Genomic DNA, 61,150 nt, shown 5'->3' on the forward strand with positions numbered 1-61,150 from the left:
CTTAGGGATGGATGAGGCTGGATGAGAGTTATGGTAGCTTAGACTGATCAAGCTTGATTGTTTAAATATCTCTTCTAGATTAGGTATGCTCTATGCTGTTCTTATATCTGAGAGGATAAGAATAGATCCTAAGCTTCTTAGCATCATACCAATGTTTAAGTTGTTAGATAAAGCTAATGCTAGAGATTACTGTGCATATCCCAAGAGATTGGTTGTATAGGGTGGTTTTTGACAAATGATGATCTGGATCTTTAATGCCTGCTTTTATATGTAATAGCTAATGAGAACTAGATCTAGGAGTATCTAAGCTTCATTGTTATTGTCATGAGAATGGATTAACAAGTATTAGAGGATGATTGTCTAGAGATAGCTCTTTGTTATTGGAGTTCTGTTGATCATTTTAGGAGATTATAACTCAAGTCCAGCCCATGAATCCATCCCTATGACCTTATGTGTTTATTGATTTCTCTGTTTGATTACTGTTATTCGCTTTCTTTTTTATTTACTTTCATCCTGCTCTGTTTTGATTATTGATTTTGGTTCTGTTCTTCGTAGCAATACACTCGATCGAGCATACGATCGAGTGCTTGCTCAAGCTCCTTTCCAGAGTTCTTGTTTATGTTCTGCATCTTCCTAGTTTCATTCATGTTTCATTGCATTCACCTCTGTTTCAGTTACTGTCTTGCATTTAGTTTTTTATGTTAGTATTTTTACATTCTGCATTTCATCATTATTATTACGTTGTTAGTACAAAACCATTTTCATACTTGGTTTAACTTAGATAAGTGTTCACATCTTGATTGCTTGCATCTTACTCATTATGGATTGATATCTCTTATATTACAACAACATAAGAGTAATTAAAACCTCTTGCATTCCACCTGATCATTCATCATCATCTCTACTTATGTCTTTGTTTGCATGTCATCATACATTCATTCATAAGTAGAAACCTCAAAAAAGATATGTTTCACCCACCCGCCTCAAAAACGCCATAAGCTTGACTATGCACCTGGAGCCATACTGTGTTAACAAGAACCCTGTCGAGTTTCTTGCAAATCAGATCTGCATCACGTTTGTTACACCATGTGTACAAAGGGGCATGTGAGGGCATATCCTGGAGAGAAAAATACCTCATGAACTCCTGGAAATCACTCATTCCTAGAGCCATAATTTGGATTTGATCATGAAGAGAGTGCTCCTCGACGTCCACAATTTCATTAAAATCATCATAAATCATCCACGGTTTGGTGCGGATCACTGGTGAATCCTGATGATTCTTTAAATCCTCCCACAGAACCTTCCTTTTCTCGATATTGTTGGATGCATACACAAAAGACACAAAGAACTCATCCGGCATACCATCAACTAGTATTGAACAAGTTATCATCTGACTACTAGTGAAGAACGGAGTGACCCTCACCCGAGAGCTCCAAAGCACCCAAATTCTTCCTCTATGATTATAATCATAGTTTGATATAAATGACCAACCCGGAAAAACAGAGCCCACAATCCTCTCTGCCTTATTTTCCTTCACCCTTGTCTCAAGTAAACACCCAAATTGGAATTTCTCACTCTTCAGCCAGTTTCGAACCACAGAATGTTTAGAATCTTTGTTAAAACCATGGACATTCCAGAAGAAGTTCGACATAAAAAATTCTTGGTGAGAGGATCTCTTACTCGGATCCCGAGGGTTATGAGCTTGAGTGTTATAACCAAACTTATTTTGCGCCTTCGTGGTCCGAGGAATAGACTCACGCAACTGGACGGAAGCTTTAGTTCCATGGCCGTTCTTTTTTCTTACTTCTCTAGCAGTGATCTCCTATGATAATAGCCTCCTTCAGTGGCACATCAGGTCCGTTCGATGCAGACTCTCCCAAATATGCATTCTTAGACATGTCCGTGTCCTCCTCCTGATCATCATTCTCACTCTCCCCATTTTACTCAATTTTGGATTCAATCCGCATATCAGTCTCGTCCTCACAATGCTCACTTAGAACTGAGTAGGAATTAGACATAATGGACCCTTCCCCAACTTGCTTGTTTCTCTTCTGAGGACTTGACTTATGACCTGTCTTCTGAGGGGTAATCCAAACCTGATGTCCCCCCTCATCCTCAAAAATCTGAACACCATCTCTCCCTGCACTAGGGGCAGCAGTATCCTCCTCCCGTGCTCTCTCATGCACAGGGGCTACTCGGAACAGGAGACTTCAACCCGATTGCAGTTGGAGAGTCCTTCCAACCAGCAGCTAAACCCGCCGACTGCAAATGACCCCATTTCCCATAACCACTACACTAAGGCGGGAGCCAAGGATATGAATAGCTGACCACCACATACAATTTACCCTCCTCCTCCTCCTCCCCTGCTAAATGGTACTCCACCAGCAAAACTCTCGTCAAGTCCGCTTCCACAAGGATTTGAGCTTCATCAAAACTCACACATGATTCTGTTTTTGGATAAAGTTTCAGTGGTTTCCCAACCGCACTAGCTAAGAATTCCAAATTTTTATGTGTGAACATAGTATTTGGAACATTGTTTAGTGTAAACCATAGCCGAAAAGAACGCATAGCAGGCTGCACCTCCTCCGCAAACGGGGTCCATCTAGTCATGAGCATGGGGATGACTCATTGTTTTTCCATATGTCAGTCACACCTTCTTCACAAACAATCGTATTTGGATTACCAAAATTCATCTGATATAATTTCTTTCGACAAAAGAAAAAGCCACACCTTCTTAAGAGTCCCACCGATACTAATGTGTGACCAATTCAAAATTAGAGTATTTAGAGTTCAGACAAGATCCTTATTCATCGATAATGACATGTGAATGCACACGGAGACTTTAAAAGATATTAAAGAAAACAAAGCATATTTTCTTGAATCATTTCAATTTTTCTTGACCATTCAAAGCATAAAAATTGAGTTACTACTCTAGAGTACGTGTGAAAATTAACAATTCTACCAATCATATGTGATAATTTCAAATTAAGTGGATATAAATTTGTCCTTAAAATTTGTTTTCTCATGAAGTTTGAAAAGTTTAATGAAGAATATTTTGAAAATTTTCTGATTTCTTGTTTCTAGAATGAACTTGTACTTTGATGATTAAAGATTCAAAGATAAGAGAAATAAGATGCTTAGAATTGAGACTTGAATATTGGACAATTCCTCACTATCTTGTTCATTCACAACAAAATATGTTTTTCGTGCGGTGATGGATATGATGTCGGAAATAGACCGATTTTTTAATAGTTTCTATTAATAGTTCCTTTTCCTACAAAATTTTGTAGGTAGGCATTAGTGGCATAAGGGCACCTCCATCAATGAATTTAAAGAATGTTGTTTTAAATTTTTTTATTATAAATTTTTTTAAAAAAGTTAGATTAAAAACTTTGTAAGAAACTGTAAAAATTAAAGGGTCCATTGATAGTTGCTAAACATCAAAATCAACTAAAATAAGAGGAAAAGGAAGAAAAAGAGGAAGAAAAAATGAAAACCAATCATAAACTGACAATTAGTTGCTTAACAATTTCTTAAAAGGCTTAGCTTAGGATTGAATCTTAAGGTTATTATGTACTAGGTAACAAATCTGCACTATTTGAGGAATAAATCGACTCAAATACAATTATTATGACTAAATTATATAATTTAAAATATAAAATTAGTTTGTGTAAAACAAAATATGTAACTAAAGATTGTTTTATTTAATTTTATGTTTATTATATTTAAAAATATATTTTATCCGTGAAATATTTAAATATGGTAGAAATTTTTTTGATAAAATGTAACAATTTATGGTAATATGATTTTTTGGGTTTTTAGAAATAAAATTCATTTCTTTTATGTTTCAAATTATTATTTACAAAAATGGAAATTAATTAAATATATAAGTATTTAGAAATATATAATTATTCACAATTAATAACAAAGATCCAATAAAAAAATAAAAATTATGCTGACGCAATAATATATTTTACTTCTTTATAAAACAACAAACTGAATTTGTTTTTCTAATTTATAATTTCTCCAGTATTACATAATTGTTGAATATTAATATTAAAACACTAAGATAAAATTATATATAAAATACTAAAAAGTATAATATACAATCAAAAATATGTAATTGTTTATATTTTAAAGAATAAGTTTTTGGTATTTTAATGTAAAGATATAGTATTTTTTTTACTAATTAAATTAGATATTACATTTTATATATTAATTTTGAAATATTTATAAAAGTATAGTAGGAAAAGAGATGGACGTTATGTAATTTAGGAAATAACATATTATTTTAGTTCATTTTTGAAACGATCTGACCCATTTTTTTTCAATAATAATAATACTATATAATTAAGCATCTCATACTACTTAATTAAACCAACCCAACCACAATTCAACAATAAACCAATATGCACAGCGGAAACATACCAACAACACAAAACCAATATATCATCAATACCATATCATTCCTAACCATTCTAACCAGCAACCTAGCTTAATTCTATCCAAGGTTCCAACAACAATATCATAACCAACAACACACAAACGAGACCCAAGATCATCCTCCTCCTCATCACCATGATTCCACGTCACATACCTGCACACCACAAACAACAATTGAGATGCGTAAGTATTATCACAAATACTTAGTGAGGCAATACACACAAGCAACTGAGAAACCAATATTTAACAAACAACAAACAAACACAAACAAACCAGGAAAACCAATATATGCCGTCTGCTGAAAAGATTGGTGTCGACCGGCACCCCTGTGGTGTCGACCGACACTCCTCCCCTGGTGTCGACCGACACCTACATGGTGTCGATCGACACCAACTCCGCAGACACGATCTGCTCGAAGCCGAAAGTCGCATAACCGCTTCCCAAACCAACAACCAACCACAAAGACACAAGAATACAACACAAACAAAAACAAAACAAGCAAAACAAAGGATTCTCAGGCTTAGATCAGCCATGGTCATGCACTCACCTCTTTGCAGGAAGATTCTAACCAACAGCAACAAATCCAACCCTCCTAGCAAGCTTCTAACATCCTCCTCGCCTCAGATCTCCCAAGAACAGCCAAGGATCTCACAAATCTCTCTCAAAAACGTTTTCTCCTTCTTCTCTCTGTTTTTCGGTCAAAAACGGCTAAAAGGACAAAATAAGTCGAGTTCCCCTTTAAAACTCGAGTTTAGGGTTTCCCCTAAACCAACCACGCAAAACCGGACGATTAAAATCGAACCGATCAAACCGTCTGCAAACAGTGTCGACCGACCTCTCTCTTTTGTTCATTCCGCTTTCATTCCACTTTTTAAACCTCTTAAACCTTCCGATCTTTTGATCTTTGACACGGTTATAGATCCATATAGTCAATCTTCAAGCTTTTTCAACCTCTTAACCAGTCAACAACCTAATCAGTATGAGAGTTATCCTACTAGTATGGGGCTTGGATCATCAGAAGTACCTTTCTTTAGTACCCAAGCTACTGATGTTCCAACCCTATATGAAGACAAACCTAAGGAGCGTTTTAGCAGAAGGAAATGGTCTGCCAAAGAAGAAGAAAGTGCAACGATGGTTCTGCAATCTCCAAAGGGAAAAGTCATGTAGAGGAAGATTCAGTAACTCCTCGTCCTCCTGGTGTTAAGGCTGCAAAGGCAAAAGGGAAAAAACACAACAACAATACAAGCCCAGTCGATGAAGGAAAAGCTTTTTTGGAGTTTCAAATGATGGAGGTCATGAGGTTGTATGAGATGAAGGAAAGGGATTTTGCTTCGAGGGAGAAGGCTTTTGCTTTGCAAGAGAAGCAAAGTAAGCATTGTATGCTTGACAATCTACTTGCAAAAACAGAGCCTCTTAGTGAAACAGAAAAGGCTTTAAAGGACAAGTTGATTAATGACATGTTGTCACACTAATAAGTTTGAGGGTTTTTGTAAGCTTTGAGGTTAATGTAATCGGTTTAATGTATGTTGTTTCTTACCAGTTTTTGTTTAATGTAATCGGTTTAATTTTCTATGTTTGCTTCAGTTTCAGTTTCTTGAATGAATGTTGTTGTTTGATATTGTGTTTAGTTCTTCTTTGATTTTGAGTTTGAGTAGTTCTTCTTTAGTTTGATTTATTGATTGATTTGTGTTTCAATTTGTGGCTTTGTATGAGATTTTGTGGACAAGAAGGAGACAAATATACCATGAGCTTTAGCGGACAAGAAGGAAACAAAGATACAATGGCAAAGGGCTCTCTTTAGCATTTGGTTCAGACTCTTTTTTCTACCAAAAATCCCAATTCTTCTTGCTTAAAGTGCAAGTTTTTTTTTCTTCCTTTTTGTAAAGCAAGTTTTTAAAAATTCAAATTAAGAATTTTGAATTAAAAACTTTACCATTGGAGGTATATTTTCTTGTAGTATCTTAACAAAGTTGTTAGCTTTGAATTTGTATTTTTCCTAATTGAATTAATGCTAACATATTTGCTTACATATTTGCTTACATATTTGCTTACATATTTGCTTAATTATATAATTAAAGGCAATAATGGACGCACCCAAGATCTGCCAGGAGCAAATATAAACCAGTAAGGAGAGTCTGAGAGGTTATTTTTTCTGTTCATATATTATTTTTTATTTGAAGACCTCATCTAAAATTGTGCCATAGAGATAGTCTAAAAGAGACAAAACAACACAAGTTTTAAGGCACTGAAGATGTCAACATTAAAGTCTTAACCTTTAAATGATATTGAAGGCTATCAACATTAAAGTCTTAACCTCCAAATGATACTGAAGATGATACATATATTTTAGACTTCGCCAAATCTTTAAAAAAAAATTATTCAAATGTTATAAAAAGTATGAATATTGCTTATATATTATACATTTACATAAAATTACTCATATATTTAGTGTATGGATATAAATACAATTAATATCATAGATTAATTTTTCAATTTTAATTTCAAAAATATTTAAAAAATAAATATCAGCAAACTAAAATACATATCATTCTCCATATTCCATATCATTATTGACAGTTTTTTCTAAACATCGGCAATTATCTATATAAAAAAAGATGAAAACTGAATAGTTCTCTCTCTCTCGTTTTTGTTTTCGTCTTCGAGTATGTTTCGAATCTTTATTTTTGAGTATTCCGGCTAATTGAGGGTTTTTGTTGATTGTTTACAGCTAATTGTTGCCGTTGTTAACTTACATATGGTGGCTGATTTCTTAGGTCTGATTTATTGTATGCTTTATCGCTGATTTTTATTACTTGACGTCTGAGTTATAATACTTACGGAAAACCAAAAGGTCTCATATATTCATATGATAGCTGAGTTATAATGTTTGGTGGCTGAATTATAACAAGAAATAAATTGAAAGTAAACGGCTGATTTATATTACTTCACGGCTGAGTTATAATACTTAAGAGAAAATAAAAGGTTTCATAGATTCATATGACGGCTGAGTTATAATGTTTCATGACTAACTTATAACAAGAAATAAACTGAAAGTACATGGATGAATTTTATTACTTGGTGGCTGAGTTATAATACTCAAGGGAAAAAACGAAAGGTCCCGTAAATTCATATGACGACTAAGTTATAATGTTTGGTGGCTGACTTATAACAAGAAATAAACAGAAAGTAAACGACTAATTTATATTACTTCATAACTGAGTTAGAATACTTAAGAGAAAATGAAAGGTTACGTAGAATTATATAACGACTGAATTATTATATTTTGTGGCTGACTTACATAAATATTATGCAGAAATAAATGTTTGTTTCCATTGTTGTAAAACATATATGGTTCACCATTTAGGTTTTAAGTGTAAATTTTCAAGGGTCAATAGATGTTTGATGTATATGCATTTGTCCTACATGTTAAAAAGGAGCGTTTGTTTGAATCCGCCATTTCCTTGTGGTTTTATGAATTTGCTAAGTGATGGAGAAAGATGATTTTGTCCTCTTATAGGTATATATTTTACCTCTTTTATGTCTTTTCTTTTACAAATTTGTTTTTGACCAATAATATATTATTTTAAAAGTATAATAGTTCATCAAAATATCAGTTACAAGATGTGCTTTCATGTTCTTATATATATGTATATGTTTTCTTATAAATATTGCTTTTTTCTTCATTTCCATCACATGCAAAAATTAAGCAAAACAGACTTCAAAATAGACTTCAGGTTAGGCGTATCCACTCAACTGCTTGAGTTAATTCTGTTTCCTTTTTTTCATTTTAATTTTTTTTTGTAAATCCACAAACAAGTAAAATACAATTTTGCGCAGGATATCACTGCAACTAGTAGAAAACTAACATCCATTGTGAAGAATTAAAAGTCAAATATAAATTTTTAAAATAACTAACAAAAACAAAAATTGACTAGCTATGAAATTATGTATATTTCTTAGCACAAAATAAAATATGAGACGGGAAAGGCTGAAGTTTGAAAGATGATCATTATTTCGGGTAAAAAAAATAAATCGTCATTATTTATGGTTGGAAAATGATAAAACGGAAAATCCAAAATGAGTTGACTCAATAGCCCAAATATTTTCATTACATTTATTTTGGAAAAAGAGAGAGAGTAGAAATATAAGTAATTATTTAGTGCTATCACCCTTTTTTTTAAAAAAAATCAACATTTATGTGTTTTCCCATACATAATTATTTAGTGCTATCACCAAAAATCAACATTTTCTATGTGTCTTCCCATATATCACACCGTTGCTAACTGTATGATCAAATATAGAAAACCCAAGACCAATTCAAAATTAAAATTCAGACAAGATCCTTATTCATCGATAATGACACGTGAATGCACACGGAGACGTTCATCCTAAATTTCTTGTTGTACCATTAATATTGTTTCCCACTATATATATCTATATATAATCTACTGTAAAAAAATGTGTGTTTTTAAAGAAAACAGCATATTTTATTGAATCATTTCAATTTTTCTTCACCCTACAAAGCATAAATAGAGTTAGTATGGTAGAGTACGTGTGACAATTTCAAATTATAATGAAACACTAGATATGGTCGAGCACTCCAAAGTGGATACTAGTCCGATGGTCACAGGGGAATGCGTGATTTTCAAGCTGTTGTCAATCACTGCTCTCTCTCGGATATGGCACTTCACGGTCCTCTTTATACCTGGTGCAATAAGAGGGAGAACGATCTTATACTTAAAAAGCTTGATCGAGTGTTGCAGAACGATGCTTGGGAGCGTTCTTACTCGCAGTCGTACAGTGTGTTCACCGAAGGTGGTTGTTCTGACCATTTGTGTTGTCGTATCGAGATTCAAGGAGAGGGTACTCCTACTATGGCACCTCGTCGCCCTTTTAAGTTTGTAAATCTCTTAACAGACATGGAGGACTTTAAACCGCTGGTGGAGCGTATTGGCAGGATACAAAACCTCTGTTCTTATCTACATCCTCTCTGTTTCGTTTCTCCAAAAAGCTTACAGGTCTAAAACCAGCTCTGCGGTCGTTGGCGAAGAGACGTTTAGGGAATCTTGTGCGCAAAACGGCGGAGGCTTATCAAGTATTATGCCAAAAACAGCAAGCCAATTTGACTCACCCGTCTCCACAGTTGATGGAGGAGGAGAACACAACTTTTAAACGCTGGGAGTTTTTGGCTAGTCTTGAGGAGAAGTATATGAAGTAGAAATCAAAGCTTCATTGGTTGCAGGTGGGGATATAAACAATAAAACGTTTCACCGTGTGGCAAAAAGCTCGGGAAGCAGTAAATAGTATAAAGAAAATTCAATGTCTAGATGGTCGTGTTGTTAAAGATGGCGATAGTATTAAACAAGAGGCAGATTGGCACTTCAGGGATTTCTTGTAGGCGGTTCCCGCAAATTTTGAGGGAGTCACGGTGGAGACGCTTGAGCAGTTGTTACCATTCCGTTGTACTCCTATTGATCAGACACTCCTCACCCGTGTGGTCTCTGGTGATGAAATTAAGCATGCCCTTTTTTCCATGCCGATTGATAAAGATGGTTTCACTACATAATTTTGTAAAGCTACTTGGGACATTTTGGGGCAAGAGTTTGTGCTATCTGTTCAATCGTTTTTTGCTAAGGGCTTCTTACCTAAAGGGGTAAATGCTACTGATATATCATGGTTTTTGTGGTTTTTAATCATGATATAAGGAGTCTTTTAGAGTCTTTTGATTTGTTTTCTAGTATGTTTTAGAGTCTTTACAGGTTTTCTAGGACTTTGGCACGAATCGAGCAAAAATGGAGCAATTTGGATAGTTTTGGAGCATTTAACGGGAGGAAATCAATTTGAAGTCTGATCATACGAGAAGCATCGACCGACACCAGATGAGTATCGGTCGACACTAGTGCAATCCGACTCAAAACTTCAAAATTGGAAGTTTTACAAAGTTGCCCAAAGTTTTCCATATCTGCAACACAAGTCTCAGACGTGTTTTAGGACATATATATATTGTTTTTGGGTTTTAGAAACCCTTAATCTTTATTTTTCTCTGCAACGTTTGAGAGAGAAAACCCTGAGAGATTTTTAGAGAGTTTTTGGAAAGAAGAATCAAGACTCCTTCAGAGAAGATTCAGAACTCCTTTTCTTCTTCTTTAATCTCTTAATGTTATCTATTTTATTCATGATTTGTGTTCTTACAATTATGTCTGAGTAGATCTGTTTGTTAGGTTTAGGGTTTCTCATTAGGGATTTCATGGATTATTAGATTGATTAATTGTTTGGATTCTTTATATTTCTTGTTCTTCACCATAGGTTGTTCTTAATGCTAGATCTTTGATTAGTCATCTGGATTTAGATCTTAGGATTATTGATTGATATGAGAATATAATTGATTTTCCTGAGAAAAATCTTTAGTGAGCAAAATTACTTTTTGCAAAGAGATTTGAATTAGTGATTTTGTGAACTTATCTAAACTTGATTTTATTGCTGGTTTTTAACTTGAATTTTGCAAAGAGATTTGGATTTTCAGGTTTTAAAACTTAGATAATATTTGAAGTGAGAACTGAATTATTTTACAAAACTGTTTAGAGTTCAAGAACAATGCTTAATTTTTGAATCCTGCTTGCTTAATTAATTGATCTGATTTTCCATGATTTCCTTTAGAATTTCCCTAGGCCTACCGTTTAATCATTCTGAATTTTACAACTCTTTTATTTTCTGTTTTATTTTGCAATTTAATTACAATATTTCTGTTTAGCATAATTAAAAGATTATTAAATCTATAGTCTATGTGGATTTGATCCCTACATACTACACTGATCTCTTAATTTGAGAGAGTAGCTCTAAGGTAAATTTGAGCACATCAGCTACAATACTTGCACTTATTCCTAAGACGACGTGAAAATTATTGCCAATCGTCTTAAGAGGTTACTACCAAAGTTTGTTTCTAGTAACCATTCTGCTTTTGTTCAAGACCGTCTTTTGATAGAGAATGTCTTACTTGACACTGAATTGGTTAAATATTATCATAAGTCGTCTCTCTCTGGCCGTTGTGCCATTAAGATAGACATCTCAAAGGCATTTGACTCAGTTCAATGGTCCTTCCTGTCCAATATTTTTACGGCTCTGCATTTCCCGCCAATGTTTATTCACTGGATTATGTTGTGTGTGTCTACAGCATCATTCTATGTTCAGGTTAACGGTGAACTTGTGGGGTTTTTTTGCAGTTCGCATGGTCTGCGTCAAGGGTGTGTGTTATCGCCGTATTTATTCGTTATGTGTATTGATGTGCTCTCCAAGATGTTAGATAGGGCAGCGGGCGAGCGTTTATTTGGTTACCACCCGCGGTGTCAGAATTTGGGCCTCACTCATTTAAGTTTTGCGGATGATCTCATGGTTATGTCTGATGGTAAGTTGCGATCTATTGAGGGAATCTTGGCGGTGTTTGATCAGTTTGCCAAAATGTCCGGACTCATGATTTGTTTAGCGAAATCGACCATTTACATGGCTGGCGATGCCTCTAATCCACCTGATATGCAGCTTCCCTTCACGGTTGGTTGCTTACCGGTTCGTTACCTTGGTCTTCCTCTTGTCACCAAGAGACTCACTGTAGCGGATTGTTCACCTCTTCTAGAGCAGATTCGCAAACGTATTGGTTCCTGGACTGCTCGCTATTTGTCTTACGCTGGTCGGTTCAATTTGATATCCTCTGTTTTGTGGAGTGTCTGTAGTTTTTGGATGGGTGCTTATTGTTTACCCTGTGCGTGCATTTCTGAGTTTGATTCGTTATGCTCAGCTTTTCTTTGGTCCGGAACAGAGATGAGTACTAAAATGGCTAAGGTGTCCTGGGAGGTTGTTTGTAAACCTAAGGCTGAAGGGGGTCTCGGTTTATGATCTTTGAGAGAAGCAAATTTGGTGAGTTGTTTACGGTTGATCTGGCTGTTCGTGTCCCATGGTAACTCTTTGTGGGTGGAATGGTCTTCAACTAATCTCCTACTACAAGCTTCTTTCTCGTCAGTTAATAGTTCAACCAGTTTGGGCTCCTGGATGTGGAAAAAACTTCTACAATATCGGGACCTTGCAAAAACGTTTTGTAAAGTGGAGGTTGGGAATGGAGAATGTACTTCTTTTTGGTTTGATAAATGGTCAGATTTGGGTCCTTTCATTGATATTGTGGGTGACAGAGGGGTTATCGATTTGGGGATCAGTTGCCACAGTTCACTTTTGGAAGCTTGGACTAATCGTAGGCGACGACGGCATCGATCAGAACAAATAACCGTGTTGGAGAACGCTCTGCATTCTCAATGGCAGCGACGTCAGCAGAAACCCGATCAACTATTGTGGCGAGGAAATAATGATGTTTTTAAGCACAAGTTCTCAACTTGGGACACTTGGAACCATGTACGAACAACCTCTGCCACGGTCTCATGGCATCGTGGTGTTTGGTTTAGTCATGCTACTCCAAAGTTTTCTTTCTATGCTTGGTTGGCAGTTCAGGATCGCCTTTCAACGGGTATGCGTATGGTGGCTTGGAACGGGTGGCTTGCGGGTACTTGTATTTTATGCCATTCTGCTATGGAAACAAGAGATCACCTATTCTTTTGCTGCTCTTTCGTTTTGGAAGTGTGGTCAGCACTTTCCAAAGGTCTTCTAGGTGCACGTTATACAACGGAATGGTCAACATTTCTTGACCTCATTTCAAACTCTCAGCCCCACAGGGTCGATGGGTTTCTCATTAGGTATGTCTTCCAAGCAGTTGTCTATGCGGTTTGGTGTGAGCGTAATGGGCGTCGCCACAGCGAAGTTTCACACAATGTAGCCTGTCTTATTGACTGGATAGAGCGACAAGTTCGTGATCAACTACTTGCCATTGGTCTCTTAGGTGATAAGCGGTATGATGAAGCATTCCAAAAGTGGTTACACTCCCGACTAATTGTAATCTAATATTTTTAATTTTGTTATGCAACTAGATCCTAGCTTTCTATAAATTGTTGCACCAGTTATAACAACGTTTTATTTTTTTTATGAATATAATTTAACATTCTATTTTAAAAAAACAATTTCAAATTAGGTGGATATGAATCTATTACCGTAAATTTGTTTTTTTCCATGGATTTTAAAATGTTTAACGAAGAACTATATATATATATATATATATATTGAGAATTTTCTGCTTTCTTGTTTCTAGGATTAACTTGTTCTTTGATGATTAAAGATTCACAGATAAGAGAAATAAGATCGATGCTTAAAATTGAGACTTGAATATATTCATATTTAGATATAGTTCCTTTTTGTACAAAATTTTGCAGGCGTTAGTGGCCTAAGATGTTAAGTATTGAGACTCTGTATTTGATCAAAGACTTAGAGAGAGACTCAAGGCCATCTTCAAGATCTTGAATGCATGACTCTAGTATCTGAACATCTTCCATCTTCGAAGTCTTTTCAGATTGGAATTCGGAGTCCACCCTTGTGAATTCATTTTCTAGTGCTTCACATGTAACATTCTTCTTGTTCATTAGCTTTGAGACGACTGACCATTTACTACAAGTCTTTAATCCAGACATGTAGCTAAGGATAGAATCAAACAGAGCAGTTGTGACAGCTTCTGCTTCCACAAACACTGCCAAGGATATGTCCCTACACTTCTGGTCTTGTTTAACCTTCAAACTTCTCAGAACCTTTGGGAATGACTTCTTTAGGGATCTTCTTGAGGCTAAGTATTTCTTAACCTCTCCAGATAGATCTCCACGCTTTCTTCGAAGAATAGATTGGATCTCCATGAGGCCCTCTTTCATCTGTGACAAAGCATCCTTGGAAATGTTGCACAAATCCAAGATCCTTAGAGATCCATCAAGAAGCTGCTCGACGGCTTTCTTGTTCTTCTCTTGAGCTAGAGCATGTTGTGTGACAGGTAGACGAATAAGCTTGTCAAGAGACTCGTGAAGATCCTGAATGTTGTCAAGTTTTTGGCAGATAGAAGAGCTGGAAGATGTTGAGGCTTCTTCCGAAGATCTTAATCGGGCCAACTGCTCATCGACATGTGTAGCTTGTGGGTGAAGTCTAGAAGGGAAACTGTTAGAGCGAACGTGAAAAGAGACTGCCATTATTGTGTATATTAAGCTCTCTGTTTCTTGGTGAAAGAAAATATGTTGAGAGAGCTTAAGATGTTTGTTCTGCCTTCTCAACGCCTAATAGTTATATACACCACATGCAAGATAGGCAGAAAGAATCTCTTGGTAGTTAAAGAATATTGCAATGAGATATCTTCAAAGATGGCTTGTCTGCTATTGAAGGCAATGCCGCACTCGTGTAAATCTCATGCCTATTTTAAAGGAATTGAATAATATTTTTCTCTGTGAAGTTTCAGATTACAATGTGCCATACGTATGTCTCTCCGTGTGGTAAGCTGTTTACAGTAGCTTACACCTTACACGTTTGCTTTATGATTATATATAAAAAAGAAAGCCTATTAAGACAAATGTTATAATGGTGATTTGGATGAAGTAGCGGCAAGATCCGAATCCGTAGATCATGGCATGTTAACACTTAACAAAACCACAAAGGATTACTTAACAGTTAATTAACACGTATTTTAAGGATATATATTTTTTTTAATTCATACAACCGTGTGGAGGTTCAGAGATGCCACATGATATGTCTATGTCATAAAAGAAAATGTTCTCACTGCCAAAGATTAAAATAATTGTATCAAGTTTCTGGAAGTCTAGAAACTCTTTTGGTTCTTTGATGATCATTCTTGAAAGAAGAAATTAATCACAATCTTTTATTAAATTATTTCTATGTTCCTTCTTACAAGTATATTACTTTTATCCATAAAATATGTTGGCTTAAGGGCCTAAGATGTTAAGAACTGAGACTATATTTGATCAATGACTTTTGGAAGTAATTTAAGTCCACCTTCAAAATCAACTGTGCGTGACTTTAGGATCAGAACATCCTCCATCTTCACGGTCTTCTCGGATCGGAATTCGGAGTAATATAATTCCCTTGTCTTCACATGTAACTTTCCTCTAGTTCGTTAGCTTTAATTAATACAGCTGACAATTGACTACATTTCTTTTAACTTTCTTATCAAGTCCTGCCAAAGTAAGTTCCTTTGTAAGCCATGTATGCAGAAGTCATAACTAGGAGACTAGTCTGCAAGGTCTCTGTTCAATTGAGGCTATCTAAGACCTATGGTACTGGAAGTATACATGTGTACTTTTTTCTGGCCTAAGATCCGTCTAATATATGTAATGAATTCATAACCTCCAACAAGAGATTGCTCAGACAAATTTGGGACCGAAACTTGTACTAGATTATTTTTCTGTCCTCAAGTGGATCATATAAACAACTACACTAAGACAAAATATCTAAGCTAGTTGAGAACATTTTTCCAGCATCAGTCTCAAACCATCGAGAATCTTGAAATGAAGACAACACATAAAATTCCAAATTAAGTTTCTTATTACACCATTTGCAAAATCTAACTAGAGAGAATATCTATAGGATCAAAAACATGTATATTCATTCGAATCGGCGAAACCCATCTTTTGCTCTTTCTCCTTCACAGTTTCCTTATCTATGTGGACCGTAATACGACACCGTTTTCATGATTAACTACGTCCATTGATTCAACATATGTAATGATTTTATTTAGTAGTTTTCTTTCTTCTTGGAAACTCCATAGATATTGAAATGCATTTGATTAACTTGATTCAAAGTTTAGGGTTTTTTTTTGAATGGTGCAGTCAAAAAAAGACTATCAATAGTGTTACATGGAATTTTCTTATGTTACAAACTTACAAAAGATACAGAAAAGCTGAGTAAATAGTAGAACTATTTGCTACAAGTTCTGTTTTTGTTTTACAGAGTAACATTGAAGAATAGTTAATGTATTTATTTTCTTGACATATATTACCAATTTAATAGGTTAACTATTGGTGTAAGATTCTGTAGCCATGGACTTATACTCAGCAACTGGTCTGGTCCCCATTCTACTCCTTGTTTAGGTAATTGTAGCTCTGGTAAGCTTCCAAAAGGCAGCTTCAGTGATGAAGAAGTTTCTCTGTTCTCTGCTTCTCTTTGTTTCTCTTCGTTTTTCGCGTTTTCTTGAAGCGTTAGGATCTTGTTTGCTTCCTCCATGGCTGATTCTTGAGGAACACGGAACGAAGTCATCATCGAGTTTTCTTCTTTTCCAACGAATGAGATTGTCTCAGAAGACGAGAGAGGAGAGTTAGGACATGTTTGATTCATCTTAGCTTCCATCTCTGCTCTTTGCTCCAATACTTTCAACGAAGTAGCTTTTCTATATATCTTACACAGCACAACGTCCTGCAAACAAATTGATAACAAGATGAGCAACAAAGCTTTTTTTTTTCTTTCCTGATTTACATACTGGTTTGAAGACTTTCTTAAGTTACCTTTGGTAAGGTGCAATTATCAGGCATCCGAAACTCGTTCATGACCCAATCAGTCTTGCTTCCTCCTGGTGCTCTTCCTGTATAGAACACAAGCGTCTTTTTGAGCCCAATCACACGTTTTGGCTCAGACAGGCTTATGATTTTACGATCGGATCCAGTTGCTTTCCAATATCCTTTCTCAGTTGTCCTGCTTGGCCTCCCTCCGTTCCCATGCTTTCTTTCCCTTGGCACAAAGAAGTACCATTCTCGCTCTCCCAGGATTCTCGATAACCCTGTGATCATAATTCAGACTTTTTTAATACAAAACTAGAGACAAAAAGAGTTTTAGGGTACTGGAGAAGCCATGTACACTTACCAGGTAAGTCCCAGGGATCATGACGATAGATGTTGAGGAAACCAATGACTTCGACATTCGATCTTTTCCCGTAAACCATGTTCTTGAGGTAGAAATCAAGAAGCTCTTCCTCGGTTGGATGGAACCTAAAACCCGGGAGCTCAGTTTCTTTTCCCATATCTCTCTCACTGTCCCTAAAAAAGAACACTTGTTGTGTGAGTTTGGTTCTTTTAAAAGCTGTGTGTTGAGTGTAAAATGTTGTTGGTGGTTAAACACTTAGGTGATGCAATGAACATTTATATACAACTAGGACCCAATGTGTTATGTGAGAGATTTTCTTTGTGTGATGAGGCATCACTTTGATGGAGTAGACTAAGTCAAGAGAGGAAAAAAATAGGTGGATGAAGAATGATTTAACATATTGAATTTGGAAAAGTTTTTTTTTTCTTTTTTCTAATTTGATTATATTTTCTACCATACTTTATTTTAGAGGTTTGTGATGTTTACTTGGAAGGAGACGAAGAAGGGTCTTGATCAAAGTGGATGGAGCCCACGCGCTTTTATCTTATGAGAATTGAGAAATGGTCATATGACTCGTGAGGATTGGACCAGAGCTTTGGTTCTTCTGTTTCTTTGCACTGTTTTTTTTTTTAATCTTTATTTTATGATTAAGAATAAAAACTTTTTAAACATATATTATATTTTTATTGTGAACAAGAATAAAAACTTTTTGATCGTGGGACTTCCACCATTTTGTTTAATCTTCGGATTGACTTGGGAAGTCTCCTCCAAAGACTTGAAGACTTTTGTCTTTGTGGGACAGACATAACCTCGAAACTATTTGCTCTTTTTTTATTTTGTTTTCTTACTAGCCATAATTGATTCATTTTAAAGAAAAGTTATAAAATATTATTGAACTTTTCTTTCATAAAACTATTAGCAAAATTTCCGATAAAAATAATTAAATTTTAATCAAAACTAAGAAATAAAATAAAAAGACTGATGTGGTAATTAAATATATTGTAACAACATTATTTCTTATTTCATCAATAATGTGATTGGACAAAATTATTCAGGCTTTAAAATCATCTATAAATATCACTTTAGCTTTTCTTAATAAGAAGCCATTGATTAATCTTCTAAGCAAATTATGTGTAATTTATTTTAGGCATATTTTTTTTGATAGAATATTTTAGGCATAGTACCAATAGTTTGGTGTTTAGATATCTTGTCAACTTCTTATATGGTGTTGGAATCTTAATTAAGTCATTGAAACTACATTCTGCAATTCCATTTATATTCTAAATCATGTTTTTGAAATCCGTCTAATAATACGATGGAGAGTGCATATTATGAAGTATAAGAACAAATTTTAATTCCTTGTAACATTATGAACTGTTATAATCTTTACTTATCTTGGATCATAGTTAAGTTATAAACTCTTAACAGCATATCATCGGGCGACACCACACTTCCAATTGTATGAATGAACCTCAACTGTTATTGCATTACTTGAAGGGTACCCTCCATTATCCTCCACCCATAGAATGATTAACAACACCGTAATTCTCAACAATCAACAATTACATTATTTTTAGATTATTCTTTTGAAACTACTTACATGGTTTTCAACCATAAAAATAATCTTTAACATTTGAATAATTAATAAACTCTTTAGAATATGTTTTTTACTATTTTTTGATAGCCTATTAAACACCTGCGGCTGCATTTATAAAGACTCAACACGACTCAAACATCAATTTCATGGTAGAAATGTCAAAAATAATAATAAAAAATCTCGAATATTTCTGTTATGTCCAATAAACTTACATCAGTAGATCGTTGTAGATATCAAATTTATAAAAATTTAAATCGTTTTCCTTGTTACCAACAGACCAAACAACAGTATAGTGAGTTCGACTAGTGGGGCTTGGAAAAATAAATATATACTATATGAGTAATGACAAACAAATGAAAGTTTCTCGGAAACTGCAGGATAGCAACTTTTACTATAGAGTTTTTGTCTTCAAATGCCCAACATTATTCAATAAACAGAACATAACAAAATATCAACGAAACTTCCCAATTTAGAAGCATCTATTATTACACTTTATAAACCAAACTAGTAAAACTGTAATCAGGGTTTTTTTTTTTTTTAACCATTAAAGTGATTTGACTAATATTCAAAAGGAAATTACCAAATGCAAAATAATGTAAAAACTTTATTTCACTGGTTTTCCCATACAAAATTGTTTAACCTACTGAGTTGTTAAAACTGTTAAAACATCATATGCACTATCACATTCTTGTGCTCTTTTGCGATTCATGAATGTGGTAATTGGTATTCAATCAAGCAGAACTAACAACTTGTGAATCCTTTTTTTTTGGACAAACACAACTTGTGAATCCTATGGTTAAATTAACAGTCATAACTTCATTTTGCATAGCCATTCTTTTACAGTTTTTCCCTTGGCAATAAAACTACCAACGTTCTTCCGGTCAATTCTCATCGGACTACTAGTCCGGACCATAATTTTTTTAACCAGCGCTTTGACCGGTGACTCTCCTCTTACGTTGCTGTGCTTTCCGGACCCAGAAACAACTACAATCTCAGCAGGAACCACACAGTTCTCTTCACTAAACCTAAGTCTGATCTCATCCATCCATTGTAACATTATCAAATAAGACGCGCTCAAGTGCATACCATGTAAATCCAACTTACACTCTACCGCCGCGTTCCACTGAATTGCTTCATCTAGAACTGATGACTGAGTCAATTCGCGGACCAGAAGCGCTTCGTCCTCATTCAGAATAGTAAGCAGCTCGGAAAGAGAAACCGGACAGTTATCCAAGTCTTTCAACAGTGACATGACTGTTGGACAAGAATTCAAGACCGTGTTATACGTCCTTATTGACAAAGGAACATTACAACCCTTCAACTTCTCTAACCAAGAACCCATTTGGAGAAGAGCGTCATGAGCTCCATATGAAGAAAGAACCATATTTGAACAAACTGTGTCGATTCTGTGACCTTCTGTTTCCATTCTCTGTACTATTCTGTTCATATCATCAAACAATCCCAATCTTCCATAGCTGTATAGAACAGACTTATACTCAAACAACCCCGGCTTTATCTTATCCATTCTCATCTCCTCGATAACTCTTTCAGCATCATGAGATTGGTGCATGTTGCATAATCCAGAAACCATAGACTTGTAAGCTTGAGTTTTAACATAAACTGATGAAGATCTTTGAATGATCTCTCTCAAACGAAAGCAGGCTTCGTTGAATCCTTGTATAGACCCTTGTTTAGAATTTGATTCAACCAAATTGCATAAAAAGAGAGCAAAGTCTCGTTCACTCGACTCCAGCCTTGACACCGTAGTAGAAAGTAGTGTTTCCGATTCAACAAATCTTTCTTGTTTGTTAAGCAGAGCTACAAGGTCAGCAATGAGTTTAGGATTCCAATCAAACCAAGATGCTTCAGTGATTTCAGAATACAACTGAGGAGCAAAGAAGGAGAGATGGGGATGGGAAGTGTGATCCGAGAGGAGATGAGAGAGGACATTGAGAGCCACTGATTTAGGAGAAGCAGCTACAAACTTCTTGATGTGTCGGTTTGTCGCTGACGGGTCTCCAGCTAAAGCTGGGGATGATAGGGAGGAGAGAAACCTGTGGCCTTGCTTCATCAAAGGCACTGCTCCAGCCTTGCAAAGAACTATCATTTTCGTTCTGTAAGTCCATGACATATTGCTAAGCTCTTCTCCCGAGTAACAGATACCTTGGCTTAGCCTCTGAGGCGAAGTGAAAAGAAACTGTCTGTGATTGTAGCTTATCATCTGGTTCTGAGGTATATGTCTGGACATAAAGGTTCTGGTAACAACCACACCTGCATAGTATATAGTACTCATGAATGAGTAACCAAGAAATCAACCATATAGATGATTTGAATCAGAAACTGAGATTCAATTCCCAAATTACATACATGTAAAGCTACTATGCCCAAATTCAGTTCCAATTAGTTACAGAAACTAATGCTACAACAGAGGAACTCGTTAATACACAACTGGTAATCAGAAAAGGGAAAAACTTTCAAACCCTAGCTATGAAAATCGAAAGAATCAATGAGAGTTTACAAGAGTTGGGCTTACCACCATGTACGGTCTGGATCAAAGCCGCCATTTTTCAACTTGTAACGAGGTTGCTGCCTCTGTTTTGCCGTAAATCCTTTTCCAACATCACTCACTGTCCATACGTTTTTTTAGCGTGAACAGTGAAAATTGGTACCGGTTAATGCACATTTTATTGGTACCGGTTAATGCACATTTTATTGGTTTAGCTATGTCGTCACATCGTCATCATCCAAGTCAAGTTTTAGAATTCGGGTGTTACTGACTTTCACATAAATGATTAGATTCAAAAGAATAATTTACTTAGAACAGGATATATGAATTTACCGAGTAAGTCTGTCCTGTAACAAATTGTTTTGGAGAAAAACATGAAAGATTACAAAAAAGGTTCTTTATGTACGCCAAGCTAGTGAAAAGCTTGGGAAAACATAAACAATTTAAGTTGTAGTCTCTATGGGTTCTCTCAATCTCACAAGTATTCAGAAAGATTAACCTCTGTGTCACCATAGCATCTCCAAGGTCCTAAACTCCGGATTTTGTAATTCAAGACCTGGATGATGTCTCCCCAGTATGATATTCAACACGCTGAGACATTCAACGTTTCACATGTTAGCACTGAACAAATACTTGAACATAACTGAACGTGACTTAACGTGGAAAGAAAACAGAACGGCCGTAAGACAAAAGATGCATTTCACTGTCCAATCACCCAAAAATGTAGCGGTTAGGGACAGGAGATGTGGAGTGATACAAGGATAATGTCACAGTATTTCCATGGCCACAAGGTGAAAAGGTGGGGTAGTGTTTAGTGTATACACAGCTATAAGCTAAAGATCCTAGACAAATGGCACTTCAGGTGTTAAGAGATTCAAAACTACTGACTGACCTCATGAGAAGTAATCCAACGAGGTGGAGGCCAAAACAGCATGGCATATTCAGGTATCTTTTGCGCCAGCTCAATTTTCCCACTGCTGAAATCAAACACTCCCAAATCTCGATCTTGCATTGCACCCAAGTCTTCCCCATTGTACACATTACCATTGAAGAACACAGAGCTTCCCCCACAGAGAGGTAAAATATCAGAAGTTGAAGCAGAAAAGGTGGAATCATCACCAAGGAACAACATCTTATCTTCAAGATCGTAAATATCAGCCCAACTCTTCTCTCTTTCCACAAACTTAAAGACTTTAAACTTAACCGTTCTCTCATTCATGTAAAACGCAGGATGCTCCAAGATCTCCTCTGCGAATCCAGGATCCCCATCAACTGCCTCTAAGCTCAAATACATATCCACAAGCAACATTTCACCACAAGATTCAATCAAATACTTCTTATCACCACCAAACACAGGACTTGCAACAAAGGTCAGTTTCAAAGAAGTGTAATCCACAACCACAGCTCTCCCATTGTTATCAACAGCAAAGAAACGCCCATCGAACAAAAACACATCATCATAAGGAGAAGGCATGTCATCAATCACAGTCCAAGCCCGATCCCAAGACGTATACACAGCTAACTTCCCAGAGACATGAATCGTAAGCAAAACAAACTTATAATACTCCACATCACAATCTAAGTACTTGACAACAGCTTTCTCCAAGTATAAACTGTCTACAATATCACCAACGGTATTGAAATAATGAAGCTTGCATTCACAACCCAATTCTCGAACCTTAAACTTTGACATATCGAGCACACGAGGGAAATGCTCAGGAATTGAGTTTCTAACATCACTCAACGGATCTAAAAGAGTCACCTTTCGAGGAGTGCTATGGTCTTCCTCGACTTTGATCAGCCAACCAAACGAATCAGACTCCATGTGCGGTTCATGAGGCTTGATGAGTAAGATGCTCCGGTGAGAGAGACGGAAACCTACGGCGGAATCAGGGAAGAGGCTGCCACCGTTATCGGGGAGGATCGGGAGGTGATGTGTTGGGAGTGGACGTTTCGGCTCGGCGGCGGATCGCCATGAAGAACATACGGAACGGAAGTGGATGAGATCGAAGGAAGATTCTAGAGATTTTGAGATTAGGTCTAAGAGATCCTTGGGGAGTGTAGACCAATCCACCATTGATGACATTGATAAGCTTAGAAATGCCTCTGAGAAAGACAAAAAAAAAAAAAGAAAAAAAAAATTTGGAACTTGATGACACCAGTTTATCCACGTTGAGATTTTGACCCGACCCGAATATGTTGACTAAGCCGTCCGGTCCACATGTCTTTTATGGAAGAATCATGTCACCCTAGGCGTTCCGCTAAACCGGGTTATTTGGATCGGTTTATTCGATTTTTTAGAAATTCGGTTTTTAAAAAATCTTATCAAATAGACCTGAATTAAAATTCGGTTTGGGTCGGTTCGGTAGTCGGTTTGTTTGGGTCAATTATTGGACAAAATTTATGTTCCGAAATTGAACTGTAATTTTTTTTTCGGTTTATTCAGTTTCTATCTCGGTTTATATATTAGGAAATAGAAATTTATACTCTTACAAGTCCATATACAATAAAGACCCATTACAAAAACAATAAAAAACCCAAAAATAATACCCATCATACATTTTTTGGCCCAACAACCCAATAAAATGTTAGAGTTTTGACAGCTGCTGCATGAGGGGTTGCGGCTCCGGCGACGGTGATCTACGACCCAGCTTTACAAGACGTATGATGATGAGTATGTTTCTTGTATTCTCACTAAAACAAAAAATAAACCAACTACTCAGTCAAAATAGTTACGAAGTCTAAGATCTGAAATTCAATATAAATGAATCTAAACACAAGTAATCAAATCTTAACACAAACCTCATGTCGGCAAGTTCATCGAAGGCGAATTGAGTTGAGGGAGATTCATCGAAGGCAGATTTAGAAGAAGCAAAAAAAAAACGAAGAAAGTATGAGGAGAAAGATGAGAACGAAACGAGACGTGTCTAAAAAAGAACGCAGGAGAAGAAGAAGGAAGGTCGTACAAAAGGAGGCGATTTCTTTTTACTTCAAGGATAGATTTAATGAATAATATCTAGGGTTTTAAGTATTTATATCATGTTCCCCTTAAACCGCATAAACCGATCAGTAACCGGTTCATGAACCGAAAAAACAGAAATCCAAAATCCTAAAACAATTTGACCCGATCGGTTTCTATCTCCTCTCCCACTCTCCCGAAAATCAAATGTTTCGGTTTGATCGGTTTGGTTTGATCAGCTTTTGCCGAACGCCCAGGGCGAGAAGAATGGCTTGAAAGCCACTATCTCGCAAAAGTTGATCAAAAATGCCACCCTTCTATTTCTTATTTCATTGAACAATATTTTTTAAACGGAAAATGGGGAAAAAGTCTAAAAACCCTTTATTAAAAAACGAAATTACATACCCAACCAACCTATTTGCCCCAATTCGAATATAACCTATAACCCGATCCATCTACCCAAAATCTAAATTGAGGCCCACCAAAATTACCCTAATTGTAACAAAGAAGAGAGGAGAGGATTTCTCCATGGCCAACCCCCGACTTGTGTTCCTCCGTTTTTCGTTTCCCCTCCCGATTCCGACAGAACCCCTTTTCCGACAAGTTTGTCCGTTTTCCGACAAGTAAACGCTTGAATCGACGAGGTCCGACGTTAACCCTTCTCCCGGTGAGTCATCTATTCCGTCGACCCTTCTCCCCGATGAGGTCCGACTGTGTTCTTCAACTTCTTTGTAAGATTTGTCGTCTAGTTTCATCTTCTTTGTCGAAATTGGCATCTTAATAGTTAGTTTCTATCATATTCAGTCTTAGGCAATCATATTAGTAGCGATTTATCATGTTGTGTTTTGGTTGTTCTTTGGTATCTTTCATAATGTAATTTGTTTTGTTTTGGTTTCTTTTTGTTGTTAGCAATGGCTATTGTAAGAGATGGTGGTAGAGTATATGATTCGACAGAAAGAGCGGTTGAAGAAATAGGAGATGCTCTAAACGAAACTAATCCTCTCACAGAACCATCACCTCCCACAGAACTATCACAAGCAACAGAAGAACGAGAAGCAGAAGGTGATGGGGAAGAAGAAATCTCAGATGCTCATGTACAATAGCATGAGTAATAGTGGTTCTGTACCACTATTAAAGAAGAAATTTTGTTGTGTTAGGATTAAGTAAGTAAATTTGTATGAATTTTCAGGATACAAATGATGATGATGATGATGAAGAGCAACCGCTGCAGCCAGAGGATATGTTCTTCTATCCACCTGAATACACCAAGAGTTGTAAATTAGGCACAAGGTGTACTATGACGCAGAAGGTGAATTTCATTGATCAGTTTGAGCCAGAACGGAAATGGTTTAGAGAGCATTCTCAGTTTAAGCACATATTCCATATGCCTCAGGAGCCAAATCACATGATTCAAGGCATGTGGATGCTTTTTCTTTGCACAGCTTGTACGGAGATGCAAAGAGAATGCTGGTTTGTGGTAAACGGAGTCCCTGTTAGGTATTCGTTGAGAGAACATGCACTTTTAACTGGATTGGACTGCCATGATTACCCCACTTATTATAAGGATAAAAAGTTGTGGTCTTACAAGTGTGTTCAGAGGGTGTTTGGAAGAAATGATAAAATCAAAATAAGTGATGTCGAAGCAAAACTAGAGGAAATGCTGAATAGGAGTATTGACCGGAGGAAGTTGACTATCTTGTACTTCTTAAGCAAGATAGTGGTAGCGAAGTCAAAGGCCGATGGAAACATAGATCCGTTTATTCTGAGTGTTATTGATGATTTGGATACTTGTGAGAAGTTTCCATGGGGACGTTATTCATTCGCTAAATGTATGAATGGGATCCGGTCGGCGATGACGAACTAAAAGGGATCCGTGAAACCAAATGCGCAGATCACTTTTTCCGGGTTCATCATTCCTTTGGAGGTAACATTGAGATATTATTATTTAAAAATTAGATATTGCTGTGGATATTAGTTGATTTTAAACGCAAATGAGTGTATTCCACATTTTCAACGCAAATTCAGAGTAGATGTACCCGCAGAGAAAGACTGTCCACGCATGTGCAAGTACAAGTTCTCTGAAAGTTTAATGCGAGGATTTTCATTGGATGAAATAAATGCAGCACTTGGAAGTATTAAGGTTAGAGTTTGGTATCTTGGAACCTCAGTTGTTTGTGTTTTCCTTAAATAAGTATTGATTTAAATTTGTTTATTGTTTGTAGAATATAACTAGCATCTTGAAACCGGATGAGGAAGAGAAAGCTCTTTTGAGCCGCATAATAGACGATAATTCTGCTGATGAAGGGATAGGTTTTATAGATCCCATTGTTGATAGTTGGAGAGAGCATCTTATCGTGAAGAAGAAGAAAATATTGTGGAAGGGTGTTTACCAAACAGACTTAGAGCACAGAAATGTTCAAATCCCCTATGAAGTCCATGAGAAGGTTGATGAAATCAGAGGTGATGAACTCCCTGAACCTGCATTGTCGCTGTTACAATTAAAGGAGACTATGGAGAAAGGGTTTAGTTTGCTAAACAAAAAAATTGGTGATGTAGAGGAAAAAATCAAGGGTTTAGATGTGCGAGTGGTTGATCTTGAAAGATGTGTGGCACATGAGATTGGAAAAAGAGTGAAATAAACATACACGCCTCAGCCATGATATGAATTTTGTGGTTGATCTTGAAAGATGTGTGGCGCATGAGAGTGGAAAAGGAGTGAAAGAAACATACACGCCTCAGCCCATGGATGATATGAATTTTGTGACACCTAGTTCCATGAATTATCAATCATGTGAATTAGTTGTCTATATTGGGAGAGGGACAGGGAAAGTGACAGAAGTAGAAGAAGAACAAGAAGAAGAAGAACTCCAACAAGAAGAAGATGAAGAAGAAGAAGAAGAAGAAGAAGAGGAAACACAGTGGAAATGTGATAGAAACTGGGAAGAAGCGAGCAAGGGTAGCAACGTGGAAGCTAAAGACACCATTTGTAGCCGCTCAAAAGAAAGTGAAGAATTAGTCGTTCAGTTGTACTTTCGCTGAATACTTGTTGCAGGTTGTGTGTACTTTGGTTGATTTGAGTAAACGGTACAACTAGGTGGCGGTATTTGGTGTTATGGTTAAAACTGATGGTTTTGTAGGAACTGGTCTGATTGGTATTGTATTTTCGTTGAATACTTGTTGCAGGTTGTGTGTACTTTGGTTGAATTGAGTAAACGGTACAACTAGGTCCAACTAGGTCCAACTAGGTACAACTGAGAACATTGGTACAACTGAGAACATTAGTACAATTGAGAACAAATACATCATGAATTTAGAATAAACAGAACACTAGGAAGAAAAAAAAAAGAAAAAAAAATAGCCAACTTTTTTCTAATAAAATATACAACTGAGAACAAATACGTCATTATTTTAGAATAAACAGAAACACTAGGAAGAAAAAAAAGAAAAAAAAAATATCCAACGTTTTTCTAATAAAATAACAGCGCACGTGTGGGTGTGTGGGGTTCTCTGATAAATGGCAACGCAATTTATTCATAGTTGTACCTGGGTGTACAGTTGTACGCTGCTCGCCATAGTTGGACTTTAGAGATATTGGTGTATTTTTGGTTGGACTTGAAGAATGTATACTCTGATGTAGTTAGACACATTACTTTACATAATTAATTATCATCTAAAAGGTTTGTATAAGATAAATTTTCAAAAATTATAATTTCCATAATCATTTGGATCAAATAGGTTAAGTTGTAGAAACTGTTCCTTATATTATTAAGAGTGTTTAAATGGAAGATGTTTTACTGAAATACATAATTTGAATTATTTTATAAGTTTTGGATCAGATTGGTATTCTTGTACAAAGTGTTATTATTACTGTAACTAATTTATTGTTTTGTTTCATAAATACATAATTTCACTTAACAACTACTTTGTCATTAAGTTATAGTTGTACCTAGTAGAACCTGGTTGTATCAAAAAAATAGAGAATCGAAACACGAGTACAGATTAAGTCATAGTTGTACCTAGTAGAATTTGGTTGTACCGAATACAAGAGAATCCAAACACGAGTACAAATTAAGTTTTACTCCTACCATAATACAAAAAATCGAAGTACAATGCAAAGACACAAATTAAGAGGTTTCAGGAGGTTGCAACCAATTGTCCAAGTTTATGCCAGGCCGAGACTTGTTCCTCTTCTTCCGATAACGTTCTCCCGCAGATAAGAAACACTTTTCTTGAGTTCTTCCATTTTTTGGAGTGTACTCTGGAGGTAAGGCGAACAGTTGACGTTTTTCTTCAGGAACACTCCAACTTGACTCATGCGGTACTAAAAAAACTCGTTCTATAATATGCTAATCCCCAAGTCTCTATAAAATAATAAATCGAGCATAACTCATGGATTAGGATATTTGTAGTTCTTCCTTCCTTCCTCATCAGGTTCCTGGTTGCGGCAATCGCATGAACACAAGGATACTTGTCTATATCAAAAAATCTGCAAGAACAACTTTTCATCTTCAAGTCCACCAAATACGTCTTACCATCAAGTCCTATAACGCTATATTCAAGGTGGAAGCTGTTTAGCTCTTTGAAACTTAGACGTGATGCCACTGCACAACGATCATGCAATACATTTTCCACATACGGCACAAGTTTCTTTGTCTCACATGCACCATCAGATTCTCTTGTATATTTGTTAAACCACTCTGAAAACTTTTCAAGAATCGCATCAATCAGAGGTAGTAGAGAGTACTTTCTAGCTTTCCTAAACACATTATTCATGGATTCTACGGCATTGCTAGTGTCAATGTTGGATTCTACGGCATTGCTAGAGTACTTTCTAGCTTTCCTAGCCCACTTATCCACCCCTATTCTCTTATCCAAATAATCAGCCACTGTTGGAAACATCCTCCTAAAATCACCATACTCTTTCTCAAACTCATTCTTTGTATAAATATGAGCGCACTCCACGAATTTAAGCGCAGCATCATTCTTGTCTGTCTTAGCTTTTTTTCACGTTTTGAGACAAACGCCAAACGCGGTGACAATGTAGTGCGTTCGGGTAGACCTCAGATACTGCCTTGATGATGCTTCCATGTTTGTCGCTCATAAAGACCAATCCAGGTTCTTCTGGTATAACAGTTTTCAACATTTTGAAGAACCAGCTCCAACTCACATCTTTCTCACCATCTATTACACCAAACGCAATGGGATAATGGTGATGATTACGATCTTGAGCTAATGCAAAAAATAACCTGCCACCATATTTAGTTTTAAGATGTGTTTTGTCCACAATTATCACTTTCCTCATTGCCCTAAATCCTTCAATGCAAGCTCCCAAAGCGATAAACAAATATATGAATCTTTTTTCTGCATCCAATTCCACATGGGTTACTGTCCCAGGATTTACCATCTCTAACATGTGCATATAAGAATACAATTTTGCGTAGCTTGCTTCAGGATTCCCCCGCACATCACTAACATGTTGTTTCTTACCTCTCAAGGCAGTAGAGTATGACAACTGCAAACCAAGTCTTCCTTGCACGATGCTCATGATGTTTTTAGGAGTAGGGGTGTCGAATTGACCTGGATAGTCATCATGCAAAATAGATGCTAGTAATCGTGTTGACCCTTTTTGTTTACCTATGCTTGTACTCGCGACACATCGAGAGCATGTGTGCATCTTTCTGTGTACTCTGACACTCTTAACTCTTGCAACAGTTAAATACCACTTATAACTTTCTGGAGCTTGCTTGCATCTTAGCATAAGTCGATTCGCATTCGACTTATATGTGATAATATTAAAGGAGTTCTTATTTGCAGCTCTATGAACCAGATCTTGCACAACCTCCTTAGAGCAAAATACTTGATTTATATCAAGACCTGTACCATCTTCCCATTCTTTAAACTGACTTTTTCGACATTAGATGGAAGCTCTACATACTCATGCCTATCATCCATATATGAATCTGAAACATCAGCCACATATTCATTTATTTGTCCTACATTCTCACACTCTTCATTAGCAATAATCTCTTCATTAACAAAACTCTCCAACACCTCCTCAATAATCGGCTCATTTTGTTGTTCACACGGGTTGAAAATAGTTAGAATGCCAGCATTTTATACATCAACAGCTTTGCCATTTGAAACCAGCTCCCCACAATTCAAACCAACTGAACTTACTTGCTCTACTCTTGAAAGTTGCTCAACCCTCTAGTTTGCTTTCAAATTGCTAAATAACTCCACATGCAACACAGATTTAAGTCCTTCTTTATCCACTGATGTTAGATAGACAAAAACGTCCTTGTCATCTACAATATATCACTCTCTCCGAGCATTAGATAGACTATAGCTCAATTTCAACATACCCTTTGTTTCATCTATCCCAATCTTCCTCCTTATATTATCAACTAACAACGAGACAATTATTTGCTCTAAAGAAGAGGTCTTAAGTGATATAGCGTATAAACCATTTTTTGAAATCCATTCATGCTCCTCTGAATAATGTCCTCCATAATCAAAATGAACGTTTGTGTGTATGCTTTTCATTGCCTCCTAAAAATAAAACACAATTCTTATTTACACACAATTCATCACAATCAAACCAATTGTACGATTTTTTCAAAACAACCTACTTTTCATATCAAATCCCTAATTTAGCTTCCCCCAAATTCTCTAACAATCACTAACTTAGTTACTTAAATGGTAGATGATTGAGGAGAAGAGGCAAACCTGAACCAACACGCAGCAACGTCGAAAGAGCTAGAGGAGGTGAGCTTACCAAGTTTTTCGACGTCCCACGACCGGAGGAGCTGCGTCTCAGAGCATTACGAGCAGAGGAGGAAGGAAAGAGGAGGCTGAACAGCTAAGTAAGAGAGGAGCAGAACATGGGTCATCTTACTAAGAGAGGACGAGTTACGTTGGATTGGTTTACGTTTGCAGAGAGAGAGGAATTGAAAAGGGGAGGAAATTGGAACGGAGAAGTATCGGGAAATTGGAATTGGGGGGAGAGAAGAGAAATTTGATTTTTTATTTATTTTTTCTTATTTTTCAGATTATATTTAAAAAACAAAAGAAAATTAATTAACGTTAAAGAGGGAATTACATACTACGAGTGGCATACTGATTATACAGTGGCAACCCTGATTTTTTTTTTCCAATTAGTGGCATATAAGGCTTTCCCTCGTCCTTTATCTAAGGTTGGCAAAATTACCACTGATAATATAAATAAGGGTGAATTTGCTCACTCACCAAAACAAAAATACTATAGAAGAAAATAACTAACTATTTAAAAAAATAAGAAAATTAGAATTAGGAGTAGAGAAAATTACCAATTTAGTGTTGATAGGTGGTCGTTGATGGGGGTGATGGTAGCCGGCCGGCGGAGGTAACCGGCAGAGGTGGCCAACGGAAGTAGTCGCCAAAGAAGATCGCCAGGGTTGGTCGTCGGAGTTGGTCGCTGGAAAATATCACCGGAATGTAGCTGGAGAAGATCGCCGGAGTTGGTCGTCGGAGAAGGTCGCCGAAAGGTCGCCAGAGAAATTCGCCAGAGTTAGTCGCCATAATTGATTGCCGGAATTAGTTACCGGAGATGGTCGCCGAAGATAGTCGCCGGAGGTGTTGGTAGAGGTGGTGGTGGTAGGGAGTGGAGGTGGTTGTGATAAGGCTATAATATGTAATTAATACATTAAATATAGAGTATATAAAGTTTATATGGTTAATATGGTTAGTGGGTTATTTATACATTTTTTTGGGTTATTCTTGCCAATTTTCCTCTAAATAATCAACATATCCAAAGATCATCTTCCTTGTCAGTGGTTTATTTCAAACCGATGATAATAATTAAATTGGCCATAACAAATTATTTTATTTAGTTGTGTCAGTTTTTGTAAATGATTTCAAAATTTGGTATCATTTATGAATGACCGATACTAATAGAATATTTTTTGTTTTAATAATACAAAAGTGACATAAAAAAAAAAATTTCGAAAATCTCCCTACTAGATTTTTTTATTTTATTTTAAATATTTTGAAATTATTTTAATATGCAGGTACTGTTTAGATATGTATAAAAAAATCAAATATATTTTATTAAAATAAAAACAAAAACAAAATAACATGAACATTTTTTTTTTTAAAGATACCTTCATTTCACTCAAGGCTGGAACCTTGTTACAACCTTGTTACAACCACGGTGTCTTGTAATTGAGCAACACCTAACAAAAGAAAAGAAGAACAACATACAAATAACAACACTCATACACACAACATTAGTCATAGGAACCAAACCATATCACCAAGTAGGAGTTTGTCGGATCAATTCGACGTTGTGCTCTTGAGAGAGGATCCAAATGGCACCGAAGGACTTTCTTTATCTCAAGTATTAACACGGAGGTAGGACGAGAAACGACATTGTATAGTCGAGAATTTTCTTCTTTATAGATGAAGTAGACTGAGGCTTGATAGGCTAACCGAAGGATCAGAGCGATTTTTTTTGTCTCGACTTGGATTCCTAAGCCAGACAGATCTATCTTCGAACATAATCGGAGGTGTTAACTGGGCTTTGACCGTGAAATATTGCCAAATCTCTGCACTATAACTGCAGTCAAAGAACAAGTGCAGACAATTTTGAACTTGAGCATCGTATAAGAGGCACAAGGAGGGGACTGTGAGCCCCCATCGTATGATTCTGTCCCTTGTGTGTAGTCTGGTCCTAATGTTTACCCAAGTAATGAACACATGTTTAGTGATTCTACCTTTGAACCACATTGCATCATACCGGGGTACTTTGGGGCCAGTAGGATACAAAACTCCCAAGTTTTGGCCGTTGAGAAGCAATGAGTAGCGTCTCCATCTCCTATCTTCCATAAATACCTGTCATCCTCAGCTTCAAACTCTGAATTGACAATCGAAGCTTGAGAGGGACAATCTTTTAGAAGCATAATGATAGGGTTTCTAGTCCACCACTGGCCATTCCGCAAAGCTTCTACTACCACCGCATCCTTATGTAAAATGGTCATGATAGGTCCTCTGTCGCTAGTAATGTCTAACAGTGGTCCCTAACCGGTCCAATTATGAGTCCAAAATTATCACGTCACTCCGGAACCCACCTAACAAACAATGAATGGTTTTGCCAAATGACGAAGCTTGCACAAACTTCTCCAGATCCAACTTCCCGAGGCTGTATCATCTAAATCCCATAAACAACGAGTGCCAACGAACCCAAGCTACCCATAACGAGCCTCCGTTAGAAGATCATCCAAATTAATTTCAAGGCGAAGATTTTGTTCCAGTGCTTAAGCCGTTTTAACCCAAGACTTCCATTTTCCTTAGATTTACACACTGATACCCAACTGATCTTTGCTCCCCTTGCTGATTTGGGAGCACCACTCCATAAGAAAGCACTACACATGCTCTCTAGGTCTTCAAGGCACTTGTTTGGAAGGATGAATATTGATACCTAGAACGTGATAGTGGAATAAATGACTGACTGAAGTAGCTGAAGTCTACTTGCACATGTCAAAAATCTCACTGTCCATGCTGAAAACCTCTTCCAGATACGATCGATTAGTGGTTGATAATCATGCCTTCTTAGTTTCCTAGAAGTGAGAGGAACTCCAAGATATCTCACCGGGAGTGATCCTTTTTGGATTCCAGCATTACTTGCGACTTGATGATTTGCTTGAGTGTCTTCTCCATCCAAAAATAGAGCCGACTTATCCCTATTGATTCCCAATCCAGAGCTGATTTTAAACTCATCTAATATGCGCAAAATACCAGTAAGAGAATCCTCATTGCCATCATAGAATATAAGAATGTCATCCGCAAAGCTGAGATTGAGTCATCATTGGTGCTTCACACATTGGATGGATCCCGAAGGTATTCTCGACGATTCCTTTATCAAAAAATTTCGACTAGACATCCATTGTAAGGACAAAGACTAATGAGGAAATGGGATCACCTTGTCTTAGACCTTTCCTACCAGGGAAGTATCCAATAAGCTCCCCATTAAAGGCTATGTTGTATGAGGTAGTTTTGAAGCATTCATTGAGCCAACCTATGAACTGTTCTCGAAGATAAATTGCACGCAGAACATTCAGTAAGAAATCTCAGTTTAGACTATCATATGCTTTCGCCAAGTCCACCTGCAGATAGCCTCTTGTGGTAGTTGAAAATTTGTAACCAGTTCGGATGCAAGTAGAACATTTTCACATAATTGGCGACCATGAATGAAGCCTACTTGATTTTCTTGAACAACATCCGAGATAAAGGAAATGATATTTTGCTCTTATACACAGTAGAGCAACAGGATATAGGCCGGTATTGAGAAATCTGATCTGTACCTTGGACCTTCAGGAGGAGGGTGATGGCAGTTGCATTAAAATTCCTTGGGAGATAACTAGAGGTGAAGAAATCTTTAACTGCATCAACTGTATCTTGACCCACAATATCCCATGCTTCCCAAAGAAATTCCACTAGAAACCCATCAGGTCCAGGTGCTTTGCTCTTTGGCATAGATGTTGACTAGCAATTACCGCCTTGTGATAAAAAGTTTTAATCGCATCCCCATCTCTTGTCCAACGAAGCCTTGACTTCTGCTTGTAAAAGAATTCTTGTGCCTTAGCAAAAAAGTCCCACCTCTTCCTGGCCACATACTCCTCTGTGAACAAAGAATCCGAGGGAGCAGTGAGTAATTATAACTAAATATGTTCCAAAGCCTCCAAAGCTTCTTTAGTCCTCTGCTGAATATTTCCAAACCCCTCGCTATTTAATTGTCTGCAAGCCAATTTGACTTTCTTCAATCTCTGCCCAATAGTGAAGAGTTTAGAGCCTACTGTTACCTCTTCCTACCAGGCCTCTCTGATAACATCTTTATACCTTCGATGCGTAGACAAGAAGAAGAAATATTTAAAAGATTTTCTGCTTCGCTCAATGAGTGAGGTTGTAAAGACCAAACTTGGCGAGTGTTCTGAATCTCCTAGAGGATTAAACATTGTTAAAGCTTCAGGATATTGTTCCCTCCAATGATCATTTACCAGGACTCTACCAAGTTTCCTGATGATTGGGTCCTCATGTCGTTCATTAAACCAAGTATATAGAAAGCTCCTCTATACTGCATATTGGATAGAGAGTTGTCTTCCAAACATGAATGAAACTCTTGCATTCCTGCTAGAGGAAACAAAATAAGTGAGTAATGCTCTCCAAAATCCAGAATTTGGTTAAAATCCCCCAGCAATAACAGTGGCAGATCTCTAGCCGGTGATTCCTGAGTTATCATGGTGATTTGATCCCATAAACTTCTTCGTTGTACGAGTTTGTTGTACCCATAGACAAAAAGCTTTGAGAAACTCTCCTTAGTTGCAGGCACATAGACTGCGCACAACATTAGATGAGCTGACCTATATAAGCAGATTACTGAAATAGATGGATCCCAAACCAGCCAGGTCCCACCTAAATCCGTAAACTCATAGTTATATTCACCTCTCCATCCAGGATAGGTAACATTCAAAATACGATTCGCATTATCCTCCAATACATGCGTTTCCAGGATATCACCCATTATAGGCTTATTACTAGCTATCAACTCCTTCAAAAACCTCTGTCTAGAAATGCTATTCAATCCCCTAATATTCCAACAAAAGACCTTCATCATCAAAATCCCAAAATTGAAGGTAGAGCTATGCTCTTTCAGATATAACCGAGGCACCCCCTCGATTACCTTGTGAAACTGAATATACCACTAATGACTTACTATCCACCATAACTAACCCAAACCCTGACAGCTTTGGTTTCTAGGTCGTTCCTTGCCTAGCAATAGCAAATTGTTTCTTAGAGTCCATTTTTGCTAGCTTCCTAGAGACCAGAGCACCCAGGAACAGTTTAAGCTGCTCTGACATAGATGATTGTCCTGAGGAATGATTTGCGTTGCTTTAATCAACAATTTAAGCCTTTTCCTCACTCTTATTCTTTGCCCCAACTACAATCCAATGATTATCTTTAGGTACCGCAGGTTGGGTTGGTTGAGATGAAGACAAAAGCTGTATCTTCTTTTCTTTCCTCTCTCTGATCCATTCCTTGACTTTCTCTTGGGTGACTTCAGACATAGTGGTATCCCTTTTATGTCGGACAACCACATTAACCGGAGGGTTACTTTGGCTTCTCCCCTTAGATCTTAAACGAGCTCCTGGCCTATGCCTGATCCTTTTCTTTGGATATTCAGGTTCCCCCCCCCCCCCCCCCCCCCTTTATCATGGTAAAAGAAACCCTTGTCTGGGCTTTCACCATCCAGAACTTTAGGGCCAGGAAGCTTATCACCTAAGGGAATGACCATATCTGTAGTTGCTACTCCTCCCGGTGTGAAGCCATTGTTACCCGGAAGTCGTAACTTCTTTTTCATCAACGACTTAGGGCAACAGTTCAAGAGGTGACCAAACTTACCATAGTTACAGCATATTGGAGGCAGTCGGGGATAAGAAACTTTAACTTTAACCGAGTTTGACTGAGAATCACAAACTATAATAGTTGTTGGAGGTGGTTTATCGAGAGGTATTTCCACTTTCACCTTCGTGTTACCAAAGGAATACGGATCCAACCTTGATTTCTCATAGTGCAAAATTTCTCCAAGCGCACTAGCAATCACACTTATTCCTTGGAAGGAATACATCTGCGGAGGAACATTTTCCAGTATTGCCCACATGGGAGCGGTGGTGATGTCAAATGTTTCCAAGGAAGTCCCGACAGACCATGGGTATACTGAAAAAACACAGTTACCGGCTTGCTAGTACCTAACCTGCAAAACCCACTCACCAGTAGAAATACATGGGATGAAGATTAAGCATGAAGTGTCAGATACCATTCGAATGATGATGTCTCCAAATTTCCCCCAAGCAGGGTTTTGATCTGAGAAGATCTTTGAGGCAGGAGGGATAAGACCGTGAAATTGACAGACTATGTGTCCTTTCCATTGATCCGCTGACTGAAATAGGATCGACTCTGGAGCTTGGAATACCGGGATTCCATCTTTCATGGTCACCGGCAAGGATACTTTTTTGAGATTCCGAAGAGAGGCCTTAAACCGTTCGGTGTAAGGACGCTGCGGTAATGGGGAATCCTGACGAAATCAAGGAGGGCTGAGGCGATGACTCGATGGGGGCCACCAGTGGAGAAAGAGCAAAAGCTAGGGTTTCGTTCGAGGATGAAATCGTTGAAGAGGAAGGAGGCAGGATGTGAACTGATGAAGAATCAGAGATGGTACATGATGTGGAAGGAACAGAGGGGTCTGGGGTTAACGCGAGAGTCAGATCTGGAGGAACTAGATCTTTTGGGGGGAACGGATCTGGGGGATCTGGTTGGTCCAGAGGTGCAGCAATTGACGGAGAAGACGACATGGAAAAAAAGAAAAATGAGGAGAGAAAGAAGAAGATTCTCGGCTATCGGCGTGAGGCCGATCTCCGGTTTAGATCTGTAAAGGAAGCACATATTGCCTTTTTGAAGCTTTCAGGCACGCAAACCTAGGTCTTTTTAAAATCTCGAGCTTTGCAATCTTCATTACCCTAATCATTATTCATTCACCATGGCTCAGTATGAAGCAAACAAATGGAACCGTGATCGTCAGTTTGCGAAACTAACCAACGAAATCGAAGTAAATTTAGACAAAATGGCTGAAAAATGTGTAGCAGAGATTGCGTTCGTCGCTTAAAGAGATGACGGATTGAAGGCCGTGTGTAAAGGATGTCCCAACAATAATATGAACTTAGATCATAAATTTATAACCGAGCTATGATGACTTATGCAAAAATTGTCATTTTGATGATTCTCAATATTTTTGTTTGTTTTTGCTGATATATAAAGAAACACTTTCACCTTTAAATAATCACAAATATTATTTTTCTTAGAGTAGTTTCAAAGAGTGTGAGTAGTGTGAAAATGAAATCTCTGATTAAAAAAAAAGTTTTGTCATACAAATATTTCTAATTAAACCAATAAAAAGTGAGGGAAAAAATAAAGAAAACAACATGCAGGTTTATGGAGTCCAACCGAAAATATATATTTACGAATTGTTTTGTTTATAATTATTATTTTCGTATCTTTTAAATAATTAACAATAGAAATTTATATGTAAAAAATTTGGGAAAATGGCAATATATCTTAGATTTGATAAGGAAAAATAAATTGTTCACTGAAGAATAAAAAGATTAGTATTTAAAAAAAATGTGTAATCATAAGTTTAATATCTTTTAATTTAATATTGTATATAAATCAATTCATACTAAAAACCCATGAACAAACAAGCCATATTACTAATGATGATAGTGATGATAATGACAAAAAGATGGTATTGATAACCAATGTTGATGATGATGATGCAGATCTTTTGCTCACTCATAAGATTTCTAGCAAACTGTGTAGAATTAATTGTTGCAATTCTCATAATCCTTTATCATACATATTGGAAGTTCATAAATAAAATAAATATTTATGTTGTTATAAACTAAACCATAACAAAAGCAAAAAAAGCATAGTATCTTAGATAAAATCACCAGGTTAATTGCAAATATAAATGACAGATATCTAAAAATATATTTTAAAAGAAAAATTACTATGTTAAACCACTTGGATCAATATTAATTATACATTAATCTTATCGACTGAAATACATATAGAAATTTGTATTCAGGAATATAATCTACTCCTTTGATGTCCAAAAATTTAAGATAAAAGTAATTAGAGTGGATATACAAACATGGTGTAATAGATATTAGTTAAACAATCCGATCTCAACATGCATGTGTTCATGAATATGAGATCGGATTGTTTAACTAATATCTATTATTAAATCAAGTAGAAATATATTAGTGTCATTACTAAATCAAGTGGAAATATATTAATTCAACGAATCAATAACAATTGTTCATATAAATTCAACTTAAAATTATAACAAAAAGGAAAAAAAAGTTTACCAATAACAAGATAAATCTTTAATCCTAAAAAAAATAACTAAGTTAAATTATTATCATCATATCCTAAATTAACTCCCTTAATATCAAATGACTGTCAGACATATTATAATAACATACCATAAAAACCACTAGCTATTATATAAAGGAAAAAAATAAAAAAACAAGAATACTTTAAGAACAAGAAAAGTGGTTACTCATAGATCCTCCAAATATTCAAAATCAGAGGCCAAGAAACATAAGATCTGGAAATGCTCATAACACTTATCAGAAAGCAAAGATAGTTCTACCAGCTGTGGCCAACAACAACTTTGAGATCAAGAGTGGTCTCATCACCATGATCCAAGCTAAATTAAGATCAAGAGTGGTCTCATCACCATAATCTAATGGAAGATCATAAGTTAAGATTTTTTTACTACACATATATTTAATTTTTATTGTTTTTTCAATTAAAATTAGTTATTTATTTGCTTGTGTGTATAGATGTATTTGCTTATCGTTATTGTAAATTTGTAATACGCCTATGTATTTTCTCTAGTATGTGATTTCATCATCTCAAGTTAAGATAATACATTACACAATCCTAGAGTAAATTTTTTTTTTTTTAGTTCTTTGATTTCTACTACAAATTTTAACGAAACCGAGTCGAAACCGGAACCAAATTTAAATCAAACTCAATAAACCAAACCAAACTCAATAAACCGAAATTAAAGTTCGGTTTTAATTTGGAACTTGTTTCTCACAACCCGAAAAAAAAACCGAACATTAAACCGACAAAATAAATTGAATGTGCATACAAATATAAAACGTTGACGTTTTGTATTAATATACCAATATTTTATTGTCGTCCTTGGAAAATGGATCGAGCCATCAGACAGAGGAAAGCATTTGGAATCTTAAAATTTCAGATAAATAATAATATGAGACGCACAACGAGATCGCCACAATTTCCGCAATTGATATAGATCAGAGGAGAAGAGAGCCTCCGTTTATGGCTACCACCACCGTCGTGTGCGGCGATGTTGAAGGTTGCGATGTCGAGAGAAGAACCCTGGATCTGTTACCTGCGGCTCTCTTGGAGACTATCATGACGAAACTCGATGTTGCATCTCTCTGCTCGTTGGCTTCTACTTGCAAAACACTTCAGAGCTGTGTCACTCGTGTCCTCACCTTCACTCCCAACTTCCACGTCTTCGTAAGTCCTCACATGAATAAACATAGTTAAAAGTTAGTGAGTTGCTTTAAGGGTTTGATTTGGATTTGAATTTTAGACTGAACTTGTATATAAAGTTTTGTTTTTTTTTAGATTCTCTGTTGCTGTGGTTTCTGGATTGTATAAAAAGTTTTGTCTTTTTGATCTTTGTTGCTGTGGGTTTTGGGTTTCAGAATGTTTCATTGTCAATGGAAACTGTTAGACCACTATTGTATCCAAATCAACAACTTTCAAGCCTCAAGCTTGATTGTGGAAGACTTGGTAACTCATCTATTGACATACTGGCACGCCCTTCTCTACGGGAGATTTCACTTCACAACTGTAGAGATTTCAGCGGCGATCTCATCTCTGAAATTGGTAGGAAATGCAAGGATTTAAGGTATGTATGTGTGAAGTTTGTTTGGATGAATCTGAATCTTTCCACTAATGTGTTTGACGGATTTGTCATTGTTCTTGAAACTTTAGGCTTCTCTGTTTGGGTTCAGTAGCAGAGAAAGTTGGTAGAAGTATTAGCCGTTGTGCTTTGGAAGATTTACTTAATGGCTGCTCCCATTTAGAGGTTTGGCTCCTTACTCAACCTTTTGCTTCTTTTGATGGTATAAATGTATCATTTCGTGCTTTGGTTTGTCTTATGTAACGGATCCATGTCATATATGTTGTTTTGGTAGGTTTTAGCACTCATGTTTGACCTCTCATTGTATCTGCGTCCTGGTGATGGTCGCATTTTTGGGTTGGTATCTGATAAACTCACCCATCTGGAGCTAGGACACATCTCGTCAAGGATGATGACTCAACTACTCACTCCAACTGAAATGTCGGGGCAAGACAGCAACCGAGTTGCATCTACTGTGCTACAGAATGTCCAACAGTTGCGTCTCTCAGTGGATTGTATTACTGATGGTGTGGTTAAGGCAATATCGAACTCTCTTACGTCTTTGATAGATTTGGACATAAGAGATGCGCCCCTTGAGGATCCAAGGCAATTGTCAGACCTTACGGATTTTGGGCTTCATGAGATTAATCAAAACGGTAAGCTGAAGCACCTCTCCCTAATCCGTAGTCAGGAGTTTCACCCTACTTATTTCCGGCGAGTTAGTGATCAAGGAATGCTTTTTCTTGCTGACAAGTGCTTGGGCATGGAAAGCATTTGCCTTGGTGGATTTTGTCGGGTAACAGATGCTGGTTTCAAGACTATTCTGCACTCTTGCGCTAGCCTCTCCAAGTTTAGCATATATCATGGACCTAAACTGACGGATCTTGTCTTCCATGACATCTTAGCTACTACTCTATCGCTTAGTCATGTTAGCTTAAGAAGGTGCCATCTTCTTACGGACCACGCGATTCAAAAGCTAGCGTCAAGTCTCAAGCTGGAGAATCTTGACCTAAGAGGGTGCAGAAACCTGAGGGATGAAACCTTAAAAGCCGTATCTCATCTGCCAAAACTGAAGGTTTTACTTCTTGATGGCACTGATATAAGCGACACAGGGCTTTCGTATCTGAAAGGAGGAGTTTTGGCGTCCCTAGTTTCTTTATCTGTTAGAGGTTGCAGAAACCTAACAGATAAATTCATGTCTACCTTATTTGATGGATCCTCAAAAATGCCGTTGCGGGAACTCGACTTGTCTAATCTTCCTAATCTAACGGATGGTGCCATTTTTGCACTAGCGAAATCTGGAGCCCCAATCACAAAACTGCAACTAAGAGAGTGTAGACTCATTGGTGATCCCTCGGTTATGGCTCTTGCATCCACACGTGTTCACGAAGACGAATGTCCTGGAAGTAGCTTGTCTCTGTTGGATCTTTATGACTGTGGTAGCATCACGCAACTCTCATTCAAATGGCTAAAGAAACCGTTTTTCCCGAGGCTGAAATGGTTAGGAATCACAGGAAGTGTGAACAGAGATATTGTAGATGCGTTGGCAAGGAGACGACCACAATTACAGGTCTCTTGCCGCGGAGAAGAGCTGGGAAATGATGGGGAAGACGACTGGGACTCTGCTGACATACACCAACACATAGAAGCACAAGAAGACGAGCTTGAACAGTGGATCCTAGGAGACGAAGGTGATGTTGAAATGGAAGATGCAGAAGAAGAGAGTGAAGAAGATGCAAGTGAAGAAGACTGATTAAATGAAATACTCGAGGTATATGTGTAAGTGTAACACCCCTTTTTTTTTGTTTTTCTGAATTGTTGTTGTTTGTTGTTGTTCTAATCATCTCATGCTTAAATTTTTGGTCTTTGATTATTTGAATAAGGATATATGTATCTAGTGAAAGTGTTGTGTTTTGTCTTAAAGAAGCTTAAGAGTTTGTTTTTCTTTTTGTTGTCAACCTTTAAGAGTTGGTTTAAAAGTATTAAATATTATTTTAATTTTTTTGGGTTTAGTTTTAACCTGAATATTAATGTACTAAATTGCAACTTTTCCAAATTTTAATTGATACTAGGTTGGTACCCGCGTTACGCCGCGGGTTGTTTTAGATTAGTTTTTATTTATTACTTTTATTTTGTTTTTTTAGAATACTATTTGTTTTTATGTTGTTTGGAATACTATTTGTTTTTATGTTGTTTGGAATCAAATATATCATAATTAATAAATTTTTTTGTAGTGGTTAATAATAATTTTTTTTGTATTCGTATTTTTATAATGTGTTGTAGTTTTCAAAGTAAAAATTGAAGAAAAAAATTAGAGTTAAACAAATTGTGGTTACTGTAATTTTTGTTACACATTAGTACGTGAGTTCGCATAAATGATTTTTAGAAAAATTAAATACTTAGATAAATAAACATTAAAATTTACTTTAATGATATATAAATTAGATGATATTGTATATAAATGTGATTTTTTATTATAATTCAAACTTACTCATTATATATTTTTGTCAATCAAGCTCAATAATTGAAGTCATCCAATTTAGTTCAATTTTCCAATACAACATGATAAACCAGGATAAGATTTTCTTTTGTAAGTATTATTAGCGTGGACGTTGATTAGTTAGCTTGACGATTTTAGAATAAAGTGTTTGGTTTAAATTATTGTCAACTTCTCCACAAGATATCCTTTATAAAGCTTTGAAGTCTTTGCCATGCTTAGGAGAACTAACGGTTTGAACCAAACATCTTGAAACACTTTCTCATATGAAGGTGGCGATTATGTTTTAATGGTGTTTTCTATATGGCATGTGTTAGTTGTTTCGTTTTGTCCATAACTCATATATTGAAGCACGCCTCCAACCATTTTAGATATTGCAACTACATAACCGATCATGATTCCAATCTATCATCTGTTGTTTGCTACAAATCAAAGATGAAGCTTTTGAAATTTACTAAGACCAAAAGGGAATTAAATAATGATAATTTTCACATAGAGAGTTCTGGAGTAGTAGTAAGTAACATTTATTGTACTAAACCTTGAAAAAAAAAACGTTCTAGTCCAAATCATCAATTTGCTCAATATCATCTTCATTCAAGACCTAAGTCAACAAAAAAGAGGTGAATCAATTTTACACAAACAACATCTTTACCTCAATTAGACCTGCGATTCTAAAATAAATTAATGAACTTTGTCATGCCTAAGTTGCTCTTTCGTGAATTTTATTAATCTTTTGTATATCAGACGTGGTTAGGGAGGGACGAAATTGATATCTCTCTCTCTCTCTCTCTCTCTCTCTCTAGTCTATCTTTTCAAATTTCTTCCCTATCCTAATTTTTAACTTCCAAAGAGTTCTCAATAACCAGATAATTTGATTTCATAATCTGTAGATTTTGATAAAATTATTGTTCGAATTAATCAAAGGTGAATTTGTTTTGCGTCTTTAACAATGACCTAAGCTTCTTCCATGTCTCTCGTCGCACGAGTCATGCATTTTCTTCTCTTTTTGATTGTTTCATTGAAGGCAAATCTTTGTGACGATTCTTTTGTTCCTTCTCTCTAACTGAATTCAAGAGAAGTTAGTGTGAAGGAGACGAACAAACAATTAGAGTCTTGGTGTTTTTCTTTTATTATGTCTGCAAGAGTTTATGAAGTGAAAGACAACGTGATGTGGCACATAGGGATGTCAATCAGGCTGGCTCGACCCGGTCCGACTTGAAATCCGTAAAACCCGCATATATTTGAGTCCTTCTCGGCCTGTTCCAAAATATTTCCAAGCGTATATTTCAAAGTCCGGTCCAGCTCTAACAGAGCTAAAAGACTTTTCAGGCTTTTCCGGGCTTATCTTACAGATCAAGAATTCAAACTTATAAGTTAGTGTATTAAGTAAATATGAAATCTAAGATTAGAGTTTTAAACTTTATTTACAATCAAATATTGCAATCAAACAATCATGTTAAAAAAAAATAATTATATTTGTATAATGGCTTTTCGGGCCGGTCCGAGCCCCATTGGGCTAAGTCCTAAAACTCTTAAGCCCGAACGGGCTGAGTCCAAAAAGCCCAATTTTCTGGACATATATTTAAGTTCAAGCTCAGTGTTTTTCAAAGTCGGGTCGGGCCGGACCATCCTTCAGGCTCTGGGGCTTTTCGGGCCTGTCCGAGCCCCATTGAGCTAAGTCCTAAAATTCTTAAGCCCGAACGGGCTGAGTCCAAAAAGCCCAATTTTTAGGACATAGATTTAAGTCCGAGCTCAGTGTTTTTCAAAGTCGGGTCGGGTCGGACCAGCTTTCGAACTCTGGGCCTAATTGATATGTCTAATGTCACATAGTTTTTTTATTGGTTTAGAAATCTTAATTGTATTAATTCAAATGTTTTTATTAGCTATTGATTTTAATTGATGTGTCATCACCTGTTGGTGAAAAACATCCAAGTTTTATTGTATTGATACAATAAACACTTGAATCTCTCGTACCCATATTAATCATAGTAAACAAAAGAAAAAAGAATATATTAATCGTAAATAATGTAATAGTTTTGCTTATGATCCCATGCGATTACACGTAAAGCTCATTACTAATTAACGTAATTAGCTGTTGTGCCATGCAACACAACACTCGGCGAAGTTTTTGTTTTGTTTTTTCTATTCTTTCTAAAAATTCGTAATTTGTTACGCAAAAATTTTCCTTGTAGAATTAATAATTAGTATTATGTTGAAATGGATTTTAGAAACTCCTTCAAATCCCATAGCTCATATAAGCAAATTAAAAGCCCCGGAGATCAAAGCGAGGCAAGCCCTGAAAATCTTCCGATCCTCCACGATCACGATCACTATCACCATCACGATCATTCCGGCATGGTAGACAACCCCAAACCAGAGAGCACTCGTTCTAGCCTCGACGACGACGGGCGTGACGCACCGGTGGAACGTGACGCAAGCTACAAGTTCTGGCAAGACAACACAGCATCAACTTCCTCGGATCACACGGCACCTCGAACCAGTGTTAAAGATCCGATCGCTCTTAATAGAAAAAGCAATAGATTAAGCGGTAGTTTTGATTTCACGCAATGCGGAGGAGGGAAGCCAATAATAGAAGAGTCTCCAACGAAGATGGTGGCCGGAGGAGGAGAGCCTGTGAATCGACAATGGAGAGTGAGAAATGAAGAGATCACACTTGATGTGGATCAAGATAACGATGATGTAAGTAACCAAACAATGCCTACGCCTGCATCAACGGCTCGGAACTCGATTGACGCGTCCAGAGAATTGAGAGTCTCTTTTAACGTTCGTAGAGCCGGTGGTACCTATATCGCTGGCTCGGTTCCTTCTTCGTCTTCTCATTCGAGTACTACTTCTTCGTCGGCGACAATGCGGACGAATCAAGATCAGCCTCAGCAGCAGGAGGATGAGGTAGTGAGATCTACATCGAACATGTCGTTTCAGAGGAAATCAGAGCTTATATCTAGAGTGAAGACAAGATCTAGGCTACAAGATCCGCCACGAGAGGAGGATACGCCTTACTCAGGTTGGAGATCGGGTCAGTTGAAATCAGGGTTACTTGGTGATATTGATGAAGAAGATGATCCGTTGGCTGACGAAGACGTACCAGATGAGTATAAAAGAGGGAAGCTTGACGCCATAACGTTGCTAGAGTGGCTTAGTTTAGTCGCTATTATAGCTGCATTGGCGTGTAGTTTGTCGATTAAGTCTTGGAAGAAAGTGAGAGTTTGGAACCTTCATCTTTGGAAATGGGAAGTGTTTTTACTGGTTCTTATATGTGGGAGGTTGGTTTCGGGTTGGGGAATCCGGATCGTTGTTTTTTTTATCGAAAGAAATTTCCTTTTGCGAAAGCGGGTTCTTTACTTTGTGTATGGTGTGCGTAGAGCTGTTCAGAACTGTCTCTGGCTTGGCTTAGTCCTTCTCGCTTGGCATTTCTTGTTCGACAAGAAAGTACAGCGAGAGACAAAGAGTAGGTTTCTTCCTTACGTAACGAAGATCTTGGTGTGTTTCTTGTTGAGCACTATCTTGTGGTTGATCAAGACACTAGTGGTTAAAGTTCTCGCCTCTTCGTTCCACGTCAGTACTTACTTTGATCGGATTCAAGAAGCCTTGTTTAATCAGTACGTGATCGAGACCTTGTCCGGTCCTCCTATGATTGAGATGAGTAGGATTGAGGAAGAGGAAGAGCGGGCGCAAGATGAGATCTTCAAGATGCAGAACGCTGGTGCTAATTTACCACCTGATCTATGCGCGGCTGCGTTTCCACCGGGAAAGAGTGGGAGAGTGATGAACCCGAAGCTCTCACCAATCATCCCGAAAACAACAACTGATAATGGAATCAGCATGGAACACCTTCACAGGATGAATCACAAGAACATCTCAGCTTGGAACATGAAGAGGCTAATGAAGATTGTGAGAAATGTTTCTCTCACCACATTAGACGAACAAATGCTTGAAAGCACATACGAAGACGAATCCACTCGACAGATAAGGAGTGAAAAAGAAGCTAAAGCAGCTGCAAGGAAGATTTTCAAGAACATATCTCAACGTGGCTCAAAGTGAGCCAACATTTGTAATTTCCTCCTTTATTAGCACCAATACTGTTTCCGCTAATAAGCTCATATCTGAATCACAAACAAATAGGTACATATACCTGGAGGATTTGATGAGATTTTTGCGGGAAGACGAGGCGATGAAGACCATGGGACTCTTCGAAGGTGCACCAGAGAACAAAAGGATTAGCAAATCAGCCTTGAAGAACTGGCTGGTAATTGTTAATATTCTGCATAGACCTTATTAGAAAAAAGATTAATTGCTGCTGTGTATATATATCACTCCGTTGTTGACTTTGATTAGGTCAATGCTTTCAGAGAGCGAAGAGCTCTTGCCCTGACACTCAACGACACCAAGACAGCAGTGAACAAGCTCCATCACATGATTAATATAGTCACTGCCATTGTCATTGTAGTTATATGGCTTGTCCTTCTTGAAATTGCATCCTCCAAGGTCCTTCTATTTGTAAGTTCACAAGTTGTACTCTTGGCCTTCATCTTTGGGAACACTGTCAAGACCGTCTTCGAGTCCATCATCTTCTTGTTCATCGTGCACCCTTATGATGTTGGTGATCGCTGTGAGATTGACAATGTACAGGTATGTGCCTACGCCTTTTGCAATGTAACCTTCAATAATCTTCTTAATTGGCTAATAAAAGGTTAATTATATTAAATCCAGTTGGTGGTGGAGGAGATGAACATACTCACTACCGTGTTCTTGAGATATGATAATCTCAAGATTATGTATCCGAATAGTCTTTTGTGGCAGAAATCAATCAACAATTACTACCGAAGTCCGGACATGGGAGATGCAATCGAGTTCTGTGTCCACATTACTACTCCACTCGAAAAGATCACCGTGATCAAGCAGAGAATATCAAAGTAAGACTAAACCCTTTAATGCTTTATGCGCCTTCTCATACCGTGTTTTGCTGATCTTTTTTTCTCTCTAACTATTGAATCACAATGTAGTTACATAGACAACAAGCCAGAGTATTGGTACCCACAAGCCAAAATCATAGTAAAAGATGTGGAAGATTTGCACATAGTAAGGCTAGCAATATGGCCATGTCACAGGATAAATCACCAAGACATGGCTGAAAGATGGACAAGAAGAGCTGTCTTAGTCGAAGAAGTGATTAAGATCCTCCTCGAACTCGACATTCAACACCGGTTTTATCCACTCGATATCAATGTCCGGACAATGCCTACCGTTATCTCAAGCAGAACTCCACCTGGCTGGTCACAAAACCCACCTGCCTGAAAATTTTAACAACAGCCAAACAAGGTTGATGTTTTTATCTTTCTTGTCTCAAACGAGTCACACAATTTTGTAAGCAAAGAAACATTAATCTAATTAATTAGTCCCTATAACCACAATTTTGACCTTTTAAAGATTAAAGATTCATCATTGTTTATCATTCAAGAGTTCTATACCAAACAAGCATCTATGAACTCTACTCTTACATTACATGTGCTTAATTAGGATTAAGGAGAACTACTATAATTACCTCTAAACTAATCATACCTTATTCAAACTTAAGCCTAATCTCATCTACCCACTGAATCATTATTCAATAACCAAGTTAGTTCTTGCCTATTAAACAGAGACTTAAGATCAGAAATTAACGATCTTAAGTAACCTTGTTAATGATGATGATAGGGACGAGAGAAACAAGAACAATAAGGCAAGCACGCAAGGTGCTCGACGAAATGACTAAGATAAGTAGTTGTGCTGGGTGTTGTTAATGTTAATAAATGCCTACCCTATAACGAAAATTATCAAAGACCAAACTTAGAAGGTGAGATGTGTAAAAACCACATTCATTAAATTTAGTGATCGTTTTGTCAATGACGAATTAATTGCTATATTAAGTCTTTATCCAACTCATGGTGGTCTAAAAAACTCCTAAACCAATTACAATTGTTAGTAAGTTAAGTAACAGAGAAAACAAAAAAAATATTACATACACCTAAACTCGTAACTCTTTTATTCTAAAATATAACGTAACATTTGCTTGCTAATGCATCATCATCTTCACATTTTCTGTTTCATTTTTTAAAGATTCTAAAGTTTTGTGTATATTTTTTTTTCTTTCTTACGTTTTCGTTTTTGATTTTGAGATGGATTTCCGAAAACCCTTTAAATCTCATAGCTCGTATAAACAGATTATAAGCACCGGTGATCAAACCGAGAAGACGAAGAAGAAGAAGAAACACCAAGAAGTTCTTGACGATGATTCTGGTTCTAGCTTCAGCGTCCACAAAGCAGCGGTGGAACGAGGTTCCAGCTACAAGTTATGGCAAGACATTGTAACAGATGATCACGTTAAGAGTGGGAGTTTTGATTTTTCGCAATGCCGTGAGGAGATCGCACTCGATGTTAACGACGAAACCGAGGATAGTAGGATCAGCAACGGCAACAACATGTTCGGTTCTAAAGAAATGAGAGTCTCTTTCAAAATGAACAGTTCAGGAACCAAAGACATGTGCGGTTCGGTACGTTCTTGTACGTCTTCGGCTTCTTTTTCTTCGGCTAGGATGCGGATGAATTTAGAGCAGCAAGAGGATGAAGGAGAGGTAGTTGTAAGATGTTCATCGATGAGAAAATCAGAACTTGTTTCGAGAGCGAAGGCGAGGTCAAGGCTGATAGATCCGCCGCAAGAAGAGGAACAACAGTACTCGAGTTGGATGGGGACATCGGAACAGTTAAGATCCGGTTTACTTGGTAGACAGTCTGATGATACTGAGGAAGAAAACGACTCATTGGCTGAGGAAGATGTTCCTGAGGAATATAGAAGGTTGAAAATGGATGCGATAACGTTGCTTCAGTGGCTGAGCTTGATAGCACTCGTAGTTGCGTTAGTGTTGAGTCTAACGTTTCATACGTGGAGAAAGGCAACTCTTTGGAGCCTTCACTTGTGGAAATGGGAAGTGGTCTTGCTGGTTCTCATCTGTGGGAGGCTAGTTTCGGGATGCGGAATCCGAATCATCGTCTTTTTTATCGAAAGAAACTTCTTGTTGAGGAAACGGGTCCTCTATTTTGTGTACGGTGTGAAGACGGCTGTTCAGAACTGTCTCTGGCTTGGCTTAGTCTTTCTCGCTTGGCATTTCTTGTTCGACAAGAAAGTAGAAAGGGAAACACAGAGCGATGTTGTTCTTCTTCTCGTGTCCAAAATCTTGGTGTGTTTCTTGCTGAGCACCGTCTTGTGGCTGATCAAGACACTGGTGGTTAAAGTTCTAGCCTCTTCGTTCCACGTTAGTACCTACTTTGATCGGATTCAAGAAGCTTTGTTTCACCATTACTTGATCGAGACGTTATCTGGACCTCCAATGCTTGAGCTGAGCAGGATAGAGGAAGAGGAAGAGCGAACGCAAGAAGAGATCTTCAAGATGCAAAAAGGAGGAGCTGATTTATCACCCGAGCTTTGTTCCGCTGCGTTTCCTCAAGAGAAAAGCGGGAGTACAGTGAACACGAAGTTATCTCCATCTCCAATCATCCCAAAGACAGGAACTGATAACCGAATCACAATGGATGATTTGCACAAGATGAATCAGAAGAACGTTTCAGCTTGGAACATGAAGAGACTGATGAAGATTGTGAGAAATGTTTCGCTGACTACGTTGGACGAGCAAGCGCTACAAAACACATCTGATGATGAATCCACCCGACAGATAAGGAGCGAGAAAGAAGCTAAAGCAGCCGCAAGGAAGATTTTCAAGAACGTAGCTCAACCTGGCACAAAGTGAGTCTTATCACTCTACAACTTCTCTTCTTTCTTAAACAAAACTATCTTTCTTACAACCTAATTAATATGAATGACAAAAAAGGCACATCTACCTGGAGGATTTGATGAGATTTTTGCCAGTAGATGAGGCGATGAAGACAATGAGCCTCTTTGAAGGAGCATTAGTGACCAAAAAGATTACAAAATCAGCCTTGAAGAACTGGCTGGTAAAATTAATAAAGAGTTTTTGTTCTTGAGATTTTGTACATATGTCACTAATTGTGCTGTTGATTCTGCTTAATTAGGTGAACGCTTTTAGAGAGCGAAGAGCACTTGCTTTGACACTCAATGACACAAAGACAGCAGTGAACAAACTCCATCACATGATTAGTTTCCTTACTGCCATTGTCATTGTAGTCATATGGCTAATCCTTCTTGAAATAGCCACGTCCAAGTACCTTTTATTTTTAACTTCACAAGTTGTACTCTTGGCCTTCATGTTTGGGAACTCTCTTAAGACCGTCTTCGAGTCAATCATCTTCCTCTTTATCATTCACCCTTACGATGTTGGTGATCGGGTTGTCATCGACACTGTAGAGGTACTGAAAAGCTAAAATATATGTGTGTGTGTGTGTCTATGATAGTGTATAATAATAAGATCAAAATTGCAGATGGTGGTGGAGGAAATGAATATTCTCACAACAGTGTTCTTGAAAGCTGACAATCTAAAGATTGTGTATCCGAATATTCTTCTGTGGCAGAAAGCAATCCACAATTACCACCGTAGTCCGGACATGGGAGATGAAGTCACATGCTGTGTCCACATCACTACTCCTCCGGAAAAGATTATTGCAATGAAACAAAGAATATCTAGGTAACTTGTCTTAATGTTTTAAGTTGATATATTATGAAGGGGCGACGATGATGATATTTTTTCCCCTAAAACCGCAGTTACATCGACAGCAAGCCGGAGTATTGGTACCCAAAAGCTGATATCATTGTAAAAGATGTGGAAGATTTGAACATTGTGAGGTTAGCAATATGGCCGTGTCATAAAATTAACCACCAAAACATGGGAGAGAGATTCACAAGAAGAGCCTTGTTGGTGGAGGAAGTAATCAAAATCCTCCTTGAACTTGACGTCCAGTACCGGTTTCATCCACTTGACATAAATGTCAAAACAATGCCCACTGTTGTCTCGAGCAGAGTTCCACCTGGCTGGTCTCAAATCCCTGATTCAGGTTAATAGAGACGTGTCTGCTTTTTGTTTTAGTGGATAAAACAATTTAAAGGTGCATGTGAGACAGCAAATTGTGTTGTTAGTAATGAAGGTGTTGTATATATTATGGTGAAAGCAAAGAAGGGATCATAAACTTGTCTTATAGAAACTTTATGAAATAGCAACTAATTATATTTTTTTAGTAGTGAGAGTGATTTTCGTGGCAGAGGAGAGAAATGGGACTCTCTGACTATCAATCACTTTTACTATAAAATAGAGTCAATGATAAAATTATCCTAAAATTTCACGTTATTATTTAAAACAACTCTACTCTCATCTCTATTTTTTTACACTAATTATATTTTAAAGTTAAAAAAAGTTTAAAATACCCCCCACTGTTTCTAGAATTTATGGCTCCACCTACTTGGATAATTGGAAGTTTAAGTGCTTCGATTGTGAGAGTATACATCAGTGTTAGATTCTTGAGACAACTCCTATTGTCATGGATAGACCATCACCACTTGGAGGATATCCAACTATGCACACAGTCTGTAAGAGACTAAATATCTTTCCAAAAAGCTTCAACGGTTTCAAATCCTTCCAAAAGTCTTCATCATCCATGACCAAGAGGGCTAAGATTTTTGGTTACTAAAAGTATGTCATGACATAGTTCTATAAAATATTAAAAATTTCCTAATCAACTTTTTTTTTTTGAGTTAATTAGTTAACCTATAGAAAACAATTCTGAGTTGTGCATTTTTTATACGGGAAAAATGTCAAAAAAAAATATCTACTTTTAAATTTAGGACAAAAAAAATATATAAACTTTTGAGATGTCATTTTAATCATCAAGTATGACTTGATTATCTTATAAAATAATGAAGTTTTGTTGATAAGGCTATTTTAATCATACCGTTAAGTCACAGTTACAAACCCAAAAACGGAGTCAATTACTCCGTTAGATGCTTCTGTCTAGCCACAATACGACGTGGTTTTCAAAAAAAAAACTAAAACAAAACTATCCAGGACTCAAGCACAGCATTTCTAGGACTTACGTTACATCCCAAGACCAACTGATCTGGAGTGTTTTGTTAGGAAAAATGTGAACATATATACTTATAATGTTTAATTGAATATCACCAAACTAAGAAAAACGAGATCTCCTCCAAACCCACCGAAATCAAAATTCCCATTTCGTCTTTTTCTTCTTTTGTTTTTTTTTTCTTTCTTTTTGAATAATATTGATCATAATATCATTACTTTATGTATCATACACTCATACATTTTTATCACATACTACAATGTTATATACACTCTTCTCTTATATACTTGGTGTGGTCTTGTAATCACACTTCGTCCCTTGAGGTCTTGTTGATTGCTTTGTTCAATGGCGGAGAAGATACATTTTTAATAAATAGACTTTGAAAGAACCCGATCAACTGCGCATGCAAAACATATGGTCCATCATAATATTCATATACAATTAATCGAAATCAAAGTTATTTTTGATGGATGGGATAGCCATACGTACCGACGACAAGGATACGCAAAGAAGGCAGAATCCAGGGAAATAGAACGGTGCATTATCAGAAAGAAACAATGCTATACACATGAAACCAAAATTTTCAATGTGTCAAAAGACATGAATGGAATTTAGTAGTAGTTTGTGTTCTTACGGCCTTACAAACCTGTCAATGGACTCAATGCAAATGGTCCCACGACTGCGCCAAAGGACCTCACTCCAGATATGCATCCTTGCACCTTTCCCTACAGAAATTCAAACAATAGTTTGTGCTCTTTTGTTTTTGTTTGGAATATTGATACCACAGAAACTAGCTTTTACCTGTTCACCAGTTCCGACCTGTCTTGAGGCAATACCACAAACCTGCATCCGAAAATATTCAAACTTTAAATTTTATAGAATCCGAATTTAAAACCATTTTGACGATGAATGTATTGGTCCATGTTTATTATATAGGCCACTATGATTGCCAATATAACTTAATAATTCTGCCTAATTTTCTATGTGAGATATATACATTATATATTACTCTAGGTCTTATTTCATTTACGATGTATGATTACTCACAAATGTTATTAAGTATCAGGCAAGATTTAGAGCGTTAATGACTAATTAAAAAGAAAAATGTCTTACCGACGGAATCACAAACAAGCTTCCAGGAAGTACAAAGATAGTGGTGAAGTAAGGAACCTGCAGCGAAATCGAAAAAAAATAAAATAAAGCAAAATCAAATTAAGATCCCTAGTTTTGAATCAGATCCCTAGTTTTGATTGACTCACCCATGGTGCCCAGGAAATGCTGACAATGGCCATCTGCATCACAAACCCCCAATATGACCCATTTCAATACTTCTATGTGACAAGATCAATTAATTATTTAAGGTATCAATAGAAACGTAAGTAAGCTAGGAAATAAATATGCTTACGTTCAAGAATTGCATAAAAAGCCCTGTTGATAAAAGCTTGCGTTCTCCAATGGCAGATGCAAATCTTGGTAGTACAAACAGCTGAGAAAACACTAATACATATCAAATTAACTTAGAAGGTATTACAATATATTTAATTATAAATACTATGTTATTTTTTTTTGAATAATAATTATAAATACTATGTTCATGATATAATCAATCGTAATCTATTTACTTGAGTGAAAGATCCAACGATGTTAAGCAACAATACGAGTTCAGCAAACTGTTTCTTGTCAAATCCAAAACGTGCTTTCAAAAAGTACTGCATAGTTTAAAAAAAAATCATACGTATTAATTCATTAATATAAAAAAAATACTCAATATGTAAAATAAGGAGTAATATATATATATATATATATATATATATATATATATGAGATAAACCAAATAAGCAGACTCCAGTCCACTCTCTGAGAAACTGCTGAAGAATGTAATAACCAATGCTTGTACGAATATGGTGCTGCATGCATTAATAAAACCCATATAGAATCATTCACAATAATAATATACATGCATGAAGTACATAAATATGTATAAAATATACCTAGTCTTCATCAAGCTGATCATATCTTTCAATGAAGAATACTTCTTGTGAAAGACACGTGTTTTAATGGGTGTGTCGTTCAGAATCGGCTCTCCTAACATTCCGACATTGTTACTATCATGATCATCGTGATGACATGTACCATCATGATGATCATCATCTTCATTATCGTTTAGCCTTTCCTTTAGGAAAACTCTCATGTACACCAGACTAACGAGAAATGTTATGGCAGAAACCTTATTACTCCCAAAAAAAAAAAACACCTTAGACTTTGGATCACATGAGAATTTAACATTCTAATGAATTAATGTATAGTGATATAAACCAACAAAAAAAATCAAAGCAAAAAATGTATAGTGATGATAAAAATACCTGAAAATTCAAAGATATGGGTAGAAAACGAGCAACTAGTGCTCCGAAAAGTCCTGCGATTGTTTGGATACCAGTTAAAATACCAAATGCTGATGTTCTTGCACTGTCATTACTGCCGTTAATATTTTCTGCCTGAACAAACAAAATTTCCTCAAAATGAATTTTATTTGAAGTAACCTGATAAAAAAAATTAGATAACAGTATTTTATTATAAAACGACGATAATTTATTAAAATGTACCACATAAGCATAAGCGAGGACGGCGACGGTGCCTTGGCATACCATAGAGGTTAGAATCTTGCTTATATAATACACATAGAAGAAATTTGTATCCCTTCTGTACCCTAAAATTACTGCCAAAATCAAACAATAACATTATTTTCTTTTGATAATATGAGACATTATTATTCTATAAAGTAAGAATCAAACAATGGAATAGTAATTTTTTTTTTGTCAAATATTTGGAATAGTTATTTTTTTTGGGTTAATATTTTGGAATAGTTAATTTATTTGGCAAGATAATTATAATTCTCTTGTCTTTAATTTATGGCTCAGCTGTGAAAGATTGCAGGCAAGATAATACTACAAGTTTTTTTTTTTACATGACAGAGGGAGATACAAGGTAAAATAAATTTTGCTATGTAGGCAGATAATAAGTTTTGGAACAAAATAAAATGTACTTACTAAATCGCATCACTTGTTGCCCTTTATTTATTTTCAATTTTTTTATTCTAAGGTTTAATTGATAATTGTGCGACCATTGGAACAAAAAACATGTCCAGGAATGCAACTTATGTGAGTAGTGAGTGTGTGAGGAATGAACGTGCGAAAGAAATCCTCTAAACTGTTTTCGTGTAAAATAATTAAGCCTTTGCTTGTAATTGCGATTCAAAACCTTTTGGTAGTTAACTAAGACTGAAAAAAAAACATTACGTGTACGTGTATTGGCCATGTACGTGTATTGAAGTGGGGTGTAAAGCTTCTTTACGTCCACGTAAAATTGTCCATATAATTAAAGAATATACAGTATAATACATTGACGTACACATATCTTATTCTTTTGGTGTTGGTTTTATTGAGTTAATATATTTAGTGCGTTATTTTCTTTGCGTCAGTCAGTTAGTGACCAAATGATATGTAACAAAAACAAAAATAAAATAGAGACCAAAGAAAAAAAAACGGACCAGGAGGAATAATGGAGAGACACATAGGAACTGTGAGGATTGTTTTAATCCCATATCTGTCTGATAGATTCCCAATTACCGGCATCATTATCATTGTCCCAATCCCTATTGTCTTCATTTGATAGTAGTTCTCATCATTAGCGCACATAAAAAAGGTCATCAAGATTATAACATGTACAAATAGTTACAAGAAAAAAATTATTGATCTCTTTTGGAAAGAGTTTTCTTTTTTAGAAAAAAAAATCATATTAATTACATATAATGATTCTTAATTTGAATAACATGGTGTTACTTTTTGTATAAACAACTTAGTTAAAGATAGAAGAATCGTTATTACCACAAAAATCATTATTTTTACTCTTTTTCAAAAAAGAATTATTATGATACGTGAAAACATGGAAGAATGCTGAATAAACTCAAATTAGAAAAAAAAAAACTACTTTATTACAAGTTACTAAGCTATAGTTTGAAATATGAAAGAGAATATATTCTTTAAAAATATTTAGGATGAAAAAAACTCAAAGCCGATGCATCTTCTCAACTTCAATTTAACAATCAAGAAAATGAAGATCAAAGGAGAGAGACTAATGGAAGTATAAATGTGTATGTAAAGGTTGGTACCACTTGTTGGAAACCAGTGAGGTAAACGGCCAGAGAACATGAGTCGCCTGGACCGGAGCACACGGCAGCGACGGCAACGTCGGTAACCACAGGTATTACCATGAACTCGGCGAAGCCAGAAAGGAAGACCGTCATCAATATGTGCCTCAGCCCTCCAATTTCATTCTCCATCACCTAATACCTTATGTTTGCCGACTTCTCGATTGAGAGAGAGAGAAAAAAAAAACAACACAAAGTGTTTAGAATTTTGTTTGGATTTTGATTTTGTACCACACAAAAGAAAAAAAGAAAAATGCTTTTATGAATTGAGTATCCATCACACATAGCTACTAGTCACTGTCACTTATATATTGAAATTTGTCCGCGTTACAATTTTTTTTGTAAGACTACAAAATCCATCGAAAAGGTTTGTCCACTACAAAACCATCTACTGTATGATTAAATTCTTGTATCGTCGCAATCTGACAACGCAGTAATATGTGATTCTCAACACAAAAGCTGTTTATAGATTTGTCAACTTATTTTCTTATAGAATTAAATGGAACATATAAAGTAGAATCTAATTCGATTGCTGCATATTATCTACACAAATTAAAGCAAATATGAAAAAAGGTTCTGCATATCCGAAATAAAAAATCACAATAAATGAAAGCCAATGACCAAGTCTGATCTAGTCCAAGTGGTTGGAGTCTAACGCTTAGATACAACATAAAACTTGGGACCAGTGTTCGGAAATGAAGCCAATTATTTAGAGACACTTCCTCTTGCGGTCCTTGTTGCTAGAAAGAAAAAATGAAGCCAATTATTTAGAGACACCTCCTTGTTTTATTTTAACTTTTTTTCCTTTTCATTTGTACAAAGTCCATCTTAACATGCTTTTGCCTTTTGATGTAGTATCTTTTTATCAATTACTTTATCGAACCACGAACTTGCAATGAAATAACACACTAAGATAGAGATTCTATGCTAATCAAGTAATAATCAATAATTTCCAAAGGCTATCACTATATGAACATGCTTTATAATCAAGTCTAATTACCACTAAACACCCTTATCATCAATTTCCATTGGTTAGGAATGTAAAGCTTTTGAAAAGTTTGATTCAGGAATTTCATCAAAGACTTTCTAGACATGGAAATCCTAATGTCTAGATTCAAGCTTGATCATGGCTATCTAGCATTAAAATCACTGAACAAGAAAGGATTCATGCAAATAAAGCCTTAAACATCAAAGATCAATCATCTATCTCGCTAATCTATCAAGCCCAAAGCTCTAAGAGATCTACTCACTCATGGTTATGATCACACAAAGGTAGAGGTTTAATCTTTGTGAAATCATAGTTAGAGACTGTAGATTAGAGAAAATAAAAAGAAATCACTATTCAGAACTTCAAAATAAACAAGGGATCCAACAAACTTAAGAACCTTAAAAACTTACATAAACAAAGCTAAGATCTCTAGAATAGGTTTAATGTACTTATATAGAGAGTTAAAAATGAACCGGTCGGATCCGGTCAAGAAACATGCCTCCTCTTCCCTTTTCTTCTCATTTCTTGATCTATTTGGCTCCAAATCACTCTTTCCTTGTACATCTCCACTCCAACACCCGAGATAAAAAAACTTGATGCAAAACGCAACCTAAACAACTTTAATGCTCATGAATATGCACAAAACAATGAAGAATTAATCTCTAAAGTCACATAAAAACACAAGATATCAACTCCCCAAAACTTATCTTTTGCTAATCCTCTAGCGAAAGTTAAGTAGAAAACAAGGGAGAGAGGTTTAGAAATGGGACTCAGAACCTAAGAGCAAGAGACAAAGGATTCAAACCACAATCCTTAAGTGCAATTCAACGGTGCTAAGATAAATCAAAGTGCTTACAAATATTTTTCTAAACTTATCACAATGCACCACTCTAGTTCACCTTCTACCTATTGGCAAAGACTTGCAATCTTATTGAACATCTCTTTCACATTCATTAAAGTGTTTGGTGCAATCTTGCAAATGTAAAACAAATTAAGCTCAATTGGTTTAAGAAGAAGACTTTTTAAAGTGAGTTGACAAAGGTGTTTTTAGGTGGTTTACTCTCAAACAAGAGAGAATACTCGACAGTTGTGAAACCAATCTAAGATTGAGAACAATTTGCGCATACAAAGCTTAGCTCTTGATGTTCTACCCACCTAGAAGCTTTTCTACCATTTTTTCATCCTTCTTTTCTTTCTCTTCAACCCAAAAACTAGACTTTAAGCTCTCCTTTTGTAACTTCTGGCCTTATTCTCTTTGTATATCTCTAAGGCTACTCTTTATTTTAAACATTAGCTCCTTTTTTTTTTCATTCTTTATTTGCTAAACTCCTAATCTTATTTGACTTTTCTTTCTCTTTTTTTTTTTTTTTTTCTTTTTGATTCTAGGAGACTATAAGAAGACTTTATGTCCCTTTTCTTTGAGACTTAAGAGTTTTTTTTACCAAACTTAACCTTAAAGACTTTTTTTTTCTTTTCTTTTGAACAAGTAAACATTTCTTTCCCTTCTTATTCTCTTTCCGAAACCTGAACCCAAATCAACATTCTAACCACCTATTTCTTTCAAAACCAGTCTCATTAGCTACTTCTTATGATTCCAAACCTAGATAAAAAAAAGAGCCAGTTCTTTGTCGTTCTCAATACTCTCAAGATTTCACAACCTATAGCATTATCAACAAAGAAGTCTCAATCAAAAAATCAATATAAGGCTTGAAAGAAAAGGTTGGGGTTCATACGTATGGCAAGATGGTTAATTAAAATAGAGTGTCAAAAAGAGATTGTTAACCTAAATGAAGGTTCCATGAGCTAGAATTCATAGTCCTCTTTCTTTTTAACAACATTCATAGTCCATATGCAAGATATTTTAAAGATCAAATTAAAGTCCAAATAATAGAGAGATGCAACCAATGCCCTACACTGATTTTTTAAATTTTGCTAGTAAGTATGGCACATAACTCTTTGGCTCGGTTGGATAATTGACACCTTATGAAATGTTTTGGTTGTAGGTTCGAATATGTCGTTTGAACACTTGAAGTTATAATTACATTCGGTATGTTTTCTTTATTTTTTTCACTTTTTTCCTTAAATAAAATTATGGGCTTCCAGCTATATTTTATTTTCTTATTTCCAGCTTAAGTTTAACAAATTTAAGCTCATATATTAATATTGTATAGTATACATATAGCTGATATGTATGAAGCAAGGCAGTCACCAACAAGGTACCAGTTTCATAGAAGGCTCAAGGCCCAAGACAGATCCAACAAGTGAGGAAGGATCTAGAGGGGATGAGGTGTCAGGGTTTGACTAAATGGATCAGGTTAAGACTGCCAGCTTAGTACTGTTCACCATGTTCAAGAATAAAGTAACCGTGGTAAGGTAATGGATCATTAGTGTGAGCTGACGTATCCATTGCTTTAGGTCACAACAGCTCTTGGGGAGAATAAGACAAGAGTAGTATAAAGTAGGAGGTAAGGAAGGGTAAGAGGGTTATCTAGATTCTGGATCAATCTTGTAAGGGGGAGGAAGAGAATCCGTAAGTTCTCTCAAGCTTGTATTCCGATATCTCATTAATAAAAGAAGTATTTTCATAACTTTCTGATCTTTAGA

General features: G+C 36.4%; 12 protein-coding genes and 1 pseudogene across 19 annotated transcripts; 6 read left to right on the forward strand and 7 right to left on the reverse strand.

Annotated features, from left to right (window-relative positions):
- The first annotated feature begins 5,543 nt into the window (after positions 1 to 5,543).
- LOC147949911 (uncharacterized) lies at positions 5,544 to 5,915 on the forward strand. Its single transcript, XM_087511329.1, has one exon. It carries the CDS (start codon positions 5,544 to 5,546, stop codon positions 5,913 to 5,915), a length of 372 nt encoding a protein of 123 aa, XP_087367455.1.
- A 3,162-nt stretch (positions 5,916 to 9,077) lies between these two features.
- Positions 9,078 to 13,380, forward strand: LOC147949912 (uncharacterized). The gene is made up of 4 exons (XM_087511331.1): positions 9,078 to 9,344; positions 9,455 to 9,648; positions 11,664 to 12,124; positions 12,587 to 13,380. Exons 1-4 carry the CDS (start codon positions 9,078 to 9,080, stop codon positions 13,378 to 13,380), a joined length of 1,716 nt encoding a protein of 571 aa, XP_087367457.1.
- A 298-nt stretch (positions 13,381 to 13,678) lies between these two features.
- Positions 13,679 to 14,728, reverse strand: LOC104791474 (uncharacterized). Its single transcript, XM_010517378.3, has one exon. The coding sequence runs from the start codon at positions 14,538 to 14,540 to the stop codon at positions 13,749 to 13,751; it is 792 nt and encodes a 263-aa protein (XP_010515680.1). The 5' UTR covers positions 14,541 to 14,728; the 3' UTR covers positions 13,679 to 13,748.
- Positions 14,729 to 16,149: 1,421 nt separating this feature from the next.
- On the reverse strand, positions 16,150 to 17,653 carry LOC104791482 (NAC domain-containing protein 6). Its single transcript, XM_010517391.3, has 3 exons — positions 17,215 to 17,653; positions 16,860 to 17,131; positions 16,150 to 16,770 (listed from the first exon to the last, which is right to left on the reverse strand). The coding sequence occupies exons 1-3, from the start codon at positions 17,369 to 17,371 to the stop codon at positions 16,354 to 16,356; spliced, it is 846 nt and encodes a 281-aa protein (XP_010515693.1). The 5' UTR covers positions 17,372 to 17,653; the 3' UTR covers positions 16,150 to 16,353.
- Positions 17,654 to 19,515: 1,862 nt separating this feature from the next.
- LOC104791490 (pentatricopeptide repeat-containing protein At2g17033-like) lies at positions 19,516 to 21,592 on the reverse strand. Of its 2 annotated transcripts, none has more exons than XM_010517402.3 (2): positions 21,345 to 21,592; positions 19,516 to 21,082 (listed from the first exon to the last, which is right to left on the reverse strand). In XM_010517402.3, exons 1-2 carry the CDS (start codon positions 21,373 to 21,375, stop codon positions 19,620 to 19,622), a joined length of 1,494 nt encoding a protein of 497 aa, XP_010515704.2. In that variant the 5' UTR covers positions 21,376 to 21,592; the 3' UTR covers positions 19,516 to 19,619. The 2 variants fall into 2 exon arrangements, with proteins under 2 accessions (XP_010515704.2, XP_019083806.2); XM_019228261.2 differs by having other exon boundaries at positions 21,179 to 21,439.
- A 29-nt stretch (positions 21,593 to 21,621) lies between these two features.
- Positions 21,622 to 23,512, reverse strand: LOC104791510 (F-box protein SKIP23). Its single transcript, XM_010517423.3, has 2 exons — positions 22,210 to 23,512; positions 21,622 to 21,908 (listed from the first exon to the last, which is right to left on the reverse strand). Exons 1-2 carry the CDS (start codon positions 23,401 to 23,403, stop codon positions 21,867 to 21,869), a joined length of 1,236 nt encoding a protein of 411 aa, XP_010515725.1. The 5' UTR covers positions 23,404 to 23,512; the 3' UTR covers positions 21,622 to 21,866.
- A 1,959-nt stretch (positions 23,513 to 25,471) lies between these two features.
- Positions 25,472 to 27,292, forward strand: LOC109127035 (uncharacterized protein At3g43530-like). The gene is made up of 4 exons (XM_087511337.1): positions 25,472 to 26,200; positions 26,252 to 26,416; positions 26,499 to 26,906; positions 27,170 to 27,292. Exons 2-4 carry the CDS (start codon positions 26,336 to 26,338, stop codon positions 27,290 to 27,292), a joined length of 612 nt encoding a protein of 203 aa, XP_087367463.1. The 5' UTR covers positions 25,472 to 26,200; positions 26,252 to 26,335.
- A 1,295-nt stretch (positions 27,293 to 28,587) lies between these two features.
- LOC147949913 (uncharacterized) lies at positions 28,588 to 34,785 on the reverse strand (annotated as a pseudogene).
- Positions 34,786 to 35,302: 517 nt separating this feature from the next.
- On the reverse strand, positions 35,303 to 37,297 carry LOC147949914 (uncharacterized). Its single transcript, XM_087511349.1, has 4 exons — positions 37,078 to 37,297; positions 36,535 to 37,023; positions 36,079 to 36,178; positions 35,303 to 35,894 (listed from the first exon to the last, which is right to left on the reverse strand). The coding sequence occupies exons 1-4, from the start codon at positions 37,295 to 37,297 to the stop codon at positions 35,303 to 35,305; spliced, it is 1,401 nt and encodes a 466-aa protein (XP_087367475.1).
- A 2,741-nt stretch (positions 37,298 to 40,038) lies between these two features.
- On the forward strand, positions 40,039 to 42,757 carry LOC104791519 (F-box/LRR-repeat protein 10). Of its 3 annotated transcripts, none has more exons than XM_010517436.3 (4): positions 40,039 to 40,422; positions 40,614 to 40,819; positions 40,906 to 40,999; positions 41,109 to 42,757. In XM_010517436.3, exons 1-4 carry the CDS (start codon positions 40,219 to 40,221, stop codon positions 42,564 to 42,566), a joined length of 1,962 nt encoding a protein of 653 aa, XP_010515738.1. In that variant the 5' UTR covers positions 40,039 to 40,218; the 3' UTR covers positions 42,567 to 42,757. The 3 variants fall into 3 exon arrangements, with proteins under 3 accessions (XP_010515738.1, XP_019083811.1, XP_087314732.1); XM_019228266.2 differs by having other exon boundaries at positions 40,110 to 40,422; positions 40,571 to 40,819; XM_087458606.1 differs by lacking the exons at positions 40,039 to 40,422; positions 40,614 to 40,819; positions 40,906 to 40,999 and having other exon boundaries at positions 41,261 to 41,469; positions 41,568 to 42,757.
- Positions 42,758 to 45,211: 2,454 nt separating this feature from the next.
- LOC104791527 (mechanosensitive ion channel protein 8) lies at positions 45,212 to 48,764 on the forward strand. 2 transcript variants are annotated; one of them, XM_019243273.2, is made up of 5 exons: positions 45,212 to 47,368; positions 47,454 to 47,577; positions 47,667 to 47,960; positions 48,042 to 48,244; positions 48,335 to 48,764. In XM_019243273.2, exons 1-5 carry the CDS (start codon positions 45,528 to 45,530, stop codon positions 48,624 to 48,626), a joined length of 2,754 nt encoding a protein of 917 aa, XP_019098818.2. In that variant the 5' UTR covers positions 45,212 to 45,527; the 3' UTR covers positions 48,627 to 48,764. The 2 variants fall into 2 exon arrangements, with proteins under 2 accessions (XP_019098818.2, XP_019098816.2); XM_019243271.2 differs by lacking the exons at positions 48,042 to 48,244; positions 48,335 to 48,764 and having other exon boundaries at positions 45,430 to 47,368; positions 47,681 to 47,902.
- Positions 48,765 to 49,486: 722 nt separating this feature from the next.
- Positions 49,487 to 52,443, forward strand: LOC104708390 (mechanosensitive ion channel protein 7). The gene is made up of 5 exons (XM_010424953.3): positions 49,487 to 51,108; positions 51,194 to 51,317; positions 51,396 to 51,689; positions 51,762 to 51,964; positions 52,042 to 52,443. The coding sequence occupies exons 1-5, from the start codon at positions 49,487 to 49,489 to the stop codon at positions 52,334 to 52,336; spliced, it is 2,538 nt and encodes an 845-aa protein (XP_010423255.2). The 3' UTR covers positions 52,337 to 52,443.
- Positions 52,444 to 53,508: 1,065 nt separating this feature from the next.
- On the reverse strand, positions 53,509 to 58,196 carry LOC104791538 (uncharacterized). 4 transcript variants are annotated; one of them, XM_087458617.1, is made up of 14 exons: positions 57,520 to 58,196; positions 56,899 to 57,010; positions 55,955 to 56,067; positions 55,715 to 55,846; positions 55,343 to 55,578; positions 55,183 to 55,258; positions 54,974 to 55,060; positions 54,757 to 54,837; positions 54,611 to 54,643; positions 54,465 to 54,521; positions 54,153 to 54,194; positions 53,998 to 54,076; positions 53,841 to 53,911; positions 53,509 to 53,748 (listed from the first exon to the last, which is right to left on the reverse strand). In XM_087458617.1, exons 1-14 carry the CDS (start codon positions 57,688 to 57,690, stop codon positions 53,656 to 53,658), a joined length of 1,383 nt encoding a protein of 460 aa, XP_087314743.1. In that variant the 5' UTR covers positions 57,691 to 58,196; the 3' UTR covers positions 53,509 to 53,655. The 4 variants fall into 4 exon arrangements, 2 of the variants coding, with proteins under 2 accessions (XP_087314743.1, XP_087314746.1); XR_015562005.1 differs by lacking the exon at positions 55,183 to 55,258 and having other exon boundaries at positions 57,520 to 58,000; XR_015562006.1 differs by lacking the exon at positions 55,183 to 55,258 and having other exon boundaries at positions 54,757 to 54,848; positions 57,520 to 58,000.
- Between the last annotated feature and the right edge of the window lie 2,954 nt (positions 58,197 to 61,150).

The sequence above is a fragment of the Camelina sativa genome, chromosome 1 (genome assembly GCF_030686135.1).
Source record: "Camelina sativa cultivar CO46 ecotype springtype chromosome 1, ASM3068613v1".
Lineage (NCBI taxonomy): Eukaryota > Viridiplantae > Streptophyta > Magnoliopsida > Brassicales > Brassicaceae > Camelina > Camelina sativa.

Excerpts from the sequence above, each read along its gene's own strand:
- LOC147949911 (XM_087511329.1), top strand. The coding sequence starts at position 5,544 with ATGGTCTGCCAAAGAAGAAGAAAGTGCAACGATGGTTCTGCAATCTCC.
- LOC147949912 (XM_087511331.1), top strand. The coding sequence starts at position 9,078 with ATGCGTGATTTTCAAGCTGTTGTCAATCACTGCTCTCTCTCGGATATG. Across the intron at positions 9,649-11,663 it reads TTGGCTAGTCTTGAGGAGAA|TTCGCATGGTCTGCGTCAAG; the intron begins GTATATGAAGTA and ends GTTTTTTTGCAG. Across the intron at positions 12,125-12,586 it reads TCGCTATTTGTCTTACGCTG|ATTTGGGTCCTTTCATTGAT; the intron begins GTCGGTTCAATT and ends ATAAATGGTCAG.
- LOC104791474 (XM_010517378.3), bottom strand. The coding sequence starts at position 14,540 with ATGGCAGTCTCTTTTCACGTTCGCTCTAACAGTTTCCCTTCTAGACTT.
- LOC104791482 (XM_010517391.3), bottom strand. The coding sequence starts at position 17,371 with ATGGGAAAAGAAACTGAGCTCCCGGGTTTTAGGTTCCATCCAACCGAG. Across the intron at positions 17,132-17,214 it reads TGATCCCTGGGACTTACCTG|GGTTATCGAGAATCCTGGGA; the intron begins GTAAGTGTACAT and ends TTATGATCACAG. Across the intron at positions 16,771-16,859 it reads ATAATTGCACCTTACCAAAG|GACGTTGTGCTGTGTAAGAT; the intron begins GTAACTTAAGAA and ends ATTTGTTTGCAG.
- LOC104791490 (XM_010517402.3), bottom strand. The coding sequence starts at position 21,375 with ATGGCGGCTTTGATCCAGACCGTACATGGTG. Across the intron at positions 21,083-21,344 it reads GATCCAGACCGTACATGGTG|GTGTGGTTGTTACCAGAACC; the intron begins GTAAGCCCAACT and ends TATACTATGCAG.
- LOC104791510 (XM_010517423.3), bottom strand. The coding sequence starts at position 23,403 with ATGTCATCAATGGTGGATTGGTCTACACTCCCCAAGGATCTCTTAGAC. Across the intron at positions 21,909-22,209 it reads GTTGGATTACTTCTCATGAG|CGTGTTGAATATCATACTGG; the intron begins GTCAGTCAGTAG and ends TGAATGTCTCAG.
- LOC109127035 (XM_087511337.1), top strand. The coding sequence starts at position 26,336 with ATGTGCAAGTACAAGTTCTCTGAAAGTTTAATGCGAGGATTTTCATTG. Across the intron at positions 26,417-26,498 it reads CAGCACTTGGAAGTATTAAG|AATATAACTAGCATCTTGAA; the intron begins GTTAGAGTTTGG and ends TATTGTTTGTAG. Across the intron at positions 26,907-27,169 it reads CACATGAGATTGGAAAAAGA|AAGAAGAAGAAGAAGAGGAA; the intron begins GTGAAATAAACA and ends ATGAAGAAGAAG.
- LOC147949914 (XM_087511349.1), bottom strand. The coding sequence starts at position 37,297 with ATGAAAGATGGAATCCCGGTATTCCAAGCTCCAGAGTCGATCCTATTT. Across the intron at positions 37,024-37,077 it reads CATCCCATGTATTTCTACTG|TATACCCATGGTCTGTCGGG; the intron begins GTGAGTGGGTTT and ends GTGTTTTTTCAG. Across the intron at positions 36,179-36,534 it reads TGGTGAAAGCCCAGACAAGG|GACAATCATCTATGTCAGAG; the intron begins GTTTCTTTTACC and ends ATCATTCCTCAG.
- LOC104791519 (XM_010517436.3), top strand. The coding sequence starts at position 40,219 with ATGGCTACCACCACCGTCGTGTGCGGCGATGTTGAAGGTTGCGATGTC. Across the intron at positions 40,423-40,613 it reads CTCCCAACTTCCACGTCTTC|AATGTTTCATTGTCAATGGA; the intron begins GTAAGTCCTCAC and ends TTTGGGTTTCAG. Across the intron at positions 41,000-41,108 it reads ATGGCTGCTCCCATTTAGAG|GTTTTAGCACTCATGTTTGA; the intron begins GTTTGGCTCCTT and ends TTGTTTTGGTAG.
- LOC104791527 (XM_019243273.2), top strand. The coding sequence starts at position 45,528 with ATGGATTTTAGAAACTCCTTCAAATCCCATAGCTCATATAAGCAAATT. Across the intron at positions 47,369-47,453 it reads ATATCTCAACGTGGCTCAAA|GTACATATACCTGGAGGATT; the intron begins GTGAGCCAACAT and ends ACAAACAAATAG. Across the intron at positions 47,578-47,666 it reads CAGCCTTGAAGAACTGGCTG|GTCAATGCTTTCAGAGAGCG; the intron begins GTAATTGTTAAT and ends GACTTTGATTAG.
- LOC104708390 (XM_010424953.3), top strand. The coding sequence starts at position 49,487 with ATGGATTTCCGAAAACCCTTTAAATCTCATAGCTCGTATAAACAGATT. Across the intron at positions 51,109-51,193 it reads GTAGCTCAACCTGGCACAAA|GCACATCTACCTGGAGGATT; the intron begins GTGAGTCTTATC and ends ATGACAAAAAAG. Across the intron at positions 51,318-51,395 it reads CAGCCTTGAAGAACTGGCTG|GTGAACGCTTTTAGAGAGCG; the intron begins GTAAAATTAATA and ends CTGCTTAATTAG.
- LOC104791538 (XM_087458617.1), bottom strand. The coding sequence starts at position 57,690 with ATGGAGAATGAAATTGGAGGGCTGAGGCACATATTGATGACGGTCTTC. Across the intron at positions 54,195-54,464 it reads GCTTGTTTGTGATTCCGTCG|GTTTGTGGTATTGCCTCAAG; the intron begins GTAAGACATTTT and ends TTTCGGATGCAG. Across the intron at positions 54,077-54,152 it reads AGGTCGGAACTGGTGAACAG|GGAAAGGTGCAAGGATGCAT; the intron begins GTAAAAGCTAGT and ends GAATTTCTGTAG.